General features: G+C 43.1%; 1 protein-coding gene across 1 annotated transcript; it reads left to right on the top strand.

The window, feature by feature from the left end:
* Positions 1–26,795: 26,795 nt before the first annotated feature.
* On the top strand, positions 26,796–71,144 carry LOC115143319 (A disintegrin and metalloproteinase with thrombospondin motifs 9-like). The gene is made up of 28 exons (XM_029683600.2): positions 26,796–27,139; positions 27,404–27,801; positions 30,094–30,256; positions 36,578–36,873; positions 37,433–37,516; positions 37,642–37,766; positions 38,818–38,858; positions 39,052–39,157; positions 39,378–39,524; positions 39,936–40,077; positions 40,480–40,584; positions 41,716–41,861; positions 42,024–42,205; positions 42,492–42,628; positions 43,240–43,357; positions 43,929–44,024; positions 50,839–51,005; positions 51,119–51,248; positions 56,504–56,630; positions 56,755–56,965; positions 57,052–57,219; positions 57,971–58,135; positions 59,606–59,725; positions 62,234–62,341; positions 62,440–62,607; positions 66,399–66,674; positions 67,781–67,942; positions 68,223–71,144. Exons 1-28 carry the CDS (start codon positions 27,040–27,042, stop codon positions 68,409–68,411), a joined length of 4,377 nt encoding a protein of 1,458 aa, XP_029539460.1. The 5' UTR covers positions 26,796–27,039; the 3' UTR covers positions 68,412–71,144.
* The last annotated feature ends 945 nt before the right edge of the window (positions 71,145–72,089 follow it).

Here is a 72,089-nt window from a genome sequence, read left to right as displayed (position 1 = left end):
ACATTGTATAAAAGTAGAGACTCAGAATAACAAAATGGTATATCATACACTGCATTTGAGGAACAATGGGAAAGTAATTTTGCTTTTAAAGTTGATGAACTTGTAAACTCACTTTTGAGAAAATGGCCTTCGAATGTTTTGGTACCTACTGGAGAGCTCTCCTTTATCTACATCCATTCAGCATTGTTCACATCCTCTTAAGCCAACCCCACCCATATCTTTAAGGATACACATGTGAGGTCATGTGCTAAACAGTGAGTAGTGTAGTAAAGATTAAGACTAAAAGTGGTCAAAGTAGTAGCTTATGATAAGGACAAATTCCACATAAACAGAAAGTGTCCAGATAAAAATATTAGATAACGCTTACCCAGACACACTTGTCTAAATTGATGGGCCATGTGAAAGAAATGCTATAGCCCCACCCACATCCAGTGGTGGCAAAAGTACTACATTGTGATACTTGAGTAAAAGTAAAGATACCTTAATAGAAAAGGACTCAAGTAAACATCACCCAGTAAAATATTACTTGAGTAAAAGTATTTGGTTTTAAAAATACTTAAGTATCAAAAGTAAATGTAATTGCTAGAATGTGCTTAAGTATCAGAAGTATCAAATTCCTTATATTAAGCAAACCAGACGGCACAAATTGTTGCTTTTATGTCAGGGAAAATGAATGGAGTAAAAAGTAAAAAATCAGAATGTAGTGAAGTAAAAGTTGTCAATAATATAAATAGTCAAGTAAAGTACAGATACCCCCCAAAATACTTTAGTAGTACTTTAAACTATTTTTACACCACTGGCCACATCTTGCTAATTGGATGGGTCTCTACAGAAGGTGTAAACAGTACAGACAAATGGTTACTTGCATAGTAGCAATACCAGAAATAGATAATGTCAGTATAAATAAAATATACAGTATGTACAAGAGCAATAACGATATCAGTGATAGATGAGGTAGTTATATGCATACAATCAGGGGTAAAGTGGCTGAGCAGCAGGATAAAAAAAATAGTACCTGCAACGTATGTTAGGAGAGTCATATGAATAGAGGCACTGCAGATAGTGCTAATGACTGGTCTGTCCGAAGCTGTAAAATAGGAAATAACAACAAAAAACTCACCTCCCAAGTTTAGATACGAATAATCTCGTACAATGCAATGAAAATGATTTTCACCTGAAGTGATGGTACTGCTTGATCTGTGGCAGTGGTCTGAAGTACAGGGTCAGGTGTTGTTGCCAGCCATAGCTTTCCACCAGCACCGTACCATCATCCAGTCCAACCAGCTGTGAGATGTTGACCCTTGTCAAAGTGCTGTCCTTCACATGATGACTGCGCTACTGCCTTTTCTGCATGACATGCCTTCATCAATCAAGTAGTCGACTTGTTGTGGTATTCCTTCGCAGCAGACACCAAACAAGCCACACTTCCGAGGAGTTAAAAGTAGATGGGACCTGGCTGCATAGGGTCAGAAGGATAGTGCACCTGCAAACAACAAAAGAACATTAAGAAATTACAATGAATTATCTCAGTAAGTCTGTCTTTACACAGCTCAGTGAAAGGTATTTGCCTGCCTCCCATATATATATATATATTTATATATTTGTTTAGTGTCTATCTATCCATCTATGTCCTCAAATCAGTATAAAGGAGGAAATGTTGCTTAGTTGTTGAGCAAACCCAGAGACAACTGCAAGTCTTGACAGGTGGTCTTGCAGTCAGCAACCATCTTCTGATAGACAGATCGCTCACTGAACAAGCAGGAGATGCTGCTCTTGCTTCTTCAGCTTGGCTGACTTAACAGCTTCTGGCAGATGATCAGGTCTTCAGATCTGCCAGTTGTTCCCCTGGCACTGCCAGCACAGGTCTGTCCTGGGCTTAGTGCTTGAGTTGTGGCGCAGCAATTTTCGCCACAGATTCCTGAAGGAAGACAGCCCGACTACACGTACATCTGGAAAATACCGAAACAATGTGAGATCAATAAAAGCAGTGCCAATCATGTTGGATGTCAATTAAATAATCAAAACATGTTTATGCTTTACATTACAAGGAATCAGGGACAACACTAGCTGATACGCCACACTGCTGCTTTTGCCACATGGGATGGCAGTAGCTTGCCACCAAAGTGTTTGTGTCCTGGGTGTCGTCCTGTTAATACTATTGCATTATCCTCTGAGTAGTTGTTGATAAAGTTCACCACACGCTGCAAGTCCCCATGCTTCAGGTGTAACCTGTGCTTGCTTAGGCCAGCTCTCTTTTTGATGGGAGGCATTAGACCATTCACCTTGTGTGACTGGTGGAGGAGAGTCAGGTGTGTTCTACTGTTGCTGAAAGACTAATTCCAGGTACAAATATTTTAGCATTATTATAAAATAGATGTGAAATGGCATTCTGAGAAATCACTACACACAGTTCATACACGTAATGTTAGCTAGCAAGCCAGCCATCTAATGTCAGCTAGCTAGCTAACAGCAAGCTTTAACTTGGGGTCTTTTGTTTTGACATGTTGCTACCTAGCCAGCTAAACAATTAACCATAATCCCAATCCATAGAGTACTAGCATAGAAACCGATTGGCATAGCTAGCTAAACTTAACCAAATACGTTCAATGTTGTTAGTTAGCTAGCTAACGTTAGGCTATAACTAGCAATGCGAAATGGCATTCTGAGAAAACATCCCTAACGTTACACAGTTCATACACGTAAGTTAATGTTAGCTAGCAAGTAAATCAGTTAGCTAGCTAAACAAGGAACTATAATCCCAATCCATAGAGTACTAGCAATACAAACAGATTGTGAAAGCTAGCTAAAATTAACCAAATAGGTTCAATGTTAACTAGCAAGCCAGCCATCGAACTTCAGCTAGCTAGCTAACAGCAAACTTAAACTTGAAATGAAAATATTGACAAAATTAGAAACGTATAATATCTGAATCTGTAGCTAGACTCTTGCCCATATACACGGATGAAAGCTTCACAGCAGACTACAACCCCTTTCATTAAATAAGACATCCTGTGTTGTTTTCATTTAGTTTGTACACATTCCACTGATTTCAAAACTCAGTCAACTTCTTCCATGACAACACTGTTGATTTCCGTTTCTTCCCCATCACTGTTATCAGAAGACAATGTCTTCTTCAATTAAAATGTTTTTCATCAGAGATCGTCCTCCACAACTTTTTACCACTGACCTTTGTCGAATGGCGCCTGAAATTCAGGGCAGCAATGTTATAGTAAGCGATAGCAACATATTTGCAGTTTTCCATTGCCAAAGTTATATCCTTAGAAAAAAACTGCAGTAGAAAGGATTATCTACGCATAACGAGGAGCTCAGTTTATAGACACAAGATGCTACACCGCAGACCAATCTGAAACTCATCTCTCGGCATGTCCAGCCCACTCATTATCTTAGCCAATCATGGCTAGTGGGAAGGTTCCTCCCTTTTTCTTTGGCTAAACCAAGTAGGCTCAGAATTGAACAATTGTATTCGTATTTACAGATGGCATAAAAGTTTGTTATTAAGGCACATGAAAGCCACCAGAGACAATCATGATGAATGTGGTTTCTGTTGTTTGGCACACTAAGTATGAGAGATTGATCACTCCCCGACATGTCAGAATGCCAGGTATTATGTTGTACTTTCCTGGGGGTTCTGACCATGCCTTGCCATAACAACATGCCACTGACCTGGCATGGACTTTTCCTAGAAACACTGCTCATTAAAGAACTAACCTGCCTGTGTTCAATGTTTGGATCAGCACACAGAGTAGATGCCTTTGCAAAGGGTATTTCGATTGAAATGCATTGTAGATCTGTTATGTTGTGATACATTATGTGTGAATATGAATGAGTCTATAGCATAATTGCTGGATTTGATTAAATCCAACCTACAGTAGGTTCTGCCTTCTAACTGAGCTGAAACTACAAAAGGGATTCCCTACCCATACCCTGGCCAATGTTAAATCATCCTCACCATAACGTTGACCACAACAGTGACAAAGCAGAGTACCAAATCGCAAAGAGAATAACTCAAAGGTAAACTGTAGGGAAAACAATGTAAAATCAAAATGTATTTGTCACATGCTTCCTACACAAAAAAGTGTAGACTAACAGTGAAATTATTACTTACGGGTCCTTCCCAATGATGCAGAGAGAAAAAAAGATAAATAATAGAAAAGTAATAACATGAAGAATAAATACAATGAGTAACGATAACTCGGTTATATACACAGGGTACCAGTTACGAGTCCATGTGCAGGGGTACGACGTAATTGAGGTGGATATGTACATATAGATAACAAACAGTAACAGCAGCGTACGTTATGAGTCAATTGAGTTAGTGCAAAAAGGGTCAATGCAGATAGTTACATAGTTAACCAATAGCTATCCAGACAAACTATTTAGCAGTCTTATGGCTTGGGGGGGGGCTGTTCAGTGTCCTCTAAGTCCCAAACTTGGTGCATCGGTACTGCTTGCCGTGCTGTAACAGTCGATGAGTTGTGTGGCTCGAGTCTAACAATTTTTTAGGGCCTTCTTTGACACGCCTGGTATAGATGTCCTAGGGGTGTACTGGGCCGTACGCACTTTACGCACCTTGTGGTCGGATTCTAAGAAGTTGCCATACCAAGTGGTGATGCAGCCAGTGAAGATGATCTCAATGGTGCAGTGGTATAACTTTGAGGATCTGAAGGCCGGTGCCAAATCTTTTCAGCCTCCTGAGACGGAAGAGGTGTTGTCATGCCCCCTTCACCACTGTGTTGGTGAGTTGACCATCATAATTCCTTAGTGATGAGGACGCCGAGGAACTTGAAGCTCTCAACCTGCTCCACTACAGGCCCGTCGATGTGGATGGGTGCGTGCCCGATCCTCTGTTTCCTGTAGTCCATGATCAGCTCCTTTGTCTTGCTGACATTGAAGGAGAGGTTGTTGTCCTGGCACCACACTGCCAGGTCTCTGTCCTCCACCCTGCAGGCTGTCTCGTTGTCGTGATCAGGCCTACCACCGGCATGTCATCTGCAAACTTAATGATGGTGTTGGAGTCCTGAGCGACCGCACAGTCGTGGTTGAACAGGGAGTACAGGTGGGGACGAAGCACACACCCCTGAGGGGCCTCCGTGTCGAAAGGTCGGTGTGGCGGATGGGTTGTGCCTACCCTCACCACCCGGGGTGGCCCGTCAGGAAGTCCAGGACCCAGTTACAGAGGGAGGTGTTTAATCCCAGGGTCCTTATCTTAGTGATAGCTTGGAGGGCACTATTGTGTGGAATGCTGAGTTGTAGTCGATTAATAGCATTCTCACGTAGGTGTTCCTTTTTTCAAGGTGAGAAAGGGGAGTGTGGAGTGCAATAGAGATTGAGTCATATGTGGATCTGTTGGGCCAGTGTGCGAATTGGAGTGGTCCAGGGTGGCTGGGATGATGGTGTTGATGTGAGCCAGGACCAGCCTTTCAAAGAATTTCATAGCTACAGATGTGAGTGCTACGGGGTGATAGTAATTTCACAGGTTGCTTTGCCGTGTTTGGGCACAGGGACTATGGTGGTCTGCTTGCATGTAGGTATTAAAGACTGCGTCAGAGAGAGGTTGAAAATGTCAGTGAAGACACTTGCCAGCTTGAGGTGTGGAAAGATACACTATAAGATGTTTGATGATATTTATTTTACTTCACCTTTATTTAACCAGGTAGGCCAGTTGAGAACAAGTTCTCATTTACAACTGCGACCTGGCAAAGCTAAAGCAAAGCAGTGTGACAAAAAGAGTTATGACCATCATGATGGCACAATGTGAAACTGAATCCTGTGGTGACAAAGGAAGAGGGAGTAAATGTGAAAACATTGCAGCTGGGGTTGCAGAGGGCTAATCTCACTGCTTCAGGCTGCTTCGCATACCTTCCCCTTGGGCTAGGAGGGGAACCGAATAAGCCGGCATGAAGCACTAGCTGTATCACTTACACAAACTGGACTTTTCCCAAACCGCTGATCCCAGCTGAGCTGACCATCCAGGGGCCGGACCAGGAACTCTGTAGTAATGGAGTGACCCCCCCCCAATCTCTGTGGTAAAGCATTCACATGGGCACACGATGAACACAAAATGACCAACACCACTCTACATTGATCCTACTTTCAACGGTTTGCTAGGATGGTTTTAATTTCCTTCTTTGGATGATGAATGGATATCCTACAATAGGATGAAGTCATTCTAAATTATTTTATCGCAACAGTTTTTCAAAGATTCCAAAGTTTATGGGAGACACCATAACCGAAGAAGTCCTACTCTGTTTCATAAGTAAGTATGGAATATATAGTGAAATCATATTTGCCCCCTTTCTGGTTTTCTGTATATTTTTGACCCTGAATGATATCAGATAAAGGGAACCTGAGTGAACAAATAAACATTTGACAATTATAAAATTTTAATAAAAACTATAAACAAAATTATGCAACACCCAATGCCCCCGTGTGAAAAGTAATTGCTCCCTTACACTCATTAACTTATTGTGCCACCTTTAGCTGCAATGACTGATCAACAACTACAGGAAGCATTTGGTTACAAACTCTCACATTACTGTGTAGGGATTTTGGCCCACTCTTCCATACAAAACGGCTTTAATGCAGCAAAACATTTTATTTTTTTTGCAGGAAATGCTCATTTCAGGTCCTGCCACAAAATCCCATTCCGGTTTAGGTCTGGAAATTGACTAGGCCATTCCAAAACTTTACATTTGTTGCTTTTCAGCCATTCTGATGTGTTTTGGATCATTGTCTTGCTACGTGACCCAGCTGCGCTCAGCTTCAGCTCACGGACAGACGGCTTGACATTCTCCTGTAGAATTATCTGACAGAGCAGAATTCATGGTTTCTACAATGGCAGCAAAGCATCCCCAAACCAACACATTACCACCATGCTTAACCATTGGTATGAAGTTCCTACTGTGGAATGCAGTGTTCGGTTTTTGCCTGACATAACGTGACCCATTTCGCCCAAAAAGTTTGCCAAAAAGCACCTGGAAGCATCTGGATGATCTTATTTTTTATTTTTTTTACCCCTTTTTCCTCCCTAATTTCGTGGTATCCAATTGATAGTATTTACAGTCTCGTCTCAACGCTGCAACTCCCGTACAGACTCGGGAGAGGCGAAGGTCGAGAGCCATGCGTCCTCCGAAACACAACCCAAACCTAGCCGCACTGCTTCTTGACACAACACACATCCAACCCGGAAGCCAGCCGCACCAATGTATCGGAGGAAACACCGTACACCTAGCGACCTGGTCAGCGTGCACTGCGCCCGGCCCACCACAGGAGTCGCCAGTGCGAGATGTGACAAGGATATCCCTGCCGGCCAAGCCCTCCCTAACCCGGACGACGCTGGGCCAATTGTGCGTCGCCCCATGGACCTCCCGGTTGCGGCCGGCTGCGACAGAGCCTGGGCTCAAACCCAGAATCTCCGGTGGCACAGCTAGCACTGCGCTGCAATGCCTTAGACCACTGCGCCACCTGGGAGGCCTGCATCTGAATGATCGTCAGGACTCCTGGAAGATTGTTTTATGGACAGATTAGTTCAAAGTGGAACTTTTTTTACTTTTTTAAACTTTTTTTCAATTCAATTAATAAGGGGGCAATTACTTTTTCACACAGGGGCATTGGGTGTTGTATAACTGTTTACATGATTTATTTTTACAAGTGTCAAATATTTGTTATTTGTTCGCTTGGGTCCCTTTATCTATATTAGGGTTTGGTTGAAGATCTGATAACATTCAGTGTCAAAAATATACAGAAACACAGAAAACCAGAACGGGGGCAAATATGATTTCACTGCGCTATATATCAAAAAATTACTTGTGAAACAAAGAAGGACTTTTTCATTTATGGCGTCTTCCATAACTTCAAAGTTTTGGAAAACGGCTGCGATAAAATTATTTAAATTCAAAATTCAAATTCAAATTGATTTATATAGCCCTTCGTACATCAGCTGATATCTCAAAGTGCTGTACAGAAACCCGGCCTAAAACCCCAAACAGCAAGCAATGCAGGTGTAGAAGCACGGTGGCTAGGAAAAACTCCCTAGAAAGGCCAAAACCTAGGAAGAAACCTAAGGCAGAGAGGAACCAGGCTAGCAAGGGTGGCAGGTAGTCCTGGGGCATGGCTGTGCCGGAGAGGAGATTATAACAGAACATGGCCAAGATGTTCAAATGTTCATAAATGACCAGCATGGTTGAATAATAATAAGGCAGAACAGTTGAAACTGGAGCAGCAGCACGGTCAGGTGGACTGGGGACAGCAAGGAGTCATCATGTCAGGTAGTCCTGGGGCATGGTCCTAGGGCTCAGGTCCTCCGAAAGAGAGAAAGAAAGAGAGAAGGAGAGAATTAGAGAACACACACTTAGATTCACACAGGACACCGAATAGGACAGGAGAAGTACTCCAGATATAACAAACTGACCCTAGCCCCCCGACACATAAACTACTGCAGCATAAATACTGGAGGCTGAGACAGGAGGGGTCAGAATGACATCCTATTGTAGGATAACTAACCTTAACCCCTAGCCTAGCTTAATGTTAGCCACTGAGCTAGCGTTAGCCACCATAATATAAAATTCCTCCACAACGATGTTAGAGACTGGTACGGAAACTGTACCACCCGCAACTGTAGGGCTCTCCAGAGGGTGGTGCGGTCTGCCCAACGCATCACTGGTGGCACATTGCTTGCCCTCCAGGACACCTACAGCATCTGATGTCACAGAAAGGCCAAAAAAATCATCAAGGACATCAACCACCCAAGCCAAGGCCTGTTCACCCCGCTATCATCCAGAAGGCAAGGTCAGTACAGGTGCATCAAAGCTGGGACCAAGACACTGAAAACCAGCTTCCATCTCAAGGGCATCAGACTGTTAAATAGCCATCACTAGCTGGCTACCATCTGGTTACTCAACCCTGCATCTTAGATGCTGCCCTATATACATAGACTCACTGGTCACTTTAATAATGGAACACTAGTCACTTTAATAATGTTTACATACTGCTTTACTCATTTCATATGTACAGTGCCTTGCGAAAGTATTCGGCCCCCTTGAACTTTGCGACCTTTTGCCACATTTCAGGCTTCAAACATAAAGATATAAAACTGTATTTTTTTGTGAAGAATCAACAACAAGTGGGACACAATCATGAAGTGGAACGACATTTATTGGATATTTCAAACTTTTTTAACAAATCAAAAACTGAAAAATTGGGCTAGTCCTCCCGGTTTTGGCCCTTGCCTGTTTTCTGCCTGCCTGACCATTCTGCCTTCCCTTTTGCCTGTACACAACCATTTTTTTGCCTACCCTTTTTGGATTATTAATAAACTTCAAAGACCAACCATCTGCCTCCTGTGTCTGCATCTGGATCTCGCCTGGTGCCCTCATTATGGGGTATTGTGTGTAGATTGACGAGGGGAAAAAACAATTTAATCAATTTTAGAATAAGGCTGTAACGTAACAAAATGTGCAAAAAGTGAAATGGATGCCTAGCCATCTGACATCGGAGGTACAGGAAATATCCTAAGCCATCCATTCCTAAACAGAAATGTATACAGAAGAGGAGCTGTGGTCAGCATGTCAATGCCTCTGGGAGCGCGGGGGAACAAGAGCACACCACCAATGCAGACATTGTTCCTCCTCACAGCTGTGTTTTCAACTTAAATCCACAAGTCAATACCTCACCAAGGCAGTGGCTGAAACTGGACTGCTGCCTCCAATTCATACAGTACATATTGCATCACTGGCCTTTCTCTGTATAATAAAGCTTTATTGTTTAAGATATTACAATGTTTTAGGATGGAGTTCTGATGTTTTACTGTGTGATGCTCAAGTTCGTTTCTCACTGAGTATAAATTGAATGCAGGTCTATGAGGGCAGCCAGCTACAGTACAGAGGATCCTGTACTATATTTCAGATGTGTTGGCTTTGTTTGAGTTCAGCCTGAAGTGGTTATAGAGGTGACTGCACTGCACCATGCACAGAGACAATATGAAAGCATTAACACACAACAGACAGTGCATTGTCAGGAAGTAACTCACCTCAGCAGTGAGAGATGGCCCTCTGTAAACCCTCCTCCATTAGCCCGCCACGGTGACAATGTTATTGGGGATGCAGGAATGTTAGATTAGTCTTTTAACAGAGCCATGAAGCCCTCATACGAAGCCAGCTCCTCTCCTCTCTCCCAGACGGCCGTAGTCCACTCCAACGCCCGCCCAGTCAGCAGAGAAATGACCGTGGCAACCTTGGACCTCTCAGTGGTGGGGGCTCTCATCTAAATAGAGGGAGCACTGGAGTAGGAAGCCACGACATTTAGATGGGGTTCCTTCATATTTATCCGGGAGGGACAAACGGGCATCACTGACCTGGGCGAACTGCTGAATGGACTGATGTGCTGGCTCGCTGGGTCGACTGGTGGAAGAGTATCCTCCGCTAGTGGAAGGCAACGCCTCTCGGGCATGTTCGAAACGTTGAAGACTGCGAAGAACCTCTTCCATAGCCGACCCCAGTTGCGCCATGCAGCTGGTCGTGGGAGATGTTCGGATTTCCTGCTGATTCCATTTGGTGAGGCAATATTCTGTAACGTGGACGCTGGGAAGCAAGTGGCGAGTTTAATAATAAACGGCTCATGGACCTGAACCACGAGTAACATACATACATGAAACACATAGTCAATATTGCCTGGAGAATGGCAGAGAAAGGGGAGGGGAGGTAATCAGTGAAGTGATGGAGTGCAGGTGTGCCTAATGATGACGTGCAGGTGCGTGTAATGACGAATGCCAGGACCAGTGGTTAGTAAGGCGGCGACTTCGAACGCTGGAGGGGAGGAGTGGGAGTAGACGTGACAGCAGTTAGGTGATGTGGCCTTTAAATCAAATCAAACCAAACTTTGTGTTATTAGCACCACTGTGTTTGAATGGTTAAAAAACCTGCAGGGGATTTTCAGTGGGGATTTTCCTAGATTCAAAAATGAGAAAGTAGCTAGAAGGGCAATTCTTTAACATTTAAAATAAGATTTTTTTTAACCAAAAGTAAAATCTAAAAGGGCACCTTTCTCATAGGAAGGCAAAAGAGCAGGTGCTCAGGAACCCCTAGATCTCTATCTGTGCACGTGCCTGGGACAGGCCAAAATTCTATGCTTTTTGTATATGCCAAGCTGAGCTGTTTATAGTTTAAGAGTTAAATATCTGTGGTTCATCACCTCCATGGAATGAAAAACTGTTTAACATTCAAATACTGCATGGTTTTGACCAATAGCATCCTTGTTCTCTTATCAATTCTTCCAGCCAATGAAACAATGACAATGAAGTGATTGTGCCAAACTTCAGTTTGACTTAATTCTAGTCTGTTTAACTGTAAAGAAATTGCATTAAAGTTACAGCATTAACAGCGGGCCAGGTTCCTGCAGCCCATGCGGTTGGATGTGATAGTAACACGTTTGGGAGCTTTCACGCTGTCAGTCACAGCCGTCACTTGGTGCCACTCACCCTGCGGGGTTAATACCATAATCACATTATCAGGCCACATTGAATTCAAAAAGTCTGATTTGGGAAATAGACATCCCTTTGTGAGCAGTAATTCAGCAGATCCAGTGGGCGCTCTGAAAGATTAGGCTAAGACATGGTATTCCTGCCCACTTTTTATTTATTTTTATTTAACCTTTATTTAACCAGATAAGATAGTTGAGAACAAGTTCTCATTTACAACTGTGACCTGGCCAAGATAAAGCAAAGCAGTGCGTCAGAAACAACACATAGTTACATGGAATGAACAAGCGTACAGTCAACACAATAGAGAGAAAAAAAAGAAAGTCTATATAAAGTGTGTGCAGATGGCATGAGGAGATATGGCAGTAAAATAGGCCATAGTAGCAAAGTAATTACAATTTAGCAGATTAACACTGGAGTGATAGATGAGCAGATGATGATGAGCAGATGATGGTGTGTAAGTAGTGATACTGGTGTGCAAAAGAGCAGCAAAGTAAATAAAAACAATATGGGGATGAGGTCGATAGATTGGGTTGGCTATTTACAGATGGACTATGTACAGCTGCAGCGATCGGTAAGCTGCTCAGATAGCTGATGTTTAAAGTTAGTGAGGGAAATGTAAGTCTCCAGCTTCAGCGATTTTTGCAATTCATTCCAGTCACTGGCAGCAGAGACCTGGAAGGAAAGGCAGCCAAAGGAGGTGTTGGCTTTGGGGATGACCAGTGAGATATACTTGCTGGAGCGCGTGCTACGGGTGGGTGTTGTTATCGTGACCAGTGAGCTGAGATAAGGCGGAGCTTTACCTAGCATAGACTTGTAGATGACCTGGAGCCAGGGGGTCTGGCGACAAATATGTAGCGAGGGCCAGCCGATGAGAGCATACAGGTCACAGTGGTGGGTGGTATATGGGGCTTTGGTGACAAAATGGATGGCACTGTGATAGACTGCATCCAATTTGCTGAGTAGAGTATTGGAAGCTATTTTGTAGATCGCCGAAGTCGAGGATCGGTAGGATAGTCAGTTTACTAGGGTAAGTTTGGGGGTGTGACTGAAGGAGGCTTTGTTGTGAAATAGAAAGCTGATTCTAGATTTGATTTTGCATTGGAGATGTTTGATATGAGTCTGGAAGGAGAGTTTACAGTCTAGCCAGACACCTAGATATTTGTAGTTGTCCACATATTCTAGGTCAGAACCGTCCAGAGTAGTGATGCTAGTCGGGCGGGCGGGTGCGGGCAGCAAACGGTTGAAAAGCATGCATTTGGTTTTGCTAGCATTTAAGAGCAGTTGGAGGCCACGGAAGGAGTGTTTTATGACATTGAAGCTCGTTTTGAGGTCAGTTAGCACAGTGTCCAAAGAAGGGCCAGATGTATACAGAATGGTGTCGTCTGCGTAGAGGTGGATCACGGAATCACCCGCAGCAAGAGCAACATTGTTGATATATATGGAGAAAAGAGTCGGCCCAAGAATTGAACCCTGTGGTACCCCCTAGAGACTGCCAGAGGTCCGGACAACAGGCCCTCCGATTTTACACACTGAACTCTATCTGCGAAGTAGTTGGTGAACCAGGCGAGGCAGCCATTTGAGAAACCAAGGCTATTGAGACTGCCAATAAGAATATGATGATTGATAGAGTCAAAAGGCTTGGCCAGGTCGATGAAGACGGCTGCACAGCACTGTCTTTTATCGATGGTGGTTATGATATCGTTTAGTACCTTGAGCCTGGCTGAGGTGTACCTGTGACCAGCTCGGAAACCGGAGTGGAGAGGGTACAGTGGGATTCGAAATGGTCAGTGATCTGTTTATTAACTTGGCTTTCAAATACTTTAGAAAGGCAGGGCAGGATGGATATAGGTCTGTAACAGTTTGGGTCTAGAGTGTCACCCCCTTTGAAGAGGGGGATGACCGCGGCTGCTTTCCAATCTTTAGGGATCTCGGACTAAATGAAAGAGAGGTTGAACAGACTGGTAATAGGGGTTGCAACAATGGTGGCGGATAATTTTAGAAAGAGAGGGTCCAGATTGTCTAGCTGATTTGTACGAGTTCAGGTTTTGCAGCTCTTTCAGAACATCTGTGTTCTGGATTTGGGTGAAGGAGAAGCTGGGGAGGCTCGGGCAAGTAGCTGCGAGGGGTGCGGAGCTGTTGGCCGGTTTTGGGGTAGCCAGGAGGAAAGCATGGCCAGCCGTAGAGAAATGCTTATTGAAATGTTCGATTATCATGGATTTATCATTGGTGACCTTGTCGCCTAGCCTCAGTGCAGTGGGCAGCTGGGAGGAGGTACTCCTGTTCTCCATGGACTTTACAGTGTCCCAGAACTTTTTGGAGTTAGAGCTACAGGATGCAAATTCCTGACTGACTGTGTGTATTGGTTCCTGACTTCCCTGAACAGTTGGATGTTTTTGTGCTGGTCAAGGGCAGTCACTTCAACAGACTGTCTATGCGACTACTCTTCCCTTCAATGGCTCCCATCCAGTTGACACTATTGAACTCAATGTTGTTTTATAAGACTGTTACGACTGTTACAATTACAAGTCTTGCACAAGGTCAAAAGTGTTCAAGCCATCAACAGTGAAAATGGTTTATGTGCAGCTATACTACATACCGGAAACTTTTTTTCTACTTTCTTCTTACTTTTAAGTGAACACTCTAAGTGTGACATGAGCATTGGTTGGACTTGGAAAGGTCATCATTTCTATTGTGTTTTGTTCCCTCCCATCCAGCGGGGGCCCCGTGCACACTGCTGTGCAACTATCATCTGCAGTAAGCCTTTCGGTCCCTGGTGGTCCCTGTCGGCCCCTGGCGGTCCCTTTCGGGCCCTGACACAGTGGGGCTGCCAGCGGGACCCAGGCCAGCTTATTCTCCAGGCCTTGACAGCTACAGAATAGAGCCCCTGACCCAGAACACTAAACTATATCTAATATGACAAAGGAGCAGGGCCCAGGCAGCTAGAGCAGCAGGGGGAAAAATAAGCAGGATTTGTGGGTGTAAAGAGAACCCTGTGCCCCTCCAACCGCTCCTGTACTGTACACACCCTGTTTACTGTGATGCTCAGTTCAGGTTTGTGCTGTCTTCATCTTGTTAAGGTCATTCAAGACACCCTGGAATGAAAATGATGTGTTAGACACTGCACTGACTTCATCTAGTTAAGGTCATTCAAGAGACCATGGAATTAAAATGTCTTAGACACTACAATGCATTTTTAAAGTTTAGAAGCATCACTTCTGTATTATGAAGTTAAATGATTGAGGATAAGAATGATGTGGTCCTCTAAACTACCCTACTTTGACCTATTTTTATTGAACCTTTTTTAACTATCAAGTCAGTCCAAACCCTCCCCTAACCCAGACAGCGCTGAGCCAATTGTGCACCGCCCTATGGTACTCCCAATCACGGCTGGTTGTGATACATCCCGGGATCAAACCAGGGTCTGTAGTGACACCTCTAGCACTGAGATGTAGTGCCTTAGACCGCTGCGCCACTCGGGAGCTGACCTGGCATGAGAAACAGAACACACAGTGCTCACAACAATAATTCATTTAGGACAAATTATCACACTGTATTTATTTTATTGATTTATTAAGTTTATTTGAGCAGGGACAATTTTTTGAGCAGGGACAAAAACATTAGTCTCAGTACACTTGAGAGAAGACTTAGCTAGCAGCTAATTTCCATCTGCAGTCCCATGTTTGGCGCCCAAACAAAGGATCAGAGAAAAATAACACTGTTTCTGCTGTATTCCTTTTACTCCTCTTGACATCCAACGTTTTTTGGAGTAAGGAATCTAAAATAAAGGCTAGAGGAAAGGTGCTGATAACCCAACGCCTCCCCCTACTCCCTCTCTCTTTCTCTTACACTCACACTCCTTCTCCAGCTGCCTCATATCAATACACTGGCTTGGGCTGGAAAGGGTGTTAGGTTATCTTTTCAATTCCTCTCACAGCTGAGAGTGATTAGGTCATCGTGTTGTCCTTTTGTTAAGCATGGGACAACAAGTGAGAGGGGGAACAGGCCCAGTGCTGCTAACTGATGACATACAGAACTGATACTACTACTTTCCCCAAAGTGGTCTGTCAAATCCATTTTGAGTCAAACAGGGTGCTTGGATGTGCTGTCTCCAAACTGCGGTGTTACACCCCTCCCCACCTCCTGTCACCACCACCACACCACAGCTCCACAGTCCACTGTGTCCATGTTATGATGTTATGAAATAATACATGGCCTCTGAAACCTTCAGCAGGAGAATAATGACTCACTAAGTCTTCATTTGTAAACAGAGGATTTGGAGAAGTGTTGAGAGGTTTTTGGAAGTTGGAGACTACGCAGCTGGAGGCTTTTTTAGTGTGTTGCACATCCAATCCCACTGGGTACAGATGCAGTTTCAAACTCTAGCTTTAATTTACATTGGGTAGAGTTGTCAACTAAAGTGAATTCAACATGAAATCAACAACAAATGTCATCATGTCATTAGATTTAAGTTAAAAGTTTTGTGAAAAAAAGAAAGAAGAAAAGAAATTATTTTTTTCACGAAAGACTTTTTGCAAATTAAATCAGTTTACCATATTGATGTAACGTCATCACACATTTTTTGTTGTTGAAATTACATGGTCATTTTTTGATAAATATGAGCTTTAGCATGTTGCTATTTTCGCCAATCCATAGCCAACTTCGATATATGGGAAGCATTAAAATTTAGGAAAGACCCCCTGAGCCCTGCACTACTACTTGGGCAGTGTCCAGACCAGAGGAGGCTGGTGCGAGAAGCTATAGGAGGACGGGCTCATTGTAATGACTGGACCGGAATACATTTAATGTTATCAAACACATCAAACATTTGGAAAGTTTGGAAACCACGTTTGACTCCTTTCCATTCAACTTGGCGGTTCTGAGGAAAGGCAATTTACCTTTTTCTCACAGAGAATAATATTATATGAAAAAGTCAATACCCCCAGGTGTGTCACAGTAGTAAAGAGAGACCAGTGTATTTCTCAACAACTGTCCCCTGACAGGATCCCAGCTAGAAAGGACAACGAGGCTACTGAGGTTTGTCAGATATGTGTATAGGTGGCAGGGAAGTCAGGCGCAGGAGAGTCAAACGGAGTGTAAAATGGAGTCTTTTAATAAATGTCCAAGTAACATGCTCCATAACACTAAATAGAAAAAATGAATATAAACAAATATGGGTACGAAGACCCGTCGCGCACCTATACAAAAAACACTACACTGACAATAAACAATCTCTGACAAAGACATGAGGGGAAACAGAGGGTTAAATACACAACAGGTAATGAATGGGATTGAAAACAGGTGTGTGGGAAGACAAGACAAAACCAATGGAAAATGAAAAATGGATCAATGATGGCTAGAAGACCGGTGACGTCGAATGCCGAGCACCGCCCGAACAAGGAGAGGCAAAGACTTCGGTAGAAGTCGTGACAAGGTTAGAGCCTTGTGCCTCATACAAAGATGTAATGTAGGCAGCAGCATATAGCCATGTGTCAATGCATATTCTCCTATCAGCCCTATTTGTATAAAACCAAAGAGCAGAAGAACTGCTAAGCACTGAATACTATGGATGACAAATCACAATGGCAGGTAGCCTAGTAGTTAGAGCATCGGGCCAGTAACCGAAAGGTTGCTAGATCAAATCCCTGAGCTGACAAGGTAAAAATCTGTCCTTCTTCCCCTGAACAAGGCAGTTAACCCAGTGTTACTAGGCTGTCATTGTTAATAAGAATTTGTTCTTAACTGACTTGCCTAGTTAAATAATAGTAAAGAAACAGCACACATGGACCTCGCCCAATAATGAAGACAAGTTCAGTACGCCAAGGAAGTTAGTCATACGGCGAGGGAGGGGATGTTAAAAGCATAGCAATTATGTTTCTTTGAAACCCCAGGCCAGGATTTAGCCACCATTCAAGCTTTCCAGTCCTTATCGCCTGTCATCAGAACTGGAGGGAAGTGAAGTTTACATTGTCATGAGGAGACTGCCCTCTGTATGCTGTCAGATGCCTGTTACTGTCCCTGCACGCCAGGCCAGGCTCCATTGACCTCAGTGACTGTCCACTGACTGTGCATTGAGAATAACTGAACAGCCTCTTCAGAACAGCACAATGACAAAAACAAAATCCCACTTTACAATAAGTAAACTGCCAACCACCAAGGCAACTACCAAACACCAAGTCAACTACCAACTACCAGGTAAACTACCAACCACCAAGTCAACTACCAACCACCAAGTCAACTGCCAACCACCAAGTCAACTACCAACCACCAAGTCAACTGCCAACCACCAGGTCAACTGCCAACCACCAAGTCAACTGCCAACCCTCAAGTCAACTACCAACCACCAGGTCAACTACCAACCACCAAGTCAACTGCCAACCACCAGGTCAACTGCCAACCACCAAGTCAACTGCCAACCCCCAAGTCAACTACCAACCACCAAGTCAACTACCAACCACCAAGTCAACTACCAACCACCAGGTCAACTACCAAGTCAACTACTAACCACCAAGTCAACTACCAACCACCAAGTCAACCTGTTAGACTTAATTGCAGCTTTTCACATTATCGATCATAATCTGCTGCTGGAAAAACATATGTGTTATGGATTTACACCCCCTGCTATAATGTGGATAAAACGTTACTTGTCTAACAGAACACAGAGGCTGTTCCTTAATGGAAGCCTCTCAAACATAATCCAGGTACAATCAGGAATTCCCCAGGGTAGCTGTTTAGGCCCCTTGCTTTTTTCAAACTTTACTAATGACATCCCACTGGCTTTGAGTAAGGCCAGTGTGTCTATGTATGCGGATGACTCAACATTATACACGTCAGCTACTACAGCTACTGAAATGACTGCACCACTTAACAAAAGCTGCAGTTAGTTTTGGTATGGGTAGCAAGGAATAAGGCAGTCCTAAATATTTCAAAAACTATAAGCATTGTATTTGGGACAAATCATTCACTAAACGCTAAATCTCAACTATGTCTCATTATGAATAATTAGGAAATTTAGCAAGTTGAGGTGACTAAACTGCTTGAAGTAACCCTGGATTGTGAACTGTCATGCTCAAAAAATATTGATACAACAGTAGCTAAGATGGGGAGAAGTCTGTCCATAATAAAGCGCTGCTCAGCCTTCTTAACAACACTATCAACAAGGCAGGTCCTACAGGCCCTAGTTTTGTCACACCTAGACTACTGTTCAGTAGTGTGGTCAGGTGCCACAAAGAGGGACTTGGGAAAATTGCAGTTGGCTCAGAACAGGGCAGCACGGCTGGCCATTAAAAATACACTAAGAGCTAATATTAATGACATGCATGTCAATCTCTCATGGCTCAAAGTGGAAGAGAGATTGACTTCATCATCACTTGTTTTTGTAAGAGGTGTTGACAAGCTGAATGTACCGAGCTGTCTGTTTAAAATACCAGCACACCGCTCAGACACTAGTGCATACCCCACAAGACATGCCACCAGAGGTCTCTTCACAGTCCCCAAGTCCAGAACAGACTATGGGAGGTGCACAGTACTACATAGAACCATGACTACATGGAACTCTATTCCACATCAGGTAACTGAATCAGTAGAATCAGCATCAGCATCAGCTAATGGGGATCCCTAATAAATGCAAATACAAAAACTGCCTACCACCAGGTCAACTGTCAACAACCAAGTCAACTGCCAACCACCAAGTCAACTACCAATGACCAAGTCAACTGCCAATCACCAAGTCATCTACCAACCACCAAGTCAACTGCACCACCGCCATTGTATTTAAAGCTGAATGTGATGCCTTGTGGCAATATAGATATTTATGTCTTCACCAAGACCCCTGTTGTAAAAAGGTTTATGGAGAGTTCTGGGAAAGGGATAATTGTAACTGATGGGTTACATTTAAAGGGGTTAATGTTACTGGATGTAGGATCCACCACTGTACTGGGCCCACAGTGCATTTGAATAATAGTGTGTTTTACTGTCTGTTCATAAGTCCAACACAGCAAGAAGATCTAGAGGGGTCATGGTTCCTGTCTCACTACTGCATGTTTAGAGAGATTGTAAGTATTTAAAAAATTCTGTCATTGACACACCTCTGTGATGCTGAACATGCCAAACTCCGCAGAGCTTGGGTGGGACAGGTGTATTTCTCATCTTTCAAATCAAACAGTAGAGGCACAGCCATACTTATCCATAAAAATGTTCCATTCATAATTGACAAAAACATTTTTCTGATCCGGAGGGGAGATTTATTTTGATAACTGGGTCACTATATGGTCAACCAATTACTATATTAAACATATACGCCCCTAACACAGATACTCCTGCCTTCATGTCAAAAATTATAACCCTGTTCAATGAGCATTGTGTCTCCTTTGGCGTGGTGGCCGGAGATTTTAATTGTACCCTTAACCCAACCCTAGACAAATCATCTCAAGTCCCCACCACAAATCCTAGATCTGCAAAGATGTTGAACTCTCTTACTAAAGAGATGGGACTGATAGATATCTGGAGAGAGACTAATAGCTCATCTATGGACTATACATACTACTCTAATGTCCATAACACCTACTCCCGTATAGATTACATTTTTATCCCAAAGAGTTTCATAAATTCAGCCACTTGTACAATCGGACCCATAGCACTTTCAAATCACGCCTTTGTCCACCTCCGCTTTGACCTCTGCAAAAACATCCCGAGGTCAAAGAGCTGGAAATTCAACACCTCCATGCTATCAAATGACGTGTTCCATACATTGGTAACTACATGGATAGACAACTACACACAAGACAATAAAGATTCTCCTGTTTCTCCGGCCACAATGTGGGACGCTGCTAAAGCCACACTAAGAGGTAATCTAATTGCATATGCTTCCTCTAAGAAAAAAGCAATGGAAGCACACAGGCTAGATCTTGAGAGGGAGCTGGAATGCTGTGAAAAAATACATAAACAATCCCTAGACAGCACCTCCTGGAGTCATCTTAAAGCAGCCAAAGCCAAAATGAATTTGGACTACACAAAAAAGGTTTTCTTTACTAAACAGAAATACCATGAGTATAGCAATAGGCCCAGTAGATTGCTTGCTTACCAATTAAAAAAGGAGCAGTCAGAGCGTACAATCATGGCTATCCGAACAGCAGAGGACGAGGTCACATATGACCCAAAAAAATATCAATTTAACTTTTCATGATTTTTACTGCAAACTATATACCTCTGAGAGAAAACACACGGAGGCAGAACTCCACTCTTTCCTAGAGGGAATCTCACTACCTAAACTATCAGAGACCGACCAAGAAGATCTCAACTCCCCCTTCACTCCTGAGGAGATCCTGGAGGCAATTACCTCCATGCCACCTAATAAGTCCCCAGGCCCAGATGGATTCCCCAGAGAGTTCTACAAAGCTTTTTGGCCCCAGCTCAGCCCTATCTTCATGCCAATGCTGGAGGATTTTTGCAAAAACTGAGTTCTCCCAGACTCAATGCACACAGCTCGCATTACAGTGTTGCTAAAAAAGGACAAGGACCCCCTATCCTGCTCGTCCTTCCGGCCCATAAGCTTGTTGGATTTCGACTATAAAATAATTACCAAATTGCTCGCCAAAAGACTAAACACTCTTCTTCCCAAAATAATAAAAGCGGACCAAACTGGATTTATTAGAGACAGATACTCTTCTGATAACATTCGCCGTCTTTTTGATATTATTGATCAAGTAAACGCACAGAAGACCCCTGTCCTGCTGGCTTCACTGGATGCTGAGAAGGCGTTTGACAGGATGGAGTGGAGCTTTCTGTTTTCAGTCTTAGAAAAGTTCAATATGGGCCCAATTTTTTTTAAATGGATCAAATCACTATACTCTCATCCAAATGCCATGGTGACTACTAATGGACTGAACTCTGACAGATTCCCTCTGGAATGGGGCACAAGACAAGGGAGCTCGCTGTCCCCGCTGCTCTACTTGTTGGGGGCGGAGCCTCTGGCAGAGCTGATAAGGAGCAATCTAAGTATTATGGGTGTTTCTGCAGGCGGCCTGCAGCACAAGATTTCGCTTTACGCGGATGATGTCTTGCTCTACATATCCAACCCTGAGAAATCCCTCCCTCTCATTTTAGACACAATTGCTCAGTATGGCAAGTTTTCAGGTTATAAGATCAATTTTAACAAATCCACTGTCTGCCCTCTCAATATTACACTCACCAGCTCTATGAAGACACTTTGTCCTTTCCAATGGAAAACACAGGAGTTTCAATACCTCGGGATCTTCATAACACCAGATCTGAATAGCCTTTTTAAGGAAAATTATCTTCCACTCCTGGATCGAATCAAGAATGATCTCCAAACCTGGATCTCCCTCCCAATTAGCTTAGTATGAAGAATTAATGTAATCCGTATGAACGTCCTCCCTAGACTGAACTACTTATTTCAGATGCTCCCATGCTATCTCCCAGTTTCCTTCTTCAAAACAACTAACCAAAGCATCACCAAATTTATATGGGGCAATAAAAAACCTAGGATCAAGTTTTCCACTCTATCGAAACCTGAATCTAAGGGTGGTCTTGCCCTTCCCTCCCTTCAATTGTACTACTGGTCTGCCCAAATCCGCAACATGCTAACATGGATCACAAACAGACAAGAGTCAACGTGGATTCAGATAGAAGCCCAATCCTGTGGTTCATTGCCCTTAAGCTCAATTATATTCATTAATAACTTTAGTGAAGTGGGCAACATAGCCAAAACCTTTGTGATTTACAGCACCCTACTAGCGTGGAGGGACTGTAAGAAATACCTGGGCATTTCCTCCCAAATATGTTCTCACTCGCCTATAGTAGGCAACCCAGACTTGCCAAAAGCCCTGAGGGATGCCAACTTTAATCTTTGGCATACTCTAGGAATCAGGACCTTTTCAGACCTATTTCATCAGAAAACCACCACACTGAAATCCTTTCAAGAGCTCTGCAGTGAATTCGATGTGCCAAGATCCCAGTTTTTTTTTTAAATATCTTCAAATTAGACATGTAATTTCCTCATTTACCTCCAAGAGGAGGTTTAGAACTCAGTTGAATGAAGTTGAAACCCTTCTTGTCACAGCACAATCCATTAAAGGCAAAATATCTTACATCTATAGACTCATTTCTGAGAAAGGAAGCTCCTCCTTTACTCCTTTGAAAATAATCTGGGAAAAGGACCTTGGTCTGACTATCAGTGATGAGTTATGGGCGGAGGTTTGCGACAGGGTATACTGCTCTACCAATGTAAAAATGAAAGAATCTAATTACAAATTTTTGTACAAATTTTATTATACTCCTTTGAGACTCCATAGAATGAAAACAGATATGTCTCCTAACTGTAAAAGATGTCAATCTGAAAGTGGAACCTATATGCATGTATTTTGGAGCTGTAGAGAGATTGCCAGATTCTGGCAATCTGTACATACTGCGGCACAGAAAATACTGGAGGTACAGTTTGATATGACCCCGTGTATCTATCTTCTTAATGCCCAGCAGGACTTTGTTCTTGATCCTGACAGAGAAAATTTGCTTATGACTATTACATACTTTGCTAAGAAATGCATTCTTCTATTGTGGGCCTCTAATACCCCTCCTACATTTAAAATGTGGATTGACCAGATTGTTGACTTTCTTCCTCTTGAAAAGCTCACTTATGACCTCCACAAGAGACAGCCCAAGTTTGATAGACTCTGGTCTCCACTATTCAACTATATTTCAAACTGGACAGAGTGAACGGGGTGACTAGGGAAATGCGCAGATACATGTTGTGTAAGGCACTGTAAAACCTAAAAACGAATTATTGGCCCGTCGTCTCAGCGAATGCTTGAAATAGCTGATAAGAACCTTGATAGTGCTGCTGCAAGTGTTATATGTTTTTAAAAAAAAATTTATTTAGTTTTTGAGTACGTGTGTGTATGTATGTATGTGTGTGTGTGTGTGTGTCTGTCTGTCTGTCTGTCTGTCTGTCTGTCTGTCTGTCTGTCTGTCTGTATGTATGTATGTATGTGTATGTATGTATGTACGTATGTATGTATATATGTATGTGTATATATATATGCACCAAGGAAAATAAATAGATTAAGAAAAATAAATGTTTTTATTTGACTTTATCATTCATTTTAATTGTATTTTAATTTTTTTTTTTTTCAAATGTATTATTATTTTTTGACTTTTATTTTTTTAAAGCCTGTCACATCTGTGAATGTGGAATGTGTTTTGTTGGTTGATTGAAAAACAAGAACTTAATAAAACTTTAAATTGAAAAAAAAAAAATCTGTCGTTAACAACAGCAAAAAAAGAAACGTCCTCTCACTGTCAACTGCATTTATTTCCAGCAAACTTAACATATGTAAATATTTGTATGAACATAACAAGATCCAACAACTGAGACATAACCTGAACAAGTTCCACAGACATGTGACTAACAGAAATTGAATAATGTGTCCCTGAACAAAGGGGGGGAGGGTCAAAACAAAAGTAACAGTCAGTATCTGGTGTGGCCACCAGCTGTATTAAGTACTGCAGTGCATCTCTTCCTCATGGACAGCACCAGATTTGCCAGTTCTTGCTGTGAGATGTTACCCCACTCTTCCACCAAGGCACCTGCAAGTTCCCAGACATTTCTGGGTGGAATGACCCTAGCCCTCACCCGCCGATCCAACAAGTCCCAGATGTGCTCAATGGGATTGAAATCCGCTCTTCACTGGCCATGGCAGAACACTGACATTCCTGTCTAGCAGGAAATCATGCACAGGACGAGCAGTATGGCTGGTGGTATTGTCATGCTGGAGGGTCATATCAGGATGAGCCTGCAGGAAGGGTACCACATGAGGAACGGGGATGTGTTCCCTGTAACGCACAGAGGTGAGATTGCCTGCAATAGCAACAAGCTCAGTCCGATGATGCTGTGACACACAGCCCCAGACCATGACGGACCCTCCACCTCCAAATCGATCCCGCTCCATGGTACAGACTTGGTCAGACTTTGGTGTAATGCTCATTCCTTCGACGATAAACGCAAATCCGACCATCAACCCTGGTGAGACAAAACCGTGACTCGTCAGTGAAGAGCACTTTTTGCCAGTCCTGTCTGGTTCAGCGACGGTGGGTTTGTTCCCATAGGTGATGTTGTTGCCAGTGATGTCTGGTAAGGACCTGCCTTACAACAGGCCTACAAGCCCTCAGTCCAGCCTTTCTCAGCCTATTTTGCAGACAGTCTGAGCACTGATGGAGGGATTGTGCATCCCGCAGGTGTGATGTTCGGATGTATCGATCCTGTGCAGGTGTTGTTACACGTGGTCTGCCACTGCGAGGACGATCAGCTGTCCGTCCTGTCTTCCTGTAGCGCTGTCTTAAGCGTCTCACAGTACGGACATTGTAATTTATTGCCCTGGCCACATCTGCGGTCCTCATGCCTCCTTGCAGCATGCCTAAGGCATGTTCACGCAGATGAGCAGGGACACTGGGCATCTTTCTTTTGGAGTTTTTCAGAGTCAGTAGAATGGTCTCCTTAGGGTCCTTAAGTTTTCATAACTGTGACCTTAATTGCCTGTTAGCTGTTAGTGTCTTAATGACCGTTCCTCAGGTGCATGTTCATTAATTGTTTATGATTCATTGAACAAGCATGGGAAACAGTGTTTAAATCATTTACAATGAATCTGTGAAACTATTTGGATTTTTACGAATTATCTTTGAAAGAAAGTGTCCTGAAAAAGAGACGTTTCTTTTTTTTCTGAGTTTATGTACATGTAAAGGACTTTGGTCCCAGATTGGCTTAACAAAGCATGTATCTAATGTATCTATAGTATCTGATGATGGAAGTTGAGATCTATTGAGTCAGATTATTAAACAGATTTTGTCATCATTTAGAAGACAACAAGTAATGATTTATAAAATGAATCAATATAGGCTTGAACTTGTACAAGCTAGTTGGCTATCATAATTTTGTTTGCCTGTTTTCAATCTAAAAATCCCTTGCTATAATGTGTGTTTTTCTGAGCCTACCACATCCATTTCCTATGGGGCTATTGTTTTAGGTTGTAACGTTCGTCTGAAGAAGTAGACCAAGGTGCAGCGTGGTAAGTGTTCATGATCTTTAATACTCAGAACACCAAACATAAACAACAAAAGGAATAATGAATGTCACGTTCTGCCGGCTTCACAGAGCTAACAAAAAACAAGATCCCACAACATAGGTGGGAAAACAGGCTACCTAAGTATGATTCCCAATCAGAGACAACGATAGACAGCTGCATCTGATTGGGAACCACACTCGGCCAAACCCAAAGAAATACAAAACATAGAATGCCCACCCCACATCACACCCTGACCTCACCAAATAGAGAAATAAAATGGCTCTCTAAGGTCAGGGTGTGACATAGGTGGGCACCTGCAAACCATGTTAATGGTTCTAATGGTCATTTGTGTTGATTGTACCAAAGAAATGAGCTGTAACGTCCCACCTGCTAATATTTATCACTACGTAAGGTCTCTGAGGAGGAGACCAGTGAAATGCGTACTTCTAGCCCTGGTTTGTGTTGTAACAAGGATATTTAGACTAGTTTTAATCTCAAGAATATGACTGCCTGGTGAAAACGTATTTCTTCATATCCTATTTTATTGACAGAGCCTTCTAGGCTACTTATCTTTCACGTATGATAATGTTGAAGAACAAACTGTGTCTTTGCATAATATGATGATGTCTATGTGTGTGTGTGTGTGTGTGTGTGTGTGTGAGAGAGAGAGAGAGAGTTGGGGAAGACATTTAAAGAACTTACTTTCAATTCTAAATGTAAAGATCCCCAATCCTCATTTGTGAAGACACAGTGAGTGAGGTAGAATCTGTAGAATAGCCCGAGTAGGCTTCATGTGGAGTAGCTTGAAGCCCTTTGAGCTTAACTGCGGTGTCTATACAAAGGACCCGATGTAGGCTAATGTCAGGAGGAGGATGTAGCCTAATAAAGTGACTATCATTAACAGTCAATTATGCCATTATAATGTATTTTTAACTCGAATGTTGACATTTCTCATTGCTTATCCAGCTACTACCTTCATGGTTTCTTCATGGAGAACTGCAACACCACCGCCAGCAATCATAATTGAAGATGTTTCTCAAGTAATTGCAGTGATACCGCAATAATAAGTCAATTATGTCTGTCAAGTCACTCTCTAAGAAACGGGAGTGGCTTGGTTGAGGGGCGTGCTCCAGTAATGTAGCCTACCTTTTCACTAAACCCGCCCCAACATCGGCAGTCTGGTGCCTGCAGTGTAGCCCACCATAGTTGTCTGTCTGTAGCCTACAACCGGCCCCTCTCTCTGCAGTATGCATGTTCGCCAGGGGATCCGCGAACCGCTCACGACCCAACGCACGTTACCGGTGAGAAACCCCCCAGCATCCAAGAGTCAATCATAATCGATTTGGATGTGGCAGATGCACAAGCACTTGAGAGTTGGAATACGTTGGAAAGCCCGAGTGACCGGAGCAGCTGTGTGCAAGAGGAATACTTGTATTCGGGGGTGCTGCTCTCTACTTAACGTGGACAATCATGCATGTTCTGTTTTGGGGACTAGGGTTTCTGCTATTTCTCCCTGACGGTTTGAATGTAGTGTTATCAACGGAGAAATCGCTATTGAATTCAAGAAAAGGTAAAGTATTTCGACCTGCCCCCAAAACATGTTTACCCTGTGATGTGTTATTTTGTAACCGGCAGATGGAGAATGAATGACTTTTTTCAGGATCAGCAAAGCACATGACTTAATACATGTATAATGGTCTTATGTTTCTTGAAGGGCTTCATTTCACAGGGCAAACGTAATTAACTCATATAACATTATTATTAGTATTGTTATTATTATTATTTATTATCATTGCTTATGCTATAGCCGTTATACCATGGATTTCTTCACCAGCTAAAGTGTCCGAGCAGCTTGGCGCATACGAGATTGTAACTCCGGCGCGAGTGATTGAAGCCGGTGACAATTTTCCCACGAGTGTGCACTTCAAAAGGAAACGGAGGAGTGTGCACGATATCCATGGCAACTCCTCTGATCAATGGGACTCTCGAACAATCCATTACAAAATATCTGCTTTCGGACAGAGCTATCACCTCAACCTGACACTCGAGTCCGGATTTATTGCTCCGCTATACACTGTGACAGTACTAGGAGCACTTACCGATAGTAACATCACGGATTTCACACCGGGGGTGGAGGCGGAGGAGGATACGGAGTATCAGCATTGCTTCTATAAAGGACATGTGAATGCTCAAACGGAGCACACCGCAGTCATCAGTCTCTGCTCTGGATTGGTGAGTCCAAGCACTTTGAGTTGCCCTCCCTTGATACAGTGTGCTATAATGTTTCTCTAGTCTGCACTATGATAGGCGCACATGTTGTATGACTAGATATGATACTGTAATGCCAATTGTTTACTATGCAGCTGTTCACATAATAATACTATGGCAACATGATAACATTTCCCTGGCAGCGGAGTGCATTTCTACTTCTGCACAAAGCGTGCCTGTCCAGCTTTGTGGATTTGTGTTCAACATGCAATTGGTGACTGTTAGTAAGAATAAGGCATTATGTTAGCTCTTGTATCCCTGACAATCTAAAACGAGCTGCATAGATAAATAACGTCGAGCATAGAAGTCCTCTCTCTTGTGTTCATCCACTGCATCCATCATTCACCCTGCATGCATGCTCCTCCGGTCGCTGGTGACGTCCTACGCACAATAGTGAAGAGGGAGCGCCAGGGGTGCTGATGTCATCACGATTCAGTCCGACTCCGAACATAAACTCCATGCATGCATGACGTTGTGGAGTCGAAGCAGTGGTGGAAAAAGTACCCATTTGTCATACTTGAGTAAAAGTAAAGTTACCTTCATAGAAAATTACTCAAGTAAAAATTAAAGTGACCCAGTAATATACAAATTGAGTAAAAGTCTAAAAGGCCATCATTATAAATACAAATTTGTTCTTAACTGATTTGCCTAGTTACATAAAGGCTGATTAAAAATTATATATATTGGTTTTAAGTATACCTAAGTATCAAAAGTAAATGTAATTGCCCAAATATACTTAAGTACAAAAGTAAAAGTATACATTATTCAAAATTCCTTATATTAAGCAAACCAGAAGGCACCATTTTATTTTTGTATTTAATTACCAACAAAGCATGCATGTTTAGTGAGTCTGCCAGATCAGAGGCAGTAGGGATGACCAGGGATGTTTTCTTGATAAGTGCGTGTATTGGACAATTTTTCTGTCCTGCTAAGCATTCAAAATGTAATGAGTACTTTTGGGTGTCAGGGGAAAATACATGGAGTAAAAGGTACAGAATTTTCTTTAGGAATGTAGTGAAGTAAAAGTAGTCAAAAATATAAATAGTAAAGTAAAGTACAAATACCGCCCAAAACGACTTAAGTAGTACTTTAAAGTATTTTTACTTAAGTACTTTACACCACTGAGGAGAAGTCCCCTTGGGATACTTACAGATTGATAACAGTTATTAACTAACTGCCTGATGTGAACATCATTGAGGTCATCACAAATCAAAGAAATGGGGCTTGCCTGCACCGTAGGCCTAGTTGGTATGCTTGTGGATATCATTTCACATTGAAAGAAAGCTAAGTTAATGTTGGTCTGGGTGTGATTCAAGCCAATAAAATGCACTGTTAAAAGGTGAAAATGATGAAGCATTTATAGTCTATTAATTCATACATCCAAGTCTTGTAAGTTGCTCTGGACCTAGTCACAGGGAAACAGTCAGAAGTAGATATATGCACACTGATCAATTATGAATCATATCCACTTACCATGAATAAACCACTTTCTCATTTCAATTCCACTTTGCATTTTAATATTACATGAGTCATCATCATCCGTCATAATGAGAGTGGCTCCCACAACTACATCAATACTTAGTGTTGTCGTTATACAGTATCTTGTTTGCATGTGAGCACAATGGTGAATATTCCCGATGGTCATTACATTTAGCATAACTACAGTATATTTATGAGATTCCCTTTTCCCTAATTTGAGGTGGTTTCAATCTCATACATAAACAATGAAATGCATTTTCATGGAGAATAAGGTTCACTCTGGGCCACCCTATTGGTTGGTAGCATTACCCAGTGCAGCATTGTCCAACTCAATCTAAATTAGAAATGAGTGCTGTTTCCACATTGCTTAGCTCTGTACTTTGCTTGTCTGGTGTATCTTTGACCTCCAAGTTCGCTAGTAGTGCAGCCTGTGCTTTGTAAAATGCAACAAGGCTTCCACCAAGTCTACCAACTGTGCCAAGAAACAAACCAAAATAGTTGCATTGTTTTCTGATAGGGAAAAGGAGAAGAATGAGGCCTATGATGCCTATCTTTTTCAGGGACCATTTTACTAATATGCATGCAAATACATGAATTTCAACACATTCTCATCAAATGAATAGCTTTGTAAAAAAAAAGCCTAGCCAATGGGGCCCTGGCAAGGAGCATTTCAACTAATCTTTGCTTTGGACTGTGTCCATGCAGTACGAATCCACGCTCCAATGTTACTGCAGTTATTTCAAACAATTCTGATTCCTCCTTTTTTATCCCCCTCAGCTTGGCACTTTCAGGTCACCAGAAGGGGAGTTTTTTGTGGAGCCCCTTCACAGCTACAATGGAGAACACTATGAAGAAGAACACACCAAACCTCATATTGTGTACAGGAAGAAGGCCTCCAAGAAAGAGGCAGCCAGGGAGGACACTGCTTGTGACACATCAGGTACAATGAAATGAGATGAGAGATGCAATGGAGATTTTTGTTCTGATGCTTTTTTTTTAGAGAGAGAGCGCGAGAGAGCTGAGTCAATTTCATTACGTAAGCCATTTGATCAGCTGACAGACTCAACCTTCACCTGGTGTCTGATGGCTCTGAGTGGAGAGGAGAAGAGAGAGGATGGGACTCCCTATTTAGAGCTGCTAAATGTGTAAACAAATGTGTATGTGTGTGTGTCTCAGTCTGCCTGATAACACACCCCTCGTTATCCAGACTAACAAGTTCACACAGACATAAGCAAGGAAGGATAATCATTGTCTCTCAATTACAGTATTATATCCCAAAACTATGATTTGCAATAGGAACTTATTATAGTCACTTTACAATTACAGTCATGACCAATGACCATACTACTGTGCTTGTTTAGACTTTGGTGTAAAGCAGTGGCATCATTTTGCTCATAGAACTGAGGAAACACAGTAAAAACTGTTTGAAGTTGTGAATGAATGTTGTAAATCAAATCAAATCAAATCTTATTGGTCACATGCAGATGTTATTGTGAGTGTAGTGAAATGCTTATGCTTCTAGATCCGACAGTGCAGCAGGTAAAATCTAACAATTCCACAACAAAACCTAATATCTAAAAAATTACACAACAAAACCTAATACACACAATCTAGTAAAGAAATGGGATAAGAATATGTAAGTATAAAATATATGGATGAGCAGTGACAGAGCGGCAATAGATAGTAAAGAATAGATAGTGAAGGATACAGTATACATTATATACATATGAGATGAGTAATGCGAGATATGTAAACATTATTAAAGTGGCATTATTAATGTGACTAGTGTTCCATTTATTAACGTGGCCAATGATATCAAGTCTGTAGGCAGGCAGCCGCCTGTCTGTGCTACTGGTGACTGTTTAACAATCTGATGGCCTTGAGACGGAAGATGTTTATCTCTCTGTCCCAGCTTTGATGCACTTGTACTGACCTCACCTTCTGGATGGAAACGGGGTGAACAGGCAGTGGCTCGGGTGGTTATTGTCCTTGATGATCTTTTTTGCCTTTCTGTGACATCGGGTGTTGTAGGTGTCCTGAAGGGCAGGTAGTTTGCCCCCGGTGATGCGTTGTGCAGACCGCACCACCCTCTGGAGAGCCAATGCGGTTGTGGTCGGTGCAGTTGCCGTACCAGGCGGTGATACAGCCCGACAGAATGCTCTCAATTGTGCACCTGTATAAGATAGTGAGGGTTTTCAGGTGACAAGCCACATTTTTTCAGCCTCCTGAGGTTGAAGAGGCACTGTTGCACCTTCTTCACCACACTGTCTGTGTGTGGACCATTTCAGTTTGTTGGTGATATGTACACCGAGGAACTTAAAACTTTACAACTTCTCCACTGCTGTCCCGTCGATGTGGATAGAGGGGTGCTCCCTTTGCTGTTTCCTGAAGTCCACGATCATCTCTTTTGTTTTGCTGCTATTGAGTGAGAAGTTATTTTCCTGACACCACACTCCAAGGGCCCTCACCTCCTTCCTGTAGGCTGTCTTGTCATTGTTGGTAATCAAGCGTACCACTGGTGTGTCGTCTGCAAACTTGATGATTGAGTTAGAGGCGTGCATGGCCATGCAGTCATGGGTGAACAGGGAGTACAGGAGGGGGCTGAGAACGCACCCTTGTGGGGCCCCAGTGTTGAGGATCAGCGGAGTGGAGATGTTGCTTCCTACCTTCACCACCTGGGGGTGGCCCGTCAGGAAGTCCAGGACCCAGTTGCACAGGGCGGGGTCAAGACCCAGGGTCTCAAGCTTAATGATGAGTTTGGAGGGTACTATGGTGTTGAATGCTGAGCTGTAGTCAATGAACAGCATTCTTACATAGGTATTCCTCTTGTCCAGATGGGATAGGGCAGTGTGCAGTGTGATGGCGATTGCATCGTCTGTGGACCTAATGGGGTGGTAAGCAAATTGAAGTGGGTCTAGGGTATCAGGTAGGGTGGAGGTGATATGATCCTTGACTAGTCTCTCAAAGCACTTCATGATGACAGAAGTGAGTGCTACGGGGCATTGTCATTTAGTTCAGTTACCTTAGCTTTCTTGGGAACAGGAACAACGGTGGCCATCTTGAAGCATGTGGGGACAGCAGACTGGGATAGGGATTGATTGAATATGTCCGGAAACACACCAGCCAGCTGGTCTGCACATGCTCTGAGGACGCGGCTAAACATGCCGTCTGAGCTGGCAACCTTGCGAGGGTTAACATGTTTAAATGTTTTGCTCACATCGACCACGGAGAAGGAGAGCCCACAGTCTTTGGCAGCGGACCGCGTCAGTGGCACTGCATTGTCCTCAATGCACGAAAATACGTTTGACATTTTTCTGGATGCAAGACGTCGATGTCCGCGATGGTGCTGGTTTTCTTTTTGTAATCCGTGATTTTCTGTAGACCCTGCCACATACGTCTCGTGTTTGAGCCGTTGAATTGTGACTCCACTTTGTCTCTATACAATTTGCTTGTTTGATTGCCTTACGGAGGAAATAACTACACTGTTTGTATTCTGCCTTATTTCCAGTCGCCTTGCCGTGATTAAATGCGGTGGTACGTGCTTCCAGTTTTGCGCGAATTCAATCCACGGTTTTAAGTCACAGTGGGTACAACAGCTCCTATACACTTCCTTATAAACTCCCTCACCGAGGCAGCGTATACGTCAATGTTATTATCTGAGGCTACCTGGAACATATCCCAGTCGACGTGATCGAAGCAATCTTGAAGCGTGGAATCCGATTGATCAGAACAGCGTTGGATAGACCTAAACACAGGCGCTTCCTGTTTTAGTTTCTACCTATAGGAGGGGAGCAACAAGATGGAGTCATGGTCAGATTTGCCAAAATGAGGGTGGGGGAGGGCCTTGTATGCATTGTGGAAGTTAGAGTAGCAATGGTCAAGCGTGTTACTCGCTGGTGTACAGCAATCGATATGCTGATAGAATTTAGGTAGCCTTGTCTCAAATTAGCTTTGTTAAAATCCCCAGCTACAATAAATGCAGCCTCAGGATATATGGTTCCCAGTTTGCATAAAGTCCAGTGAAGTTCCTTCATGGGCAGATATAAGAAGTTATGAGTGGTTCTTTAGCGACTGACATACAGTATCTGAAAGACAATGTAACTGTAACCAGTCATTCTTATGATCTCACCATCCTTCAGTCAAACACATTGTGGCACAGCAATTTCACATGAACAACTGATTACACAGAGTTGTATGCAGATGCTATGCACAACACAAAGCAGTATGTCCAAAAAGTCAGAGGTTAATCAAGTTTTCAAGTGCAAAGGGCAGGATATTGATGCATTTTACGTCTAATTACCTGTAACTGGGTACTTTTTCACCTCATGCACAGGACAACCATTTTGGAAGTTCTTCCTAGTATCGCCGAATCTCAGTTTATTCCTACAAGTTCCTGTTGACTCTTGTACTTCCTGTGATCATTTGATAAGAAAACACGATAGGCACACTACCATGAAGACACTGTGTAAATTGTATTGTAGGAAAGTGATGCCAACTTCAAACATTTAAGTTTGATTTACTATGAAAATAAATCTGAAGGATGTTGAGTAATATGCAAGACATTTCACTGCTCATAGGTGTGTGTGTGTGTGTGTGTGTGTGTGTGTGTGTGTGTGTGTGTGTGTGTGTGTGTGTGTGTGTTACATCTCAGATTTTATGACCTGAAAATTAATTTTAGTTCATATATGTTTTTGAAAAAGTGGGGATGAAAACAGTGGCTTGCGAAAGTATTTACCCCCCCTGGCATTTTAAACATTTTGTTGCCTTACAACCTGGAATTAAAATAGATTTTTTTTGGGAGGGTTTGTATCATTTGATTTACACAACATGCCTACCATTTTGACGATGTAACATGTTTTTTTATTGTGAAACAAACAAGAAATAAGACAAAAAAATGAAAACTTGAGCGTGCATAACTATTCACCCCCTCCCAAAGTCAATACTTTGTAGAGCCACCTTTTGCAGCAATTACAGCTGCAAATCTCTTGGGGTATGTCTCTATAAGCTTGGCACATCTAGCCACTGGGATTTTTGCCCATTCTTCAAGGCAAAACTGCTCCAGCTCCTTCAAGTTAGATGGGTTCCGCTGGTGTACAGCAATCTTTAAGTCATACCACAGATTCTCAATTGGATTGAGGTCTGGGCTATGACTAGGCCATTCCAAGACATTTAAATGTTTCCCCTTAAACCACTCAAGTGTTGCTTTAGCAGTATGCTTAGGGTCATTGTCCTGCTGGAAGGTGAACCTCCGTCCCAGTCTCAAATCTCTGGAAGACTGAAACAGATTTCACTCAAGAATTTCCCTGTATTTAGCACCATCCATCATTCCTTAAATTCTGACCAGTTTCCCCTGTCCCTGCTGATGGTGTTCTCGGGGTGATGAGAGGTGTTGGGTTTGCGCCAGACATAATGTTTTCCTTGATGGCCAAAAAGCTTCATTTTAGTATCATCTGACCAGAGTACCTTCTTCCATATGTTTGGGGAGTCTCCCACATGCCTTTTGGCGAATTTATTTGTTTTCTGGCCACTCTCCTGTAAAGCCCAGCTCTGTGGAGTGTACTGATTAAAATGGTCCTATGGACAGATACTCCAATCTCCCCTGTGGAGCCTTGCAGCTCCTTCAGGGTTATCTTTGGTCTCCTTGTTGCCTCTGATCAATACCCTTCTTGCCTGGTCTGTGAGTTTTGGTAGGTTTGTTGTGGTGCCATATTCTTTAAAAATGTTTAAAATGGATTTAATGGTGCTCTTGGGATGTTCAGAGTTTCTGATATTTTTTTTATAACCCAACCCTGGTCTGTACTACTCCACAACTTTGTCCCTGGCCTGTTTGGAGAGCTCCTTGGTCTTAATGGTGCTGCTTGCTTGGTGGTGTCCCTTGCTTAGTGATGTTGCAGACTCTGGGGCCTTTCAGAACAGGTGTATTAGTATACTGAGATCATGTGACAGATCATGTGACACTGATTGCACACAGGTGGACTTTATTTAACTAATTATGTGACTTCTGAAGGTCATTGGTTGCACCAGATCTTATTTATGGGCTTCAATGCAAAGGGGGTGAATACATATGCACCCACCACTTTTCCGGGGGGGTTTAATTCTTTTTTTTTTCTCATTTCACTTAACCAATTTGGACTATTTTGTGTATGTCCATTACATGAAATTCAAATAAAAATCCATTTAAATTACAGGTTGTAATACAACAAAATAGGAAAAACTTCAAGGGGGATGAATACTTTTGCAAGGCACTGTATAAGACATTGTGCAAGCTTTTACAAAGACCCTTTGTAGCTCTGGATTTTCAAAAAGGTTATATCTTTCAGTCTGATAAGAATCATGGGTAGCAGAAACAGCTAAACTTTTGTGCTAGACTGGGTCGAAAAGGAGAGTGGAGTGGTATTTGTGCTACTCCATTACATTTGGTTGTCATGTCAAGATTAAAATCATACTCAGAAGTCACCCTGAGTCATCCTTGGTGCTCCTCCTTGAGATCTTGGAGCGTTGCTCCATCTTTGGTGCTTGGCCAAGTGCCAGACTTACCTAAAGTGAATGCAACCCACCCCCTCATCTCTCCTCCTCTCCTCTCCTCCCCACTCCTTCTCTCTCCAGGCCCATGGCCCTCAAACACATTTGTTTTGTCTCATTCATTCAGCAATAATATACAAACAGCAGTAGCATATTCACTTTGTATGCATTCACAAGCATCCCCTGGCAGTAGCAGAAAAACTGTGCTTTCAAGTAGGCTTGAGCGGTATACTCTATATACTGTATATCGGGGGTACTTTGATATACTGACGTTATTGTTTTCAATACCGTCAAAACAATTTATTTAAAAATCAAAAATGTATTGTGGCCATAAAAAGCTCTGGGAATGCGTGCTACTCCACTGCTTAAGTTAACTATCTAAGATTTGCCAAATAAATTATCTCCTGCTCAGGGCTCCAGCTATGCATTTGGTTTGCTAACTTGCTAGTTAAGTGGCTAGCTTGTCAGATCAAGCTTGTATGAAGATCCCTGCTGCTAACATTTTTTTGGTGCGTCAAAACAAATTACGCTTGGAAAGAAATACCGCCCCTTGTGTGCACTGCCGTTAATACAGTAGAGCTCAGTATGGGACAGGAACGGATACCACTGAACCCTACTTTCTAGGAAGAGAATGACAGTTTATTGTCTGATAAATGCAATAGTCTGTCATACAAGCTTGTAGAATAAGCTTGTGTTTTATATTGAGAGTATTATTTTCATCTGACCATCTATTTTCCAGGACATAAACACAGACACAAGAGGAACAGGGACAAGGTGAGGAGACGTCCGATTGCCAACAGCAGCGACATGCTGAATGACCTGGAGAGCCTCTCTGCCAATCCCCTCTCCAGATCAGAAAGAGAGAGCAGCAGACGGCCGGCTAATGAAAGCGGCGGTGACTCAGGACCTCACAGGAGATCAAAGCGCTTCCTCTCCTATCCCCGCTTTGTAGAAGTCATGGTGGTGGCAGACAGCAAGATGGTGGAACATCACGGGAGCAACCTTCAGCACTACATTCTCACGTTAATGTCCATCGTAAGTTCTGCTCAGTTAACCACCCTCCCAATGGCCAGCCAGCCTTTTTGATTGTAGGGGAGTGTGGCTGTATTCTGTTGTGTCCCAGGCCATGGGCAGCAGGCGGAGGGCTCAGAGGGTAAGGCCCATGGCAGGAGTAAACAAACATGTTCGAACGGTCAGGAGAGGGGCAGCATGAGGTTTACCTGTCTGACAGCTTTGATGAAAGTGAAAAAATAAGCTCAGGTATGTCACATAGACGGAATATTCCTGGCCACTTCATATAAAGGCCTCCTCAGGAGTCTATGGCTGAGAACCTAGGGGGTAGCTAGCCTGGCCTATCTTCTGATCTTGGCAGTCTGCATTCGCTACAGGATCTGAGTGCAGCCATAATACACCTCTAAAACAAGACAACCGAGACCAGGTTTTCTTCCCCTTAAAACTGCATGTTGATTTTGAATGTCTGAACCACTGATTGAGTACACTCCTAAAGGGTTTGATGAATGTTGGATAATGAAATGTATTAGATGTAAAAAAAAAAAAAACGGTAGATTTTTCTGTCTATAATCTTTTCCTTCAGGTGTCTTCCATCTACAAGGATCCTAGCATTGGAAATCTCATTAACATTGTGATTGTGAAGTTAGTCATAATCAACAATGAGCTGGTAAGATTACAACACTAACTCTAATCCTAATCCTTTTCAGAGAAATACAATGCATTGCAGTCATTCATCAGCCCCAGAAGCACAATACAGTACTGTAAACCTCTCCCTTGTTCTCTCTACTGTAGGATGGCCCTACCATTTCCTTCAATGCACAGACCACTTTAAAGAACTTCTGTATCTGGCAACAGAGGCAAAATCACCAAGATGAGAACCATCACTCCCACCACGACACAGCCATTCTCATCACCAGGTACACTGTCACTGCTACCACGACACAGCCATTCTCATCACCAGGTACACTGTCACTGCTACCACAACACAGCCATTCTCATCACCAGGTACACTGTCACAGCTACCACAACACAGCCATTCTCATCACCAGGTACACTGTCACTGCTACCACGACACAGCCATTCTCATCACCAGGTACACTGTCACTGCTACCACGACACAGCCATTCTCATCACCAGGTACACTGTCACTGCTACCACGACACAGCCATTCTCATCACCAGGTACACTGTCACTGCTACCACAACACAGCCATTCTCATCACCAGGTACACTGTCACAGCTACCACGACACAGCCATTCTCATCACCAGGTACACTGTCACTGCTACCACGACACAGCCATTCTCATCACCAGGTACACTGTCACTGCTACCACGACACAGCCATTCTCATCACCAGGTACACTGTCACTGCTACCACGACACAGCCATTCTCATCACCAGGTACACTGTCACTGCTACCACAACACAGCCATTCTCATCACCAGGTACACTGTCACAGCTACCACGACACAGCCATTCTCATCACCAGGTACACTGTCACTGCTACCACGACACAGCCATTCTCATCACCAGATACACTGTCACTGCTACCACTACACAGCCATTCTCATCACTAGGTACACTGTCACAGCTACCACGACATAGCCATTCTCATATCCAGGTACACTGTCACTGCTACCACGACACAGCCATTATCATCACCAGATACACTGTCACTGCTACCACGACACAGCCATTCTCATCACCAGATACACTGTCACTGCTACCACTACACAGCCATTCTCAACACCAGGTATGCTGTAACTGCTACCGCGACACAGCCATTCTCATCACCATCTCTCGGGGTAACGGCTAAAGTGTTGTGTTGACAGTCCTAGCTTCGAGCCACGGTTGGGGCTACCCCCAGAAGTCCCTGTAATATGTTGTATTTTATTTATTCTCTGGTGTGCAATGGGATTCTGGGGTGTGAAACCAGTGACATAACTTCCATCTGTGTGTTCTTCACAGGCAGGACATCTGTCGAGCGCGGGACAAGTGTGACACATTAGGTAAGAGGAGCTCTCTAGACACATGCAATATAGACTGCAACATAACGTTTGATTGGTGACAGTTTCATCATAATATTGATGTATTTATTATATGATGCTGCTTTTTAGGGTGCTAATGACAATGTAATGATGATGAAGGTGATGACATTGCTCTAATAACAAATATGATGATGATTATACTCTTGGTTTGCAGGGCTTGCAGAGCTGGGTACAGTGTGTGATCCATACAGAAGTTGCAGTATTAGTGAGGACAATGGACTCAGCACTGCGTTTACCATCGCCCATGAACTGGGCCATGTGTGAGTACACTGGCCCCGGCACAGACCAGCTGCTAATGTTAACCCCAACCAGCTCAGTCAGTTAACCCTCTGTGTTATCAATCTGCTGCCTAAAGGATGAGGTTTAGTAGTTAGCTTAGCAATCAGCCAAACATGTAGGTTTATTGATGGTGGGTTAGAGGGTTAGACCTGTGTGTTGTGGTGAATACATGTTCTCAATTGTGGTTTGGCCCCCTGACAGATTCAACATGCCCCATGATGACAGCAACAAGTGCAAAGAGGAGGGGGTTAAAATACAGCAGCATGTGATGGCACCCACACTCAACCACTACACTAACCCCTGGATGTGGTCCAAGTGTAGCAGGAAATACATCACAGAGTTCCTTGAGTATGTAAAGGACATTGTTTTCTAGTATAGACATTCATGTCATTATGGAGAAGTGTTATTGTCGATAGCGTTAGTAGCACCAGGCTCTTATCGCAGTAAGGGTTAAATGACCAGTTAACTATTCAATCAAAACTGGTATCTGGACATTTCTGGGTTAAAGGGAAACAATATTACTTCTGTGTTGTGAGTGTATGTTTGGAATTTGTAATACTTCCAGATATGTTTGTTTGTAGAGCGCCAGGTATTGTTTTCATAGCAATAGCCTTGTAGTACTGTACATACATTACAGTAGTGGTTCTGTTATTGTACAGAATGCTGCCTGTCCACCTGTACTGAGTGTGTTTTCTGTCTGCTTGTGTCTTTGTTTTTTTTGTTTTTTGTTTAAGTCATTTTATTTTTATTTCTTAATAGCACAGGGTATGGAGAGTGCTTACTTGATGAGCCCATTTCTAGGCCATACAGTCTGTCACAGCAGCTGCCTGGACGGATATACAATGTCAATAAACAATGTGAATTGATATTTGGGCCGGGGACACAGGTGTGCCCATATATGGTAAGAGAATGCACCATGCGAAATTAAAATGTCATGTTTTGTACGTTGGTCTGTCAAAGACGAGAAAGTACCCAGACACTCAGTTCACTGTCTAGTCCTACATTACTGTAGTCTATGGCTCCAGACATTCTATACCAGAGTCACCTTAATCTGTTATGTAATATCCAATTGCTGTCCCAGTTGGCTCTCAGCTAGGCCTTCTGCATGTGTTACATATTTTGTTTACATGCTACACCTCCTGTGAAGCCCTGCAAGCCACTTGGCTTGATGTTTCTCAGGGATTAGTTTCAGGTTTTGTTTAAAGGTAACACACCTTGTAAGAGATACAAGAGTATACAGCACGGTGTCTGTGTTTGTGGATGGGGCTGAGGCAGGGGAATGGTAACAGTGTGTGTTCTCCAGGTCCAGTGCCGCAGGCTGTGGTGCACCAGCCCAGAGGGGGCCCAGAGGGGCTGCAGGACCCAACACATGCCCTGGGCCGACGGAACAGAGTGCTCTCCAGGAAAGGTAAGTAGCAGAGAGATCTACCACAGTATATAGGGATCTGACAGGGAGAAGGAAGAAACTGGACAGATTGTGATAATTGGAGAGGGTGAGATAAAGAGAAAGATCAAATTAAAAGTGGGAAAATATGAGAGACTAGCACCAGATACTTATGTAGTGTGTACACAGAGAGAGAGAGAGAGAGAGAGAGATAATCAAATAGTTTAATTTGCCTGTGCATGAACATACAAACACACTCACATACACCCCAAGCCAGCTTAATCACTATGCTGGGGCATACTGGAAATGTTCAATGTTATGAACTGTCAAAAACACCCCATAAATAACCACAAAGGAAACTTTGATTTGAACTTTTTTTGTTTCTGCTGCTATTTGAATGATTCATGACTATAAAATCTGTTATTATTTAATCAAAAGCACACATTTCAAAATAAAACAACAAGTTCAGAGAAGCCTGCCACAAAATCAATCTACCAATGACAACTCGATATAAACTCATAATTGAACATGAGTGGGGCGCACGTGGTAGTTGCTCCAAATCCCTCATTTGTTCAAACATATTTGGAGCTTGGGTTAGGATGGATTTGTTTTCTCCAGAGCTGGTATTATTATGAGGCAGTAATAGGCTTATGGTAGAGCTGTGAATAGAGGCTTGGGGAGATTTCCCTATCCATTACTGGTTTAGTGTTGCTTCTAATTAGGCCCTCTTCCAAACTCTTCACTTCCTGGCTGTCTGTCTGACATAAAAGAGCTGAGGTCCCACAGCACACATGTTCAGAGCCTGCTCTGTTTACACATTTTATTCCTGCACACAAACCAACCAACCTGCTCAACCCTTCAACACTGAGGCTGCCGCCTTTTACAATGCAGTTGTTGTTGCCAACGAAAATGGATACTCCGCTATAACCTGAAACATATCTTCCCCTTTGAGTTCACTTACCCTCAGACAGACACATTTATAATGGATGTCTTTTTGGGTTCCGTCTTTTTCCATTCGTTTTGTAATTTTTCCCAGATTAACATCAAAGGAGGTTGTGAAGTACTTTCAGATAGATGTGTTGCCAGTGTGCGGGCTAAGGTTTCATTATCTCATGCTCTTCTTCTCCCCTCTTCTCTCTCTCTCTCTCTCCACAGCACTGTAAACATGGCCAGTGCATTACCAAAGAGCACGATCCCACGCCAGTGCAGGGGGCGTGGGGAGGCTGGTCTCCGTTTGGCTCCTGCTCGCGGACGTGTGGCGGGGGCATCAAAATCGCCGACCGGGAGTGCAACCAACCCATGTAAGCACAGCCTTTGTAGTCATGCACATCTACTGGACTGTGTCTCCCTTGGAGCTGCCGTGGTCAATGTACCATACCATCAAGGCTCCTTAAATTAATTATTTCCGTATCAATCCTAAAGTACAAGATTTGACTATGTATTTATTTACCACCTTCATCCAGGCCCAAGAACGGGGGGAAGTACTGTGTGGGGCGCAGGATGAAGTTCCGCTCATGTAACTCAGAGCCCTGCTCCAAGCAGAAGAGAGACTTCAGAGAGGAGCAGTGTGCAGCCTTTGACGGCCGGCACTTCAACATCAACGGTCTACCTCCTAATGTGCGCTGGGTACCCAAGTACAGCGGAAGTAAGAACATCTCTCTCTTGACACCTTCTAGTTTTTACATCTTTCTAACACAGAGAAAAATCTCTATATGCACTGGACTGTTTAGACCTTTAGAAATGTGCTGTAAGTAAACTCAGGCTTCCTGTAGATGTGCTCAAAGCACTCTGAGTGCTCAGTGAATCAATGTGATCCAGCTTGAGGACGCTAAGTAAACTTGTTAGAGCATCCATATGGTTGAATTCATTAGCCCCTTTAATGTGGTCAGTGGACTGTTTTCACCATTTCCCTTTCCTCTCCTGTTCTGTAGTTCAGATGAAGGATCGCTGTAAGCTGTTTTGCAGGGTGGCTGGCAGCACCGCCTACTATCAGCTCAGGGATCGGGTCATCGATGGCACGCCATGTGGCCCCGACACCAACGACATCTGTGTACAGGGCCTGTGCAGGGTGAGACTGACACACAGCCTTTAACAGCTTCAGTCTGACAGCTAACCTAATATACCATTCATAACAGTAATAAGATAATGACATTATTTTCAAATGTGAAGAATATTGATCACAGAGGTCGCTATTAGAGGGAACTTGAACTAAACCCAACTATATCAGAATAGAGTTTCACTTTGGTGCTGTTTACGATAGAGAATTCCTTTCAGATGTGTTACACTGATATGGACTTAACACACTTAACCGGGTTAGGTTCTGTGTATTAGGCAACTATTTTCTTAGGTCATATGGTTTTTATCCCTGCAGGCTAGCAGAGTGTTGCAGAGTACAGTACAGGATTTCATAAGAATGCCACTACTCTAGTTACATTATCTCACAAATACTAAAATCCTAGCTGCATCAATGTTTATCAATGAGAATCTGCCAAGCAAATTAAAGTGAGAGTGATGAGTTTTATGTTGTAGCACAAGTTGGATATTTATCCTTTCCTGTCCTATACCCCCCTTTCCCTCCCTCTCATCATCTGACTTCTCCTTTTCTTCCTCCTCCACTTCCTCCTCCACTTCCTTTTCCTCATTAACCACCTCTCCATTCTCCTTCTCATACCTGTGCAGCAAGCGGGATGTGACCATGTGTTGAATTCCAAGGCGAGGAGAGATAAGTGTGGTGTGTGTGGTGGTGACAACTCCTCGTGTAAGACCATGGCAGGCACCTTCAACATGGTGCGCTACGGTGAGCCTAGGGCCAGTCGTGGTATCCAAACTATGTATCATCACAATGGCTGAAAAGGGTCACTGAAAGCTTTTCATTAGCCCATTATACACTACTGTTCAAAAGTTTGGGGTCACTTAGAAATGTCCTTGTTTTTGAAAGAAAAGCACATTGTCCATTAAAATAACATACAATTGATCAGAAATACAGTGTAGACATTGTTAATGTTGTAAATGACTATTGTAGCTGGAAACGGCTGATTGTTAAAGGAATATCTAAAGAGGCGTACAGAGTCTCATTATCAGCAACCATCACTCCCGTGTTCCAATGGCACGCTGTGTTAGCTAATCCAAGTTTATCACTTGGATACAGCCCTTGGCCGTGGTATATTGGTCATATATCACAAACCCCTGACGTGCCTTATAGCAGTAAAAATAAATGTTTTGTCATACCCGTGGTATACGATCTGATATACCATGGCTGTCAGCCAATCAGCATTCAGGGCTCTAACCACCCAGTTTATATTCTCACCCACTAACTTAGTCATGTCCACTCAGAGACGTTGAGTTGTCTTCTGCTTGTTGTGCTGCAGGATACAACGAAGTGGTGAGAATACCCAGTGGTGCTACAAATATTGATGTTCGTCAACACAGCTACTCAGGGAAACCAGAAGACGATAACTACCTCGGTAAGACTCAGACTCACTATCAAGACACTTTTTTAGGGTCTTGTTGGCTGTTGAATTTAAACATGTCTACCTTTCAGAGGTGTCAAAAGGTTTAGTATTCTCTTCTTGAGCAGATATGAGATCAATGGCACCAGAAGGGATGGCTGCCGTTTTACGGGATCCTAAACAATTGTGCTATTTTTTATGTTTTTTCACGTTGTTTGTAACTTATTTTGTACATAACGTTTCTGCCACTGTCTCTTATGACCAAATAGAGATTCTGGTTATCAGAACAGAGATTACTCACCTCGAACTGGACAAAGATTTTTGCTTTAATGAGTCAGATGGGAAGGATCCAGGTGCCTGGTGAGAATTTGCCAGCGAGTGTGTAACCCGCCTCTACCCTCCATTATATTGGCGTGCAATCATTGGAGCATAAACTGGATGAGGTCCGTTCGAGGCTATCCTACCAATGGGACATTAAAAACTGTAATATCAGGCCTCCCGGGTGGCGCAGTGGTTAAGGGTGCTGTACTGCAGCGTCAGCTGCGCCACCAGAGACTCTGGGTTCGCGCCCAGGCCGGTAGGGAAATCCTTGTCTCATCGCGCAGCGACTCCTGTGGCGGGCCGGGCGCAGTGCGCGCTAACCAAGGTTGCCAGGTGCACAGTGTTTCCTCTGACACATTGGTGTGGCTGGCTTCCGGGTTGGATGGCGCTGTGTTAAGAAGCAGTGCGGCTTGGTTTGGTTGTGTATCGGAGGACTTTCAAAACCTTCGTCTCTCCTGAGGCCGTAGAGATGAGACAAGATAGTAGCTACTAAAAAACAATTGGATACCACGAAATTGGGGTAAAAAAAGGGGCAATATTTTTTTTTTTTACCCGGTAATCTTATGTTTCAATGAGTCGTGGCTGAACGACGACATGGATAATATACAGTTGGCTGGGTTTTCCATGCATCGGTAAGACGAGGGGTGGTGGTCTGTGTCCATTTGTCAATAACAGCTGGTGCGCAAAATCTAATATTAAATACGTCTCAAGGTTTTGCTCGCCTGAAGTAGATTACCGCATGATAAACTGAAGACCACAATATTTCCCTAGATAATTTGTATCTATATTTTTCATAGCTGTCTATTTACCACCACAAACCGATGCTGGCACTAAGACCACACTCAACAAGTTGTATAAGGCCATTAGCAAATAAGAAAATGCTCATCCATAGGGGGCGCTCCTAGCGGCCGGCGACTTTAATGCAGGAAAACTTAAATCCATTTACCTAAGTTCTACCAGCATGTATCATGTGCATCCAAAGAAAAAAAATCTACACTATCTTTACTGCTCACACAGATACGCGTTCAAGCAAAAACTAATGCAGGAATTACCAGTGACTCGCTCAATACGGAAGTGGTCAGATGATACAAATGCTAATCTAGAGGACAGCTTTCCTAGCACAGACAGGAATATGTTCTGGGATTCATCCGATGGCATTGAAGAGTATACCACATGAGTCACCAGCTTCATCAATATGTGTATCAATGACTTCGTCCCCACCATACGTACATACCCCAACCAGAAGCCATGGATTACAGGCAACATCCGCACTGAGCTAAAGTGTAGAGCTGCCGCTTTCAAGGAGCGGGACTCTAACTCGGACACTTATAAGTAATCCCTGTAATCAATACAGGACTAAGTTTGAATCCTACTACACCGGCAGGGCTTGTGAACTATTACGGACTACAAAGGGAAGTCCAGCCGCGAGTTGCCCAGTGACATGAGCCTACCAGACGAGCTAAATTACTTCTATGCACGCTTCGAGACAAGCAACACTGAAGCATGCATATGAGAGGACTAGTTTTTGCGGACGACTGTGTGATCACGCTCTCTGTAGCCCATGTGCATAATAACTTTAAACAGGTCAACATTCACAAGGCCACAAGGCCAGACGGATTACCAGGATATATGTACGCAGAGCATTCACTGATCAACTGGCAAGTGTCTTCACTGACATTTTCAACCTGTTCCTGGCTGAGTCTGTAATACCTACATGTTTCAAGCAGACCACTATAGTCCCTGTTCCCAAGAACACCAAGGTAACCTGCCTAAATGACTACTTACCTGTAGCACTCACGTCCGTAGCCATGAAGTGCTTTGAAAGACTGGGCATGGCTCACATCAACACCATCATCCAAGAAACCCTTGACCCACTCCAATTCACTTACCGCCCGAACAGATCTACAGATGACGCCTACATCAGAATGCTGTTCATTGACTACAGCTCAGCGTTCAACACCATAGTGCCATAGTAGAGATGAGACAAGATAGTAGCTACTAAAAAACAATTGAATACCACGAAATTGGGGTAAAAAAAGGGGGTAATTTATTTATTTTTTAACGGTAATATCTTATGTTTCAATGAGTCGTGGCTGAACGACGACATGGATAATATACAGTTGGCTGGGTTTTCCATGCATCGGTAAGATGCTGATCCTCAACACGTGGGCTGCTCAGGGGCTCAGTCCCCTCCTTTACTTCCTCTTCACCCACGACTGCGTAGCCAAGCACTACTCCAACACTACCATTAAGTTTGCAGACGACACAACGGTGGTAGGCCTGATCACCGACAATGATGAGACAGCCTATAGGGAGGAGAAGGTCAGAGACCTGGCAGTGTGGTGCCAGGACAACAACCTCTCCCTCAACGTGAGAAAGATAAATTAGATGATTGTGGACTACAGGAAAAGGAGGGCTGAGCACTCTCCATTTACATCGACGGGGCTATAGTGGAGCAGGTTGAGAGCTTCAAGATTCTTGGTGTCCACATCACCAACAAACTATCATGGTTCAAACACACCAAGAGAGTATTGAAGCAGGCACGACAATGCCTATTCCCCCTCAGCAGACTGAAAAGATTTGGTATGGGTCCTGACCGGTTGCATCACCGCCTGGTATGGCAACTGCTTGGCCTCCTTCCACAAGGCGCTATAGAGGGTAGTGCATATGGACCAGTACATTAATGGGGACAAACTTCCTGCGATCCAAGACCTCTATACCAGGCGGTGTCAGAGGAAGGCCAAAAATGGTCAAATAGTCCTGGCACCCTAGTCATAGACTGTTTTCTCTGCTACTACACGGCAAGCTGTACCGGAGCACCAAGTCTAGATCCAAAAGACTCCTTAACTGCTTCTACCCCCAAGCCATAGGACTGCTGAACAGTTAATCAAATGGCTGCCCGGACTATTTGCATTGACCTCCTGTTTTTTTACACTGCTGCTACTCACTATGTATTATCTATGCATAGTCACTTTACCCTTACCTACATGTACATATTACCTCAATTACCACGACTAACCTGTACCCCCTCACATTGACTCGGTACCGGTAATCCCTGTATATGGTTGTTATTTTATTGTGTTAGTTTCTTTATACTTCAGTTTATTTAGTTAATATTTCTTAATTATGCATTGTTGTTTAAGGCTTGTAACTAAGCATTTCATGGTAAGGTTGTAATTAGCGCATGTGACAAGTAAAATTGATTTTATTTGATTTGATTTATGATTGGTGGTGCTACTGTACAGTAGTGTTCTGCTTGTCTTCAGCTGAGAGCTTTGGAGGGCCCATTGAACCTGGCATGTGTGAGTTTAGGGCACACGTGCTAACGCGTTAATGATCCAGAACTCATATAGCCCTCTGTGGGCCATTTCATTCTCTCTGTGCTGCTCGTAAAGGTCACTATGCCTGTGTTTCTTTGTGTGTGTGTGTGTGTGTGTTACTGTCTCTGGGGCCTTCTCTCTGTGCTGCTTGTAAAGGTCACTATGCTTGTGTTTCTTTGTGTGTGTTTGTGTGCCTGTGTGTGACTGTCTCTGCGGTTGAGCTGGGGCCTGAGGGGGAACAGGGGGTAAGAGGGCATGCGGGAAGTGGGCTGTTCTCTGCGGCCACATAACTGTGATGTGTGAAATGGCGAGGAAAGTAACTCAGGAAATTAGCTCCATAATCGCATTAGTGTGAATGTGTGCAGCAGACAAACGGATGAACAGAACAGGAGGAATGAGATTCATCCAGGAGGAATGCAGGATTATTTTACCCCAATTAGGTTTATCTGTTCTCTGTTGCAGGCCTTGCTGTAAATGAAAACATCAGCTGTTTTGCTGTTCTTTTTTTATCACTGAGTTAAGTGAGAGTTTGTTTACAGTTGACCGACTCTCAGTGTAGCCAACTCTACATTATGTCCATGTAAACACTCAGCCAGCTCTACAGTCTGTCCATGTAAACACTCAGCCAACTCTACATTATGTCCATGTAAACACTCAGCCAACTCTACATTATGTCCATGTAAACAGCCAACTCTACATTATGTCCATGTAAACACTCAGCCAGCTCTACAGTCTGTCCATGTAAACACTCAGCCAACTCTACAGTCTGTCCATGTAAACACTCAGCCAACTCTACATTATGTCCATGTAAACACTCAGCCAGCTCTACAGTCTGTCCATGTAAACACTCAGCCAACTCTACATTATGTCCATGGAAACACTCAGCCAACTCTACATTATGTCCATGTAAACACTCAGCCAACTCTACAGTATGTCCATGTAAACACTTAGCCAACTCTACAGTATGTCCATGTAAACACTCAGCCAACTCTACAGTATGTCCATGTAAACACTCAGCTAACTCTACAGTATGTCCATGTAAACACTCAGCCAACTCTACAGTATGTCCATCTAAACACTCAGCCAACTCTACAGTATGTCCATATAAACACTTAGCTAACTCTACAGTATGTCCATGTAAACGCTTAGCCAACTCTACAGTATGTCAGTGTAAACGCTTAGCCAACTCTACAGTATGTCCATATAAACACTCAGCCAACTCTACAGTATGTCCATATAAACACTTAGCTAACTCTACAGTATGTCCATGTAAACGCTTAGCCAACTCTACAGTATGTCAGTGTAAACGCTTAGCCAACTCTACAGTATGTCAGTGTAAACGCTTAGCCAACTCTACAGTATGTCAGTGTAAACGCTTAGCCAACTCTACAGTATGTCAGTGTAAACGCTTAGCCAACTCTACAGTATGTCCATGTAAACACTCAGCTAACTTTATAGTATATCCATGCAGAGTATAACTCTACAGTATCTCCATGTAAACACTCAGCTAACTTTATAGTATGTCCATGCAGAGTATAACTCTACAGTATGTCCACTTAGCCAACTCTACAGTATCTCCATGTAAACACTCAGCTAACTTTATAGCATGTCCATGCAGAGTATAACTCTACAGTATGTCCACTTAGCCAACTCTACAGTATCTCCATGTAAACACTCAGCTAACTTTATAGTATGTCCATGCAGAGTATAACTCTACAGTATGTGCATGTAAACACTCAGCCAACTCTACAGTATCTCCATGTAAACACTCAGCTAACTTTATAGTGTCCATGCAGAGTATAACTCTACAGTATGTCCACTTAGCCAACTCTACAGTATGTGCATGTAAACACTCAGCCAACTCTACAGTATCTCCATGTAAACACTCAGCTAACTTTATAGTATGTCCATGCAGAGTATAACTCTACAGTATGTCCACTTAGCCAACTCTACAGTATGTGCATGTAAACACTCAGCCAACTCTACAGTATCTCCATGTAAACACTCAGCTAACTTTATAGTATGTCCATGCAGAGTATAACTCTACAGTATGTCCACTTAGCCAACTCTACAGTATGTGCATGTAAACACTCAGCCAACTCTACAGTATCTCCATGTAAACACTCAGCTAACTTTATAGTATGTCCATGCAGAGTATAACTCTACAGTATGTCCACTTAGCCAACTCTACAGTATGTGCATGTAAACACTTAGCCAACTCTACAGTATCTCCATGTAAACACTCAGCCAACTTTATAGTATGTCCATGCAGAGTATCCAACTCTACAGTATGTCCATGCAGAGTATCCAACTATACAGTATGTCCATGCAGAGTATCCAACTCTACAGTATGTCCATGTAAACACTCAGCTAACTTTATAGTATGTCCATGCAGAGTATAACTCTACAGTATCTCCATGTAAACACTCAGCTAACTCTATAGTATGTCCATGCAGAGTATAACTCTACAGTATGTCCACTTAGCCAACTCTACAGTATGTGCATGTAAACACTCAGCCAACTCTACAGTATCTCCATGTAAACACTCAGCCAACTTTATAGTATGTCCATGCAGAGTATCCAACTCTACAGTATGTCCATGTAAACACTCAGCCAACTCTACAGTATCTCCATGTAAACACTCAGCTAACTTTATAGTATGTCCATGCAGAGTATAACTCTACAGTATGTCCACTTAGCCAACTCTACAGTATCTCCATGTAAACACTCAGCCAACTCTACAGTATCTCCATGTAAACACTCAGCTAACTTTATAGTATGTCCATGCAGAGTATAACTCTACAGTATGTCCACTTAGCCAACTCTACAGTATGTGCATGTAAACACTCAGCCAACTCTACAGTATCTCCATGCAAACACTCAGCTAACTTTATAGTATGTCCATGCAGAGTATAACTCTACAGTATGTCCACTTAGCCAACTCTACAGTATGTGCATGTAAACACTTAGCCAACTCTACAGTATCTCCATGTAAACACTCAGCCGACTCTATAGTATGTCCATGTAAACACTGTTTGATTTCCTCAACAAAAGGAAAAATGACTTTACAGTAGCTGAGCTCATCAAAGACACTTGTGGTTTCTCACCCTGTCCCAGACTGTACTTTCAGACTCCTATTCCATCCTTTTTATTCATGTCAGTGTCACCTATTCTCTCTTTATGTGCAGCTGTTTCAAACGTCAGAGGGGAGTATCTGCTCAATGGAGAGTTTGTGGTTAGCATGTTTAAAAGGGAAATCAAACTGGGCAACACCATCATCGAGTACAGCGGATCTGACCACATCATTGAGAGAATCAATTGCACTGACCGCATCGAAGAGGAGATCATTGTCCAGGTAACAATTCCTTACCTGACTGTTGAGGTGACACAGTAAAATGGTTATGATGCAAATGGAACAGTGGAACTGTACATATTGTTCTGTTCCTCTGCCCCCCTCTCACTCCGCAGGTGCTTTCTGTAGGTAACTTGTTCAACCCAGACGTCAGGTTTTCCTATAACATCCCCATCGAGGATAAACCCCAGCAGTTCATCTGGGACGCCTACGGGCCCTGGCAGGAGTGCAGCAGGCCCTGCCAAGGTGAGGGCTGGGGGAGGGATGTGAAGAGAAAGGAGAAGAGGGGGTGTAGGGGTTAGGGGGGTAAAGAGAAGATAGTAGAGGAGTGTGGAAAAGGAGGTGTGGGGGGAGGTGTAAGGTCGGGGGAGAGAGGAGTTGTTGTATCTGACCACCATGAATTCCTCTTGTCTATAGTCGCCAACACGAAAAAAGCTCCTGCAACCAAGTGTTTTATAGAAAGTTGAAAAGTAGACATTTCTTTTTAAATTGTGTATAATAGTGGACCCTACAGTCTTGTCAGGGTGTGTGAAGCATCAGGAGGCAGATGGAATTCAGGTGCAAAATTGTGGTATTTATTAACAGGTGCAGAAGGTGAGCTGGATCTATGACAAGATGTTGACGGACTCTGACTTATACAGATAAACTAAATGGCCAATATACTGAAGCTTCTATTAGCTTCTAAGACAGAGCACCTTTAAACTAGGCAGAGCTCCTATAACTTTGACAAAGCATCAATGATTGCACACAGCTGAGTTTAGTAGGCCTAGACTAGAGCATTGGATAACATGTCACTCCAGCCTATGCTCTTCTGAAAATGGATACATGAAGCCCAACCCGTAACACTGAGGGTATACAAAATGCACCTAAACAGGTATTTCATCAATTATTATTAGCCTAATAATTCCCTTTACAATCAATACTTCTCAATAGTTGTCTTATCAATGACCAATCCATGATATATTTAAACATTTCAGGACAAATACTTTATTGCTGTCATAGGCATGTGTATAGGTGGCAAGGAAGTCAGGCGCAGGAGTATTTATCTTGGTAAAATGGAGTGGTTTAATGACGTAAAAAACATAACTCCAAAACCATGAAAAAATACACGAAACAAAGTGGGTACGAGGACCCGACGCGCACCAATACAAACAACATGAAAATAATAATAAACCATCTCTGACAAAGACATGAGGGGAAACAGAGGGTAAAATACATAACAGGTAATGAATGGGATTGGAACCAGGTGTGTAGGAAGACAAGACAAAACCAATGGAAAATGAAAAATGGATCAATGATGGCTAGAAGACCGGTGACGTCGAGCACCGCCCGAACAAGGAGAGGCATCGACTTCGGCAGAAGTCGTAACAATTACATTAACATTAAACTAATATACTGTAGATAGGCTATTATTAGGAAAATACCCCTCGACATAAAAGATTTGGAGAATCATAATTGTGTTTCCTTGATTCCTCGGGTGCTCTCTCCCTGCCGCCTCCTCAAAACACATTGGATGAGGAGTTCAGAGGTCCCAGAGGAATCAAGGAAATGCTATTGAGAGTCTCCCATTGTAATTACTTGGCCCCTGTGAGCGGCCGACGCACTCTCTCCAAATCAGTAAGCAACCTGCAGTGGTGAGTACAGCTCAGGGATACAAATGGAGCTTAACTTCTTAATTAATAAACAATGTTAAACATTTCTACTCGCATGTACGGTTGCAAAGCTAGCGGTAATTTACCAAGGTTACCGGAATCTTCAGTAAGATTCTTTGGTAATTTATGCATGTATAACTTAAAAATATATATTATATTATATATTATTATATATATCTGTTTACATATTGTCCATGAGTTTCTAGTAGATAGAACATATGGTTTAAGAGAAAATAGCGTAATTAATGAAAATAGCATCTGATCAATAATGTGATTATTTTCAATTAACAGCAAATCTTCAACTATTGAACTACCAACAGTTTTTTAAAAATATATAAAGAACCTTTCATGCTGAACTAAGTTGATGGTTTATATTTAGGATAATGATTACAGCTTTGTCCTATTAAATCATCCTATTAAATGAGGTCATATATTTTACATTAAGCATCTCCAATTCAAAGTTAAATCTAGAACCTGCTATTTCGCAACAAAGCCTCCTTCACTCATGCTGCCAAACATACCCTCGTAAAACGGACTATCCTACCGATCTTTGACTTCGGCGATGTCATTTACAAAATAGCTTCCAACACTCTACTCAGAAAATTGGATGCAGTCTATCACAGTGCCATCCGTTTTGTCACCAAAGCCCCATATACTACCCACCACTGCAACCTGTATGCTTTTGTTGGCTGGTCCTTGCTACATATTCGTTGCCAAACCCACTGGCTCCAGGTCATCTATAGGTCTTTGCTAGGTATAGCTCTGCCTTATCTCAGATCGTTGGTCACCATAGCAACACCCACCTGTAGCACATGCTCCAGTAGGTATATTTCACTGGTCATCCCCAAAGCCAATTACTCCTTTGGCCGCCTTTCCTCCCAGTTCTCTGCTGCCAATGACTGGAATGAATTGCAAAAATCACTGAAGTTGGAGACTTATATCAGCTGTCAGAGCAGCTTACCGATCACTGCAGCTGTACACAGCCCATCTGTAAATAGCCCATCCAACCAACTACCTACCTCATCCCCATATTTGTTTTTGCTTTTCTGCTCTTTTGCACACCAGTATTTCTACTTGCACATCCTCATCTACACGTATATCACTCCAGTGTAAATTGCTAAATTGTAATTAATTCGCCACTATTGGCCTATTTATTGCCTTACCTCCTTACTTCATTTGCACACACTGTTTACAGATTTTTCTATTGTGTTATTGACTGCACGTTTGTTAATCCAATGTGTAACTCTGTGTTGTTGTTTTAGTCGCACTGCTTTGCTTTATCTTGTCCAGGTCGCAGTTGTAAATGAGAACTTGTTCTCAACTGGCCTACCTGGTTAAATAATTGTGAAATATATATATAGTTTTTAAAAAATGTGATAAGGCCACACAGAGGGCCAGAGATTTTTACAGACACTTCTGATAATATGAAGTACCCAAAAGGGCCACTAGATGTATTGTGATCGATTACATAAAATCCTTGAAAGATACCAAAATTCTAGTACTTTACTGGTAAACTTATAAAGTTTCAGTAATATACCCTCCCTTTGCAACCCTATTAGCTTTTCTATAACAATGGTGTGACATCTTTAGCGATAGAAATTTGCTTGAAAATGTAAGCAACACTAACAACCATTAGCAAACATTTACAGTTTGGCGCTAAAAGTACCTTAACTCCTCCACAGAGTTGAGCGCAGACTTGCCCAGTCATAGACGCTAACTAATCTAATTATCACAGGTAGTCGCCTCTGTCTTCCGTCTGTTTTCTGTAAACAAGCGCTGTAACATGGAAATATGGCCTTGTGGGAACACTAAGCTTATAAACGGATTTGATTTTGATTTGATAAACGTGTGTAGTAGTTTAACCTTTTTTTGTATTATTATTTCTTGCTGATATGAATTATACGTTCCTTATGTTTTCAAAACATACCACAAGCAATGTGTTTTAACTCCAAAAAAGTCCTACAGGAATCCTGTACACTAAATTATGCAGGAATCCTGCAGGATATATATCCATTTTCCTGTAGGACAACCTGCTGGATCCCTTCCTCATCCGTCAGAGAATTTAACTAGTAGACAACTGGAACTAATGGAGTTGCAAATGAGACAAAGAATCAGAAAAATATTAATTAGTAAATGTATTGTTTTCTCATGCACTGACCAACTCTGTGGTGTGGTGGCCTCCTGCTAAACTGTTAGATATACAGGGCAAATAATTATAGTGTGTGTGTTTTCTGTGCTCCCTGTAGTCTAAGCTGTAAGGGAAAAGAAGAGAACTCACATGGTGGAGGTGGGGAAACTATCCAAGCAAGCTACAAGTAAAACAGAGAGAAAGTGATGTTAAAATTATTCATTTCTATTTAAATCAAACTGTTTGTTTATTCAATTGTGACCTTATTATTTCAGTGAAAATAATGTGATATTTCATAGATAAAATGTTTTAAACCCCCTCTTTACTATTTAAATGCAATCACGTCCTTATTTATGACAGGTCATGTGACTTGGTTACCGTCTTCAAATGCTTGCCAAGGAGCCAGTAGCCTAGTCATTCAAAAATCTAATCTATCACCATCCTTTTCAAAACACTTAAAAGTTATAGCCTATCTTGTGACAACAGTACTAAAGAGACATAGCGAGAGGGATATCAAACCTCATTTGTCACTTTCCATGGAAACAAAAGTTTCAAATGTATTTTTGTCAAAGCTAGCTAGCTAGCAGCCAGTGGTAGAGAACATGTTAGCTAAGCTAGATAACTTATTTATACAAAATGTTATACAAACACAACACATTAAAAACGAACTACGCCACCCCCTAACATGTTCATATAAACATTTGTTGTAGTTTTAGTATGTTTCTCTGACCCCTTACCTGTCAACATTTGTTTTAATATTAGCAGCTAAACTGCCTGGCAGCCATTTCCTCAAGTTCCAACTGTCAACTGTTGCTATGGTGACCAATGTCACATAACTGTTCATCTTCTTGTTGTAAATTGTAAAGGAGAGTTAAAAACATATTTTTGGAATAGAAAACTAGCTGGCTATATACATCTGCACCACGTCCACATACATTTTATCTCCTCCTTCAGCAGTTTGCCTTATCCTGCAGGAATATCAAAATCTGGCAGGTTTTGATCCTGCAGGATACCTGCAGGAATGTACTACATGATTCCTGTAGGACACCTGCACAATTACTTCACAAAGGGTCAAATTCCGGCAGGATTCCTGTATAACTTTTTTTGTAAGGGTTAAGAGCAAGCGTAGGGGCTCTTAACAAACCCCCCCCCCAGCAAGACGATACAATCGTCAATAGGCGCTAAATGTAGTTAGCGTCTATGAATTGGCTAGGAGTTACCAGTGCTAAAAATGACAATCATTTTACATGTAAATATGCAATGGAGTGAAAGGTCGACGTCACAGGCGCTCTTCAGTGGCAAAGTCACAAATAGCTAAAGAGAATAAGGGCTGAATATGTAGTGTCTTTCTTCACTAACACATTTCTATTTATCCATGTAGATTTATTGGCAGTTTTACTGATTTACTGCTCTTAATGTTTGGTTATAAAAATTGAGAACAGAAGGTATAGGTGGAGGATCCAGCTTTAAGAGCAAGGTTTCTTAGAACGCTTTTTGAAATAAGAACGATTTTACAATGAGTTAAACCATGGACGTCACACCTGTCTCTTCGAGGAACACACTCCTGCTGGTTTTCATTCTTGCCTTTTGACGTGTCTGATTTAGACTCCAAAGAATCCAAGCGTGCATGGACTTTCTAGCCAATCGATTCAATCCCAGGGAGAAACCAAAAGCAACAGGACCATGACCAAGGAACTAAACCTTCTCTCACACCCCATCAGGAGAGCGTAAGAGGAAGATCCTGTGTAGTAGAGAGTCGGACCGTGTGGTGGTCTCAGACCAGAGGTGCCATGGGGCTGCCAGACCAGCCATGGTAACAGAACCCTGCAACGCAGACTGTGAAATCAGGTACTGCCTAAACCACTCTCCTTCTGTCCATATCACATATTCTTCATCACTATCAGTCTTTATATATGCCATCTGTATGTTTCCTGTCAGCGTCTCTCACCTCTGACCTTTCCTGTCTGTGCAGGTGGCATGTAGCGCGGAAGAGTGAGTGTACAGTCCCATGTGGAGTGGGATATCGTACACTGGAGATCTACTGTGCCAAACTCAGCCGTACCGATGGAAAGGCCCAGAAGGTGGACGAGCGTTACTGCAGCAGTCAGCGTAAACCTGAGGACAAGGAGAGTTGCCATGGAGACTGTAACCCGGCCGGTTGGGAGTACTCCTCTTGGTCAGAGGTGAGACCACCTGTTTTTGGGTGGGCTAAGAAAAAGAGAAGGCAAAACAGAAGGACAAAGGTTTAATACGTGTGCGTGTGTTTCAGTGCTCCAAAAGCTGTGGCGGAGGGTCCCGGCGTCGTGCAGCCGTGTGTGGGAAGTCCTCTGAGGCAGAAAGTGATGAGAGTAAGTGCAGCCAGAGAGACAAGCTGACCACCGCCCAGAACTGCAATGAGTTCCTGTGTCCCGTGTGGAAGACCGGAGACTGGTCTGAGGTCAGTTCCATGGAGAATGTTTGGACTACGCTTTGGAAATGTTGATTATCATTTAAAATTAATTGAGGAATTTAGACATTTAGAACCCAGATGGCCTTTTTATGCTACATCTAGTTTGTTGTTAAAGATGTAAAAATTACAGAGCGCCTGTGAAGTGGGTCAAATATAAAATCCAAATGTTGATAGTTAGTGTCCTTGTTATATCTTGTCATGTACAGTGCAGTATGTGGTGCAATAACTAGTTTTATTGCAATAAAGCCTAGTTTTCACATTCTGTCCAAGCAGCTCAAAAGGCTATGTGTCACATTCCGCAAATGTTTTATATTATAAACCGGGTAGTTTGAGTCCTGGATGCTGATTGGCTGAAAGCTGTGGTACAGTATATCAGACAATATACCATGGGTATGACGTAAAATGACTAGTTTACTGTTCTAATTACATTGGTAACCAGTTTATAATAGCAGTAAGGTACCTCTTGCAGTATAAGGCCAATATACCACAGCTAAAGGCTGTACCCAGGCACTCAGCGTTGCGTCGTGCTTAATAACAGCCTTTAGCCGTGGTATATTGGCCATATACTACACACCTTGGGCCTTGTTGCTTAAATATCCCAAACAAACACATACTGTACATGTCAAAGCTACTGTTAACTGCACACACACTGTTGTCCTCATTTTCTGAGCGTACCTTCCAGAGGATTTATGCTATGTGTGCCCATGTTTCTCATTGTGCCTGTTGACTGTTGTTGCAGTGCCCGGTGACGTGTGGGAAAGGGTACAAGCACCGGCAGACATGGTGCCAGTTTGCGGAGGACCGACGGGACGACCGCTTCTGTGACTCTGCGTCCAAGCCTGAGTCGGTCCAGACGTGTCAGCAGCAGGACTGTGCCTCGTGGCAGGTCGGACCTTGGGGCCAGGTGAGGCACACCTGTTGACAAACCGTACAGTGACATGTGTATGAGAGTGGTGACATAGCTTTGTGCCAGGTAATATTATGATGTTTGACAGGTGGGACACACTGTGTTCCAGGCAACATCTGTGGCTTACCCTCTGTTCCTCAAACACTGTAGTGTTGTGTCTTGCAACAGCTAATGATTATGTATTTGTGTTTATTATGGATCCCCCTTGGCAGCAGCTACTCTTCCTGGGGTCCAAAACATTAAGGCACTTACATCACACATACAACAAAATATAAAACAGTACATCATTTAACATTATTGCACCATTACATATCTACAATACAAATGGTATAATAACCCGATACAACAATATTACAATGTACGTGTGTGTGTGTGTGTGTGCGTAAGAGTGTGTCTGTACCTGTGTGTGTGTGTGTCTCTTCACAGTCCCCGCTGTTCCATAAGGTGTATTTTTATCTGTTTTTAAATCAGATTCTACTGCTTGCATCAGTTACTTGATGTGGAATAGAGTTCCATATAGTCATGGCTCTATGTAGTACTGTGCACCTCCCATAGTCTGTTCTGGACTTGGGGATTGTGAAGAGATCTCTGGTGGCAGGTCTTGTGAACTTATTGTGTAATTCCAAATGTGTCCAACTGTTTAAAATTTTAGAATATGACCAAATGGAACAGCTATTTATACTACTGTATCAATCATAATAAGCCCATTTTGCTTGAGAGTTTTAGTTATGTGGAATGCTATACTATGCTTTCTCCAGATGTAGAGCATTGACAGAAGAAAAATAATCTAATCCACTCATTTAGGCTATCCCCCATTCACATACGAAAATAAGCACACAAAATCTGCACACAATTGTTATGCTTGCTAAAGCATAATCAGTGTAGATCTCAGAGGATGAAAAACAGCTGCTTTGTAGCAAGCTCTAGTCTAGAAAGGTATTCCAACATTTTGCAAATCTAAAATATGCTCTTATAAATCAGCTTGTGTGTGCAAACTGCCTGTAAGCCTAAATGTGTGATGGAGATTAGGTGTTCCTATACCATGGAATTGGCCAAAACAGAAAAAAATGGTATAAAACTTCAGTTCCTCACAATAAAATTACAGCACTTAATAAAGATTGTTTAAAGTTGCTGCCACACAAGTTTGACCTCGTTTCATTGGAGTCAGTGAGGTAGAAAAGAGTGTGGTGTGTCTACCCACTGACTTGGATACAGTGGGAAAAAGTAATGGAAAGTAGATTAATTACTCATGCATTATGGTCATGAAGGCTGTCACCTGCTGACACTAGTCTGACCAGGCTCAAAGGGAGTGCACTTTTTCCCCTTCAGTTAGTCATTTTTGGGAAGATTTGCTATGTTGGCTTTTTTTTGTCCCTCTCTGACTTTTTCTCTGTCCCTTTAAAAAAAATGTTTCTCTCTCTTCCTTTATATGGCTCTTTTCTCTTGTTCTCTCTTTGGTGAACACAGTGCACTACCTCGTGTGGACAAGGCTACCAGATGCGAGCAGTGAAGTGCGTTGTTGGGTCATATGGGTCTGTCATGGACGACACTGAATGTAACGCGGCCACACGGCCCACTGACACTCAGGTAAGGACACAGTCCACTGAGATCCATCTCAACATCTGTCCCAATCTCCTCTGCACAGATCTGGAGAATTAACATGGGATAAGTGAAAGCAGTTTTGTGGATGCTTTGGCTACAGCCCTTGTATACTACTCAGTTTTCAAGTGACATTTGTGAGAATATAACTGGTAGTGCAATTTTCTCAGTATTAGACCACCCAGAGCTTGATTTGTCAGACTCAGTAGAACACACAAACACCCTTATCCATTCCTGACACAGTACTTAAATGCTTAGTTGTGAGCTGACCATGTGACTTTCCCCTTCCCCTGCATTTGTAGAATGGTGTTACATTTTATAGTGAGGAAAGGGGGTTTTCCTGTGCAGGCTGTGACACAGGTACAGTCAATGACACACTGTGACCCAGTCCATTATCACCTGGACTCAATAAAGCCTTGTTGTCTAAAGGGGGGTAAGTGGGGGGCTGTGCCAGGCCGCTTTTACCCCCAGACGGAGACACAGAGCTGGGATTGTCCCCCTCCAGCCGTCCGCCTCCTTACCAAGCATGAAGGACCAGGAGAAAATGGCCTTTCCACGGCAGGGGGCGCACGAAAGCTCCTGTCAGGGAGCAGGGGGGTTCTGGAGGTGGGTGATGGAGGGGGAGGGGTAACTGGCTCTAACCCCAGAAACCCAGCCATGGGGCAGGGCTGGTGATAGTGCAAAACATTCCTGGATTATTCTTAGAAACTGTCCTCACCTTGGTTATTATGTAAGTCACACCTACAGTCTGCCAGGGGTATCGTTTGTCTGTCAAGAGTCTTGTACTGTAGTGTAATAGTGTAGTTTCCCACCTTAATGTCGATATGTTAACGGTCTTGTACTCTAGTTTATACCATGGCATTGTTGAATACTCGTTTCCGATTGACTTGAAGGGCATTCTAGAGCGTGCATTATTTCCATATAACACACGGTATATTTGCACGGTAGAATTCAATGACTATAGTTAATTCTTACTGTGTTTGAGCTGCTTTTAAAAGTAAAAGTCAAATAGATTTTTTTTTTGCATTGTTCAATTCGATGTTCATAATAACAAGCTTGGATGAATAGTTTGGTTAGCTGAACTAGCAAGTCTGTTTGTTTGGTTACCAAGGCAACTACTGTCTCTATCTAGTAAACTTGCTAGCTACTTCAGTGGATGTTGAACTCATAAAAAGGATACTCAACTTGTGGCTCTATGCGTTCTATGGAAAATAATGAACAACATGGAATGTGTGTAGGCTGGTTCTCTCCTCCTTATGTGAACCTATCTGAAAATCCTCTTCAGTAAAACAATTCCTGCTGTGTCGAAAATAACCAACACATAAACAGTGAACACAAACTCACATTCATACAAATGCTGACTAATCATGACTAGTCACACATTTCATGAACCTCTACTTTTATGGACCTCTCCCCATGCATCAGTTTAGTTTATTAGGGCTTGTTTCTTTCTCTCTCCACGCTAATAGTTGGAAGGCAGAATGGTCTGTTTTCCTGGGGCATGGGGTGGGCAGGTCAGGGTGGTGTGTGGAGTGGTGGGCTGGGCCATAAACGCAGACTGAGACTCCGGTCCCAGGGAGGCCCCGGCCTTAATTCCCGACTCAGCCATCAGGCCCAGTGACCCTGAATCAGTCACTTCACCTCCCTGTGATTCCAGTCAGTCATCCGTGAAGTCGGCTCCAAGACCGCCCACCCTAAACTACTGCATGGCTGGAAAAGGAGGACAGAGAAAAGAATGGAGCTTATCTTTACCTGAGTTGATCAACGAGATGGAGACCAAAAAATACACAACGACGACTTAACACTTGCTTCCTACACACCTACCCACAGATGTGTACACAACGTACATCAACACACACCCACAGTGTCATAGACAAGCCTTGGCTGACTTTAGAACCAGAGTACCTTCTCATAATTCATCTCCTTCGTTCTTTCTCTTCTCCCACCACCTTCACAACCATTTACTGCATGTTTTACGGTATATTTTACAGTGTGAGGCTGTGGAGGTTGTGTTCCCCCTGACTTTCTGCCTGCCTGCCTGCCTGACTGGCTGGCTGCCAGGGTCCTGTTTGTTTCCACTCTGAGGACTCAGAGTGTGGAATGTGGAGCCCTCTATGGCCCTGCTAAACCTGAGTTAGGCCCCTCTCTGCTCACCCCAGAATTCTGGGCTCAACGGTCATGAGAGGTCACTGGGGAATAGAGCAGGGCGGAAGGTGAGAAAGGAGCCCAGTGTTGGCATTGGAGACTGGGATACCACTCCACTGTGACACGTTATGACAGGCGTCAGGTTATTCAGAAGGTTGGCCTCATGTGGAGAGGCTTAACGTTGTGTGTTTCTGGGATCTGTCAGAGTAACACTGTTACTTTTAGTCTGGTGAGTACCCTTCTGTCAGAGCTGTCTAGGTTGTGTCCAGTAAGTACATGAAAGTGTAGTACTGTGTGGTGTGTTTCTGTCAGTGTGATTGGTTTGATGGATGTGTCTGTTTGTCCCTGCAGGATTGTGAACTGGCCCAGTGTCCTGTCAGCCACCCAGTTCCCCCTGGGACCAAAGTCCCCTCACACCTTTCACACAAAACCCAGTGGAGGTTCGGCTCTTGGACACAGGTTGGTTTTATTGGTTGCACTACCACTCGATGTAGCAATTAAATACTGTGTGTGTGTGTTGTACTGTACTGTACTGATTTCTTCCTTCTTCACCACAGTGTAGCGCCACCTGCGGCAAAGGGACCCGGATGCGCTACGTTAGTTGCCGTGACATCCAGGGTGGGGTTGCAGAGGATTCAGCCTGCTCCCACCTGGTCAAGCCCCCGGCCAGCGACGGGTGCATTGTAGTGCACTGCGGACAGTGGAAGGTCCTAGAATGGACATCAGTAAGTAACTACTGTCTTTCAATCAACCACCATGTTAAATGCATATACTGTGTACACTTAAAATATATTGAATGTATACAATATCCACTTAATATTTGACAATCCTAGAGGGTCTTGTGGCTATGGTGTTTTCCTCCATTGCTATAGTCTTTAACCTTTGTGAACAGTTCTTCTAGAGGGAGATCTGGGAAATCTGTCTACCATTATACGCTCTCTCTGCACTGTTCATTAACTTGTATTTCTAGCCAGCTCAGTGGCCTATAATATCTGAAGTTTATTTAGCTGTGTTTTGTGCTTTTCAGACCACAATTCATAATGACTTTGTGTGATTGGGTGTTTCTCTGGTCCAAGGGGAGGAGGTGATAAAACAGGCTCAGGGGTGTTTGGTTGGCAGGGGGATGGAAGAAGGCGTGAGGGGTGGAGGGACGCGTGAGGGGTGGATGGGAGGCGTGAGGGGTGGATGGGAGGCGTGAGGGGTGGAGGGAGGCGTGAGGGGTGGAGGGAGGCGTGAGGGGTGGAGGGGTGGAGGGAGAGGGCTGGAGGGAGGGGTGGAAGGAGGCGTGAGGGTGGTTGGGAGGCGTGAGGGATGGAGGAGGCGAGGGATGGAGGGAGGTGTGAGGGTGGAGGGAGGCATGAGGGTGGAGGGAGGGGTGGAGGGAGGCGTGAGGGGTGGTTGGGAGGCGTGAGGGATGGAGGGAGGTGTGAGGGATGGAGGGAGGTGTGAGGGGGGAGGGAGGCGTGAGGGGTGGATGGGAGGTGTGAGGGATGGAGGAAGGCGTGAGGGATGGAGGAAGGCGTGAGGCGTGGAGGAGGCGTGAGGGATGGAGGGAGGCATGAGGGGTGGAGGGAGGGGTGGAGGGAGGCGTGAGGGGTGGATGGGAGGCGTGAGGGATGGAGGGAGGCGTGAGGGGTGGAGGGAGGCGTGAGGGATGGAGGGAGGCGTGAGGGGTGGAGGGAGGCGTGAGGGGTGGATGGGAGGCGTGAGGGATGGAGGGAGGCGTGAGGGGTGGAGGAAGGCGTAAGGGGTGGGTGGGAGGCATGAGGGGTGGAGGGAGATGTGAGGGGTGGAGGGAGGCGTTAGGGATGGAGGGAGGCATGAAGGATGGACTGAGGCGAGAGGGAGGCGTGAAGGAGGCATGAAGGATGGAATGAGGCGGGAGGGAGGCATGAAAGATGGAATGAGGTGTGAGGGATGGAGGTAGGTAGGCATGGGGCTGGAGGTAGGCGTGAGGCATGGAAGGAGGCGTGAGGGATGGAAGGAGGCGTGAGGGATGGAAGGAGGCGTTAGGGATAGAGGGAGGCGTAAGGGAATGAGGTGCGAGGGATAGAGGTAAGCATGGGGCTGGAGGGAGGCGTGAGGGATGGAGGGAAGTGTGAGGGATAGAGGGAGGATTGAGTGACGGGCTGTGGAGAGGGGCTAGGATCCTTGTGGTTTACAGATTTTTCTCACCAGACAGAGATCACTAGTCATACTCCCACCATGCTGCAGCTATGGCCACCATGCACACACACACACACACACACACACACACACACACACACACACACACACACACACACACACACACACACACACACACACACAGATAGATAGATACAGTGGGGAGAACAAGTATTTGATACGCCGATTTTGCAGGTTTTCCTACATACAAATTATATAGAGGTCTGTAATTTTTATCATAGGTATACTTCAACTGTGAGAGATGGAAATTCAAACTTTTTTTTGCATGACATGACAAGTATTTGATCTCCTACCAACCAGTAAGAATTCCGGCTCACACAGACCTGTTAGTTTTTCTTTAAGAAGCCCCCCTGTTCTCCACTCATTACCTGTATTAACTGCACCTGTTTGAACTTTTACCTGTATAAAAGACACCTGTCCACACACTCAATCAAACAGACTCCAACCTCTCTACAATGGCCAAGACCAGAGAGGGTGTAAGGACATCAGGGATAAATTGTAGACCTGCACAAGGCTGGGATGGGCTACAGGACAATAGGCAAGCAGCTTGGTGAGAAGGCAGCAACTGTTGGCCCAATTATTAGAAAATGGAAGAAGTTCAAGATGACGGTCAATCACCCTCGGTCTGGGGCTCCATGCAAGATCTCACCTCGTGGGGCATCAATGATCATGAGGAGGGTGAGGGATCAGCCCAGAACTACACGGCAGGACCTGGTCAATGACCTGAAGTGAGCTGGGACCACAGTCTCAAAGAAAACCATTAGTAACACACTACGCCGTCATGGATTAAAATTCTGTAGCGCACGCAAGGTCCCCCTGCTCAAGCCAGCGCATGTCCAGGCCCGTCTGAAGTTTGCCAATGACCATCTGGATGATCCAGAGGAGGAATGGGAGAAGGTCATGTGGTCTGATGAGACAAAAATAGAGCTTTTTGGTCTAAACCCCACTCGCCGTGTTTGGAGGAAGAAGAAGGATGAGTACAACCCCAAGAACACCATCCCAACCGTGAAGCATTGAGGTGGAAACATCATTCTTTGGGGATGCTTTTCTGCAAAGGGGACAGGACGACTGCATCATATTGAGGGGAGGAGGGAGGCGTGAGGGGTGGATGGATGGGGCCTTGTATCGCGAGATCTTGGCCAACAACCTCCTTCCCTCAGTAAGAGCATTGAATATGGGTCGTGGCTGGGTCTTCCAGCATGACAATGACCCGAAAAACACAGCCAGGGCAACTAAGGAGTGGCTCCGTAAGAAGCATCTCAAGGTCCTGGAGTGGCCTAGCCAGTCTCCAGACCTGAACCCAATAGAAAATCTTTGGAGGGGGCTGAAAGTCCGTATTGCCCAGCAACAGCCCCGAAACCAGAAGGATCTGGAGAAGGTCTGTATGGAAGATTGGGCCAAAATCCCTGCTGCAGTGTGTGCAAACCTGGTCAAGAACTACAGGAAATGTATGATGTCTTTAATTGCAAACAAAGGTTTCTGTACCAAATATTAAGTTCTGCTTTTCTGATGTATCAAATACTTATGTCATGCAATAAAATGCAAATTAATTACTTAAAAATCATACAATGTGATTTTCTTGATTTTTGTTTTAGATTCCGTCTCTCACGGTTGAAGTGTACCTATGATAAAAATTACAGACCTCTACATGCTTTGTACTGTAAGTAGGAAAACCTGCAAAATCGGCAGTGTATCAAATACTTGTTCTCCCCACTGTATATACAGCCTGTGACTGGGAGAGTCTTCCTGACTGCTTATTTATGCCAGAGCGACTCAGTGACCTCCAGGCAGACAGGAAGCAGCTCAGCCCAAGGCCACAGCAAACAGAAGCACAGAGAAAGAGACGGATCTGACTCTGAAAGTTCCCTTTAGACACTCCTGATATGGAATGGAACCGGAAATTATACCTGATGGAGGGGGTGATAACTACAGAATGGCATGGCGGATGGATGGGCCAGTTAGTTCATGAAGTTTAATGACTGTGTTCTACCGTTATGAGACCCAACTTTTAAAGCAGCCTGCCTCAGTGTTGTAGTTTTAGCTTGTACATAGGCATATTAAAAGTTCCACTGATCAGTGCCTGTTACAAGTTCCACTGATCTGACAAATTGGGTCCCTTAAAGTACTGTAACTACACTTTCTGTTTGTGTCAGCCATGTTTAAAGCGACAAGACACTGACGTAAGCTGCCACGGCATTGTTTGTTTGTGTTTGTATGTTGTTTGTCTTACTGTGTGTGCCTGTGTGTATGTGTGTGTGTGTGTGTGTGTGTGTGTGTGTGTGTGTGTGTGTGTGTGTGTGTGTGTGTGTGTGTGTGTGTGTGTACACAGTGCTCTGTATCCTGCGGGCAGGGGAAGACCACTCGCCAGGTGGTGTGTTTGAATCTCAGTGACCAGATAGTGGATGTGGTGGAGTGTGACCCTGACGACCGTCCAGCCTCAGAGCAGGAGTGTGCCATGTCCCAGTGCCCTGCTCTCCGCTCCAGTGATTCTCGACCCTTCCCCTCGCCCAGCGGGGGCGTCCGCAACAACCTGCCCACAGCTGCCGATGGGCGCAGCGGAGGACGAACCCAGGCCCACCAATGGAGGACAGGACCCTGGGGAGCGGTGAATTTCTTATTAACCATTTATAATCATCTTGCAGTCCTAGGGTCCTTAACATTGAATTAATGCATACAACCTATATCAGGGGTCGGCAACAGGTGGCCTGATGGATTTAAAAAAAGTCTCTTACTGATTTTTTGGGAGTGGATAGATTTTAGTTTTTGGTCAAAAAATACTAAAATCACCAGGAATCTTCTTAAAAATGTGTTTAATTTAGGAAATCTGTTCTAATATTCTAAGATTTTTTTTTTTAAATGACATGATCCTGTCTCAATGTTATCAAGGTATGAAATTATTGTTATTTTCAAATATAATCCCTTTTTGGGCTGAGTTGTGGTCAATTTGCAGTGTATAAATTATTATAATTATGTTCCGGGCCCCTGACCATCTGCTCCAACAAAAATTGTCCCGCGACTGAATCTAGTTGCCTACCCCTGACTAAGGTCAATGAGTTGTGCTGATGGCTTTGGCGGTTAATAGCCTATTGTACAGCTGTTATTAAAAACTGGGTTATTATAGTTGCACAACAATCTGTGTCCCCAAATAGCTGGTGTTATTTAATGGATCATGGGAAATAGCAAGAGTTATTTTCTTCTTGAGGATATGTGTCTTAATATAGCAGTACATTATCCATCCAGTTTCCCAAAGCACATCTCTGCACGTCTCTGCCGTCAATCGGACCCTTGCCAGAAAGATGTATGTGTGGTTTTGTATACTGTCTGTCAATGGGGACCTTTTTTCACATACTGTAGGTTGGTGTGTTTGTATTTATTAATGGTGAGTGAGTGTTTATATGTGCACTTGTTTCATTGTAGCTGATGTTTGTATGTGCAAAGGTCTACAATATGTGACACTGTGACTCTGGGTAAATGTATTATTGCAGGATCCCCTTGTCTCAGTGAGTTATGAGTGCATAGATGAGCACCATACATTTGCATGGATGTGTTTGAACATGTTTTTGTTATTGTGTCCATACATGCTCATGAATGTATGTGTATTCGTGTTTGAATGTCTACTTACCGGTCTCTGAGTTAGTGCATACATACCTGTACTTGTGAGAGTGTGTGAACCATTTGTCTCACTCTGTGTTCTCCTCCCTGTGACATCAGTGCTCGAGCACGTGTGCGGGCGGCTTCCAGAGGCGTGTGGTGGTTTGCCAAGATGAGAATGGTTATGCTGCCAACAACTGTGAAGATCGCTCCAAACCCATCGAGCAGCGCTCCTGTGAGTCCGGACCCTGTCCACAGTGGGTCTATGGGAACTGGGGAGAGGTGAGAGAACCCAAGCCGTCCTACAGCACTGATACACTGAGGGGGTTTAGTCATACTTTCAATGCATCATCTCTTTGTAATGAACCTTGGCGTTATCATAGCGGTTATTATTCTACAATTCCATTCTTCTGAAATTGCTTTGCTAGGCTGTATGTCATCACGTACCTGGAGGTGAGGGGTTAAAGGTCAGAGGTCATAGATAACTGTATTGTGACAATGGAGTGAATCAACTGTCCTGACTCTGTTTACACACTATTCTTTCACCTGCTCTGTCCTGCAGTGTACTAAGCCGTGTGGTGGAGGAATAAAGACACGGCTGGTGGCGTGTCAGAGGCCCAACGGAGAACGCTTTAACGATCTGAGCTGTGAGATTTTAGAAAAACCGCCTGACCGTGAGCAGTGCAATACTCATGCGTGCCCGTCTAACCCCCATTGGAGCACAGACCCATGGAGCTCGGTACGCTCGTAAATATACACATTTTCCTCCGCCATTTTTTTCAAAAGTCCTCTCATTTCACTACACACAGAGTTTGACAAACAAACAATCAAACTTGAGAGAGCAGGTTGTTTCTGTAGCGCTTACATGCTGGAAACTCCACTTTCCATTTCACTGTTACCCTTCCCTTGGCCCCAGAGACTTGTCATCCTTCTAGAGACAGTTGGGAATTGATTTCTGTTCCACATAAGAGACAGGACACACACACAATACACACAACACACCAAAAAGTACAACATATGAAAAGGTTAATTGACAGTTGTGACCATAAGAACACTTTCTCTGTTATCAGTCTTAGTGTTAAAAATGCAGGATCAGTTTGTATCAGAATCAAAGCTAGTTTGTAAAATATTGATTTAAAAGATAATTTATTACTTAAGAGATTTTCTTCTTTGTTTCCTATGTATATAGAATTGACATCCAACGTTTCTGTTATTGCTCTTTGTATTCGCACACTTAGTCATTCGTTGTTCATATGCAAATATTGATCAATGTTTCTGTATATCAGGAGTTTAAGATGCATTGTTTTGTTTTGTTAACACCCAAAGAATGGACATATACTCGAGTGTTGTTGCTATTCATACTCTCTTTTTTTTTTACGTGTGGCAAAGAAAATGAGTTTTTATGTACTCTAGAGATGTATACATCATTCTGATGCTAAAGCTTTATTGACCCTCATAACTGTAAAAATGTCATTTGTCTTAAAGTGTGTAATATGCAGTTCAAACAATAACAAAGCGCCACCCCCCCCCCAACTCTGTTTCGGTAAACATCTAAGGGGTGGGGCTGGATAAATGTAACCACTCTTAATTGCATAGACAGAGCTATGGATACAAGGACTGACCATCCATGACATGAAAATTATAGTTTTAACCATGTTTTGAGGTTATACAGTGTTTTGTTTACAATTACACTGTTTACGAACAAAGAAGTAAATAAAGGTTATATTTTGAGTTCTGATGGGATTAGACAGTTAAACTAAGTTCCTTAGTTAATTTAAATTATGTTCTTCAAGAATCAATGGCTATATAGAATGACAAAAGTTTTTTTTTTTTTAAATGGATGTAGCAATCGCAGATTGCCCCTTTAAGGCACATGCCGTTTTTATAGAGAATTTACTAATCATCGTCTGTTTACACCTTATTTTATAGTCCACTATTTACCTGCTATTTATTCAGAAATGTCATTGTAAATGGTAATTACATGATAATGACCTAATGATTACTGTTTAGTAATGTAAGTGCCGGGTAGGTAGTTACCAATTATGCTAAATTCTTAAAAAGAAACAATAGTGTTTCTCAGTTAAGACTAAGTCAACACCAGCTGAAATAGGACTGTAGAATAAAGTGATAACTGTATTATTTGATCAATTATGTGATTCTTCTGGATAATAGTCATTTTACCACAGCTTGAAGTCTTGACCCAGATTCCTTCCTTTTTACTAGCACAGACATAAGAACCCGGCCCAACCAGTAGGTCCAAGGCCCACTGCTCAAAATGTGCTTGATATGAGTGTATTTATGTCATGTTAGATATGCCTATATATTCACTTTTGTAAATAGTTTATTTTGGTGCGATCACCAGTGCTCAATACACATGTGAAAATATGCTATGCTCAACCATACCTCACTTGGAACAAACACAACTCAACTAGCCATTAACTTGTACTTACAATGGTGCTTTTGCAAAACAAGGGAGAAATGAGATATAAACATCAAAGAATCACTATATATTTTATTTCAAACTTAAGGTCATAAACGGTTTATTGTGACATATAGAAATGTATGTAAACTGGTGTTTTGAGAAGTTGTTTATATTCTTTTTTTTGTCATGTTTTTTTACGAAGAGTTGATTATTGATTATGTCCCTCGAAAATATTGTAATGTTAGGTGAAAATGTGTTGAAGTTTTTAAAAAGGTAAAGATCATTTTTTAAGTGTGTTCGATTTATTCACCACCAAACCTCTGTCTGTTGGAGCTCAAAGAGAATGCCCCATGTCCTAGCTTTGTGAACACACAGTTAGTGCCTGCGACCACAGGGAGAGTTTATAGTGTTCTATATACCTGGAGCTCATCTTCTGAGCCAGTCGTATGTTTCTACCTCATTCTCTTCTAACATCACTCCCCACCCACCTATTATCTTCTGCCGGAGGGCTGCATCCTCATTCACATTCATCATGATCTAGGGTCTGTGTTTTGTTCTACCTCAATGGCTGTGAGTGAAATTGGGGTAGTGAAAGCTGATCTTGGATCTGTGGTAAAGGTGCAACCTCTGCCTGGAGCCCACCCAGTCATTTCTAAGGCTAATTGTAACCTCCTGGTCATTAATGTCTGTGCATATATTGCAGACATCACACCTTATTTTAAGGGTCTGTTAACACAGCTCTCAAGCAGGCAGTGAGTGTATTTCTCACTACACCTTGTTCACTAAAGAAAACGATCATTTCTAACTATCTCTAATATGAGTAATGAAAAGGAACCATAAGGTTTGGGTTGATTATGATGAATCCAAAAAGATTGTGAGTAACTTTTTACACTACTTGATACAACTCCACATGCACATAAGTCTCATGTCACTGTGAAATTGTCGATAATTTGATTTGTAGAATAATTTGCAAAACACAGTTATACAGTATATGCATGATGATGCATTTACAACTTGTTTGATACCAACAGACTCAAGAAATAAAGCACTCTATGCCTCTCATTCCATATGGCTGTATCAGTTCGGGTTTCAAATACATTTGTGTATGTTTATATAATGATCTGTATTTATTTCTACTTCATTATAATGTCATGTCAATATTTAATTTTATATGAACTTGCTGAATTTATGTTAGCTCATAGAGAGGTAACGATTAAAATTAACTAGAGGTGCTCTTAAAAAGTGTATTTCATTTACTGTAAAAGATCATGTTCGTGAACTATCACGAACGACTGCTTATGCTCAAATGAAGTTCCAAAACATCAATTTATATGGATTTTCTTTCAAGTCTATCCTCTAGTTTATGTAGCATACAGCTAGGTAGTTTTATTCCATGACTGTCTAAAGTGAAAAATGAAGCTCATATGAGAGAAGATAATAGGTGGAAGCACTCATTGCCATTGAGGGCTTCCGCCACTTTAATGTAGCCAACTGGGTGGGGATTCCTATGGGTTGGGAGTAATCAGCCAATGATCAGAGCATTATCTTCTTCAAATTGGTTAACCTAGTTTGTAAATGGTGTTAAGCTATATGACTGACATCTAGTAGCCACAATAAATTCACAACACACAAGCTTTGGTTCAAGAATCCGGCACTGCAGGTGGTGGTAAATTACCAACATTAGCTTAAACACGTTTTTCAAACATCAAAAGCAGAAGAAGATGGACTACTTTAAATGGAGATGCAGATGCCATAATGGCACAGATAACATTTTGCGAACTCTATACATCTGTATGGAGAAGAGAGGCAAAACATCTGCGCTCTTGAGCTCATCTTAGTTACAGGAGGACTAGTGTCTAGGGAAAAAACTGATAAACGTATACTCCGGGACACTGGTTTCTATAAATAGTTTCATTAAATGAGATAATTGCCATGAGGAAACACTAATAGTGAAGCAAACACATTCACTTACACTACCACAGGCAAGCTTGTAGTCCTGTTAAAAAT

The sequence above is a fragment of the Oncorhynchus nerka genome, linkage group LG15 (assembly GCF_034236695.1).
Source record: "Oncorhynchus nerka isolate Pitt River linkage group LG15, Oner_Uvic_2.0, whole genome shotgun sequence".
Lineage (NCBI taxonomy): Eukaryota > Metazoa > Chordata > Actinopteri > Salmoniformes > Salmonidae > Oncorhynchus > Oncorhynchus nerka.
This window is presented reverse-complemented; position numbering and strand designations above follow the sequence as displayed.

Coding starts and splice junctions, on each gene's coding strand:
- LOC115143319 (XM_029683600.2), top strand. CDS start 27,040: ATGCATGTTCTGTTTTGGGGACTAGGGTTTCTGCTATTTCTCCCTGAC. Junction 57,220..57,970: donor AGACCGGAGACTGGTCTGAG/GTCAGTTCCATG, acceptor CTGTTGTTGCAG/TGCCCGGTGACGTGTGGGAA. Junction 62,342..62,439: donor GGTTCGGCTCTTGGACACAG/GTTGGTTTTATT, acceptor TCTTCACCACAG/TGTAGCGCCACCTGCGGCAA.